At 32.9% G+C, this 72,089-nt stretch overlaps 3 protein-coding genes and 2 long non-coding RNA genes across 6 annotated transcripts; all 5 read right to left on the reverse strand.

Moving 5' to 3' along the window:
- Positions 1 to 15,466: 15,466 nt before the first annotated feature.
- Positions 15,467 to 16,252, reverse strand: LOC141706652 (glycine-rich protein DC7.1-like). Its single transcript, XM_074509433.1, has 2 exons — positions 16,086 to 16,252; positions 15,467 to 15,979 (listed from the first exon to the last, which is right to left on the reverse strand). Exons 1-2 carry the CDS (start codon positions 16,186 to 16,188, stop codon positions 15,684 to 15,686), a joined length of 399 nt encoding a protein of 132 aa, XP_074365534.1. The 5' UTR covers positions 16,189 to 16,252; the 3' UTR covers positions 15,467 to 15,683.
- Positions 16,253 to 35,748: 19,496 nt separating this feature from the next.
- On the reverse strand, positions 35,749 to 36,752 carry LOC141706650 (glycine-rich protein DC7.1-like). Its single transcript, XM_074509431.1, has 2 exons — positions 36,592 to 36,752; positions 35,749 to 36,391 (listed from the first exon to the last, which is right to left on the reverse strand). The coding sequence occupies exons 1-2, from the start codon at positions 36,692 to 36,694 to the stop codon at positions 35,985 to 35,987; spliced, it is 510 nt and encodes a 169-aa protein (XP_074365532.1). The 5' UTR covers positions 36,695 to 36,752; the 3' UTR covers positions 35,749 to 35,984.
- A 5,075-nt stretch (positions 36,753 to 41,827) lies between these two features.
- Positions 41,828 to 42,869, reverse strand: LOC141706651 (glycine-rich protein HC1-like). Its single transcript, XM_074509432.1, has 2 exons — positions 42,710 to 42,869; positions 41,828 to 42,508 (listed from the first exon to the last, which is right to left on the reverse strand). The coding sequence occupies exons 1-2, from the start codon at positions 42,810 to 42,812 to the stop codon at positions 42,069 to 42,071; spliced, it is 543 nt and encodes a 180-aa protein (XP_074365533.1). The 5' UTR covers positions 42,813 to 42,869; the 3' UTR covers positions 41,828 to 42,068.
- A 9,303-nt stretch (positions 42,870 to 52,172) lies between these two features.
- Positions 52,173 to 63,936, reverse strand: LOC141706653 (uncharacterized). Of its 2 annotated transcripts, XR_012568872.1 has the most exons (4): positions 63,757 to 63,936; positions 63,113 to 63,658; positions 53,199 to 62,918; positions 52,173 to 52,628 (listed from the first exon to the last, which is right to left on the reverse strand). It is a non-coding gene; the product is annotated as an uncharacterized LOC141706653 (long non-coding RNA). The 2 variants fall into 2 exon arrangements; XR_012568871.1 differs by having other exon boundaries at positions 53,199 to 63,658.
- Positions 63,937 to 69,107: 5,171 nt separating this feature from the next.
- On the reverse strand, positions 69,108 to 69,674 carry LOC141705457 (uncharacterized). The gene is made up of 2 exons (XR_012568362.1): positions 69,500 to 69,674; positions 69,108 to 69,419 (listed from the first exon to the last, which is right to left on the reverse strand). It is a non-coding gene; the product is annotated as an uncharacterized LOC141705457 (long non-coding RNA).
- Positions 69,675 to 72,089: the final 2,415 nt, after the last annotated feature.

The following is a 72,089-nucleotide window of genomic DNA, read 5'->3' on the forward strand; positions in this document are numbered from 1 at the left end:
TCTAATATCCCATGGTGCATTATGGGTGACTTTAATGATCTACTATATAGTGCAGATAAAAAAGGAAATCATCCACATCCTGTGGCTCTTATGGAGGGTTTTCGAAATGCTTTGGAGGAAAGTTTGTTGACATAATTGGAGTTAAGTGACGGGGCTTATACGTGGGAGAAAAGTAGGGGAACTGATGACTGGGTTCAAGAACGATTGGACAGGGCGTTTTCTACGATACAATGGTGGTCAAAATTTCCCTTATGTAAGTTAAGTGTTGTTTCGACATCTGTCTCAGACCATGATCCGATTCAACTTGATTTACTTGAAGTTTCAATTCCTAAAAGAGCTTTTAGATTCAAATTCGAGAACATATGGCTTAAGGAGCCGAGTTTTATCAAGGATGTTGTTGGGCATTGGGAGAACATTTCGCCTTCTCACTTGTTGCCTAAGCTTATGTCTATGTCGAGATATATGGAGAAGTGGGGAGAAATTTTTTTAACAAGTTTAAGGAGAAAGTAATGTATCAGAAGGCACTTATGAATTCTCTAAAGGATAATACTGATGACTATAGTGTGCGACAATTTCTGGTGGAAAGAGATAAGTTAAATGAGATTCTGTTACATGAGGAGATTTATTGGAAACAGAGAGCAAAGTGGTTCTGGCTTAAATAAGGAGACGAAAATACGAAGTTCTTTCATGCGTATGCATCTGCAAGAAAGAAGACTAATCGCATTAGTTTTCTAATGACAGACGAAGGAAATCGAGTGGAAAAGGCAGATGAGATGGGTGGTGTAATTCTTAAATATTTTAGTGAGGTTTTTGCTGCTCCTGGAAGGATACGTTCGAATGTGGATGTTGCTAGTCCGAGAATGGTATCTTATGAGCAGAATATGAGACTAACGGAGGAGGTGTCATTGGAGGAATTTACAACAGCTGTTCATCAAATGCATCCACAAAGCATCTGGCCCCGACGGATTGAATCCAGCATTTTATCAGAACTTTTGGAAGGTTATGGGAAAAGAGGTGTTTGACTGCTGTAAAGATTGGCTAAGAGGTAATTCTTTTCCTGCTGATCTTAATCATACAAATGTGGTTTTGGTCCCGAAGAAATAAAATGCTTGTCATATGAAGGATTTGCGTCCAATAGCTCTATGTAATGTTTTATATAAGATTATGGCTAAATTGTTAGCGAACAGGTTGAAAGAAGTTTTGCCAAGTCTCATTTCAGAAAAGCAATCAGCGTTTGTTCCGGGTAAAAGCATTACAGACAATGTCGTAGTAGCTTTTGAGATTATTAATCATCTGAAAAGGAGTAGGGGGTAAGGATGGTGAAGTTGCTCTAAAATTGGATATAAGCAAAGTTTATGATAGGGTGGATTGGAGATATTTGAAGAGTAGAATGCAATCTCTTGGTTTTTGCAGTAAGTGGATAGATTGGATAATGAGGTGCGCAACTACGGTATCTTATGACGTTTGTTATAATGGTCTGACTGTAGGCCCTATAACTCCTAAGAGAGGTCTCCGTCAATGAGATCCTCTATCATCGTACTTATTCTTATTTTGTGTAGAAGGTTTGTCCAACTTGTTAGATAATGCATCTAAGGAAGGGAGGATTCATGGATGTAGAATCAGTCAAACTGTACCGGAGGTGTCCCATCTTTTGTTTGCCGATGACAGCTTTTTATTTTTTAAAGCTTCTTATGAGGAAGTTATTCATGTTAAAGGCATTCTAGAGATGTATGCAGAGATGTCAGGCCAAGCTATTAACTACCAGAAGTCAGGGGTGATGTACAGTTCTAATGTGAGATTGGATAAGCAATTGCAACTCTCTTCGGTGCTAGGTGTTCATAATGACATCTCTAATAGTCATTACCTAGGTTTGCCTTCATTGGTTGGGAGGTCGAAAAAATAAGTGTTTGGCTATTTAAAGGAAATGGTTTATAAGCGAGTTCAAAGTTGGAAGGCTAAACCCATCTCTAGAGCGGGAAAATCAATTCTTATTAAGAATGTGGCTCATTCAGTTCCATCATACTGCATGTCATTTTTTTATTACCTAAAACGCTTTCACAAGAGATTGAACGCCTTTTCAATGGTTACTGGTGGAATTCGGGATCAAACAAGAGTAAAGGTGTAAAATGGTTGGGATGGAAGGGTATGAGTATGTCGAAAAGTCGAGGAGGATTGGGGTTTAAAAGACTGTATGGTTTCAATATAGCATTGTTAGGAAAACATATTTGGAGATGCATTGAGCAACCTGATATGTTGGTGTCCCGAGTGCTGAAGGCTAGATATTTCCAAGATGCTCACATTTTAGATGGTGTAAAGGGTCAAGGAGGCAGTTTCATATGGGCAGGCCTGTGGCAAGCAAAAGAAATTTTAAAAGGTGGATTCAGATGGGTGGTAGGCGATGGGCAAAGTATCGTGGCAACTACAGATCCTTGGCTGGCGTTAAAGAAGGATTTCAAGGTGGAGAATCTTCAACAGTATGAAGGAAGAGGAGAAACTGTGTCTGAGTTATTTCATTCAGGTACTAAAGTCTGGGACTCAGAAAAGGTGCATGAGCTGTTCAACATAGAGGATGCAAAACTATTCTGGCAACGTTTGTGCCTCAACGATTAGTTGGTGATAGAATAGTGTGGTCGAAGTTGATTGATGGAATATATAATGTGAAGACTGGTTACCACTTTTGGCATGATCAATTTGTTGGAGACTCGCATTGTACTCGATCTGCAGGCTGGAACAAGATGTGGAGATTGCCTTTACCTCATAAAATAAAGATTTTCTTGTGGCGGTTTTGTCATAATAATATACCTGTTAGGAATCGCCTTCGACATAAAGGGGTCCCTGTCCCTATTATATGTCCCATGTGCAATAATGACGTTGAGCATCTTCTTCATGTATTCTTTGACTTTAACTTTGCAAAAAGCTGTTGGCATGTTGTTGGTCTGGAGTATGATATGGCGGAGGTATTTTCTGCTCCGGAATGGCTGTTGAATAGGTTTGAAATACCAAGTCAGGCAGAAGCAGTTAAAATTGCTACGGTCTTGTGGGGGATATGGTTTTGGCGAAATAAGAGAGTTTGGGAAGGAACAGTGATTAACCCAGCAATAACAATGGAGATGAGCTGCAGGAATATGCAGGAATGGAGGAAGGCTAAGGAGAGGTCAAAGAGTGCAACTGGGGTGAGTAATGGGATTAATCAGCGTAGTATGCATAAATGGAGACTGCCAGAGTAAGGTACGTGGAAAGTAAATATTGATGCTTCAGTGTTTCCTCAAGCTGAGCAGTTCACAGTAGGTATGGTGATTCGTGATTATACTGGAGCGTTTGTGGAGGCTAAAGTACTAGCTTTGCCATGTCCTGTAATGGTTCTTGAGGCTGAAAGCATTGGGGTTAAAGAGGCTCTAACTTGGGTTATGCAGCGTGGCTATAGTAAGGTAGTTCTGGAAACTGATTCTTTGCTTATAGTCAAGGCATTGTCGAGCAGCAACAAATATCTCCTGGAGGTTAGTCATGTGATTGAGCATAGGTTGCTGTTGAATGAGGCTCCTGGTTTTTTAGTTAGTCATATATGTAAGCAAGGTAACAAGGTAGCTCATGTTTTAGCTAGAAAACCTTGTGTAACCAATTGCTTTCATGTTTCTACGTCTCCTTCTATTGATATGTTGGAGATCTTATTGAATGATTCTTCCAATGAATGATAAAGTATTTAGTTTAAAAAAAAATTACAATAATATATATCATCTTCAATTATAAATCAATATAAACACGTACCGTTAAAAACTAAAGATCTTATTCGGGCATTTTTCTAACAGATTAAAATTTTAGTGCAACAATTTGTTTAACATGATATCAGAATTCGGTTTATGGAGAGACTCGATTCGTATCCTCCCACTCCAGTTTATTTAATTTAAATATTTGTTATTGATATGAATATTGGTATTTGTTATATTATTTGTTGTCAACCGTAGCGAACATATTGTACGATTCAGTGGAGTGTTAAAGAGTATAAAATCATGTTTAGACTTTTATCTAACAACTTATAATTAGCAAGTGGAAGAATGTAGACCTTGAAGATGTTTGGTAGATATAGCAGTGATCTTGAGTTGTGTCTTTAAATCAGCATTTGTGAGCAACTCATCAGCTTTAGCAATATGCTCTTTCAGAATGTTAGAACTTGGAATGAAATCAGTGTCATTCCACTTCTTGGTCCACTCCACACCTCCGTGAGTATCCTCCCAAGGAATAGGTGCTTCCTTTTCAACAAATTTTTTCACCAATTCTTCCTTTCCCAGAATCGGAACTGGAGTCTCAGCAGAAACATAATGAATTTTCGAAGGTCGCCTTCAAATGCAGGAGCAAATAATTCGACTTGCTATTCTCTTTGTTGAGAGTAGGAAGATGAAATAATTTATTTTCTTCTTCCTGTTCTTCTTCATCATCAGCTTTGTCAGGCTTCTTAGCTTAGGACATTAGCTGTTGACGTTAGGTTTAGCAGCTTAGGGAAATCTTGTACAAGTTCTGATGTAATTTAAATTTCATGAATGTATTCTCTTGATATATTAATGAAATTTGTTTTTGTTTCAAGATCTTGTCTCTGAGATATTTTGTAATGCATTGATAAATCCTGATACATATTCATATTCTGATGAACATATAAATTTTGTTTTAACTTAAGTTCTGATTTTATTTTATCAGTACTTGCTCGTCTGATTTATTATGGTCATTTTCACTCGATTTTTTTCAGAATATTGATGTTGCAGTGAAAAATAAGTAAATAAGTGGGAACAGTTTCAAATTTGAATTAAAACTGATTCACCTTGATTAATGGAATAACTGGGAAAGTGGAACGGTTTTTTTTCCTTGAAAAACTGCAAGTGGGTAAGTAATGATTACTGTTTTCTCGTGCCCATTAACTATTCGTTTTTACTGTATGTCTGACAGGTGTCCAACGGTTTTTTTTTAAAAAAGTACAAGTAAGATAGAGAGAGGATTTTTTTAATCTTTTATTTCCTTTCATACTTTTTCTCTCTATTTGCCTTTACTCTCTTTTCTCTTCTAACGTTGGTTTTTCATATAGACATTCTATTAAACACCTAACAGGCACTTTTACATCTCGATTATTTTCATGGCACCTAAGGATTTGATCATTGATGGAGCTAAATTTGTTCCAAACAACTATGCTGCAATTCTTGATAATGCTGAAGCTCCGTCTGAATTGCATTTTGTGCAAGATCTTCTTGCACACAGTGAAATCAGGTATGCATTGACCCAACCTTCCGTCTTCTCAAGTCAACAAGTTCTGACACTTTGGAGGACTGGAAACTTTGATAATGGTGGTCCAAATGGTACTCCTAGTATTGTTTTCGAAGTGGGTGATTCTTCATATGCAGTCACTCCTGGTACAATACGCAAGGCTCTACATCTCCCAGAAGGATGTACTTTTTCAATTCCAGAGGAATCAGCTCTTCAGGAGTTAATGGCAAGTTTGGGGTATGAACGGAGTTTGACAAAGCTTGGGCAGTTGAAACGGGCTCATATCAGAAGGGAATGGAGCTTCTTCTTCGATTGCATCACTAAAGCTTTTGAGAACAAGTGTTCGAATTTTGATGCCATCCCCATAATGAGTCAGCACATCGGGTATGCCATTATAAACCAAACTCATTTTGATTTTGCAACGGCTATAATAGGTTTTATTGGGGATAGGATGACAGAGGATAGTAATGTTGTTTATTTTGCTAGATTCTGTCAACTAATATATACTTTTTATACTGATGAACTTCGACTAACCAGTACCTTAACTTCACCTTTTAAAGTTGCAAAACGTTACTTTAATGACCTGGTAAATGCTGACACTAAGAAACCAGTGGTTAGACCTTTAAAGATTCCTCAGTCTGTGAAACAGATCCTAGTAAATGCTGATCCTGATTCCTATAGATCTGTTTATCCTAATGTCCAACCAACAAACACCTCCCGCACACCACAACAACCATCAACACCTACCACCCATACTACTCAACCAACCCTTAGGCAATATATCAAATCCTATCTCTCCACTTCACAGACAGTTCAACCCTCATCCTCAGCACCTACTGTAAAGCCTTCATCTTCCAAACCTAAGAGGACAAAGACTGTTCCTCAAACACCTCAAAAGAGAAGGAGGATTGCTTTGAGAGATGAGTCTCACAGTGAGGAACAGGTTTCTGCATCAAAACCTGTTGTCCAAGAAGCTGAGACAGTGACTTCTCAGAAGGATTCTGAAATTGGGAGATCTAGGCTTCTCAAGAGGCTTAGAAGAATGACTGTTCCTGAAACTCCCAAGGAATCCATATCTACAAAGAGATACAAGAAACAGAGGGCAAAAAGGCCAGTTTTAGATGATGAAAAAGCAGCAGCTAAGGAAGGAGATCAGGAATCTCTGATCTCACAAGAAAAGGAATTTGTTAAAGCCACTTCTTCTTCATCAACTCCATCTCAGGAAGCTGTTCCTGAAAAGGCCAACACACCATCTGTGTCTCCTGTTCAAAAGTCTGTATCTCCTGTTAATACAGGCACCAGTACTGAAATTGATGTTCAGAACCTGGTTGTGCCTGAAGTAATTCTCCTAGAAGCTCCAACAACAACTAATTCATCAACAACACCTGTAACTGATGCTGCTCAAAATTCAGACTTCTCTTCTACACCTTCTCTGCATCTCGATGCTGATGATCAGAATATAGGTGAGCATCAGGATATGACTGTTGATCAGAACTTAGAACCAGATCAGCAATTAGAGGACGCTGAAGCCTCCGTTTCTACTCACACTGTTGTTTTATCAGAAGATACTGATTCTGTAAGTTCTGATGCTGCAAATGCTGGAGATACTGGTGATGCTGCTCCAAATGTAGATGCTGATGAAGCAGGTCCTTCAGGACATGCTCCTCAACAAACTATTCTTAAATCTGAACTTGTTAAGAAGTTTGTTACCAGAGAAGCACCAGTGTCTTGGAGTGAAACTCCTGCAGGACAGGAGTGGACTAAGGAATGGAACTCAGTTTCCTGTGTTCCAAATGCAAAGTATCTTGCTGAGCACTTGACAAAAGCTGATGAAATGTTAATTTCTGATGATTTCAAAACCCAGCTTAGAGTCATTGCATTGAGTACTAAACATCTACAAGGTCTCCATTCAACTACTCATGCTGAGCTACACAAGATTCAGGAAGAATTCATCAAACAGGACCAAATTCATAAAATTGACAAGAAAAAAGTTCTTTCAACCTACCTTTGACAGGATTGCTTATATTGAGAAGACTCAAGAGAAACAACAAGCTCAGATTGATGATATTCTGAAAAATCAAGCTTCTCGGCAATCTCAACTTACTGAAATCCAAGCCTCAGTGGAATTGCTTGTCTCTCTTCTACTACCTGCTGATGCCAAAAAGAGGGAGAAAGTAATTAAGTCCAAATACAAGACTGGCAAGACCCTGAAAGGGAAGGATGATGAAAAGGATTATCAAGGAAACTCTGGAATGGGTAGAGGTCATAGTCAAGGTAGAGGTTTCTCATCAAGAAAAGCTGAAATCACAAGTCACAGGACAAGTTCTGATACTGGGAAAATAATTAGTTCTGCTACTGGTAAAAGGATAAGTTCTTATGAACTTTTAGATCTTGATGAAGAAATGTCAAGACAGTTATTTCTTCAGGAAAATCCAGGAATGGACTTGGAGAGTTTAATGGAAGAAGAAGCCAGACTTAAATCAGAAAAAGTCACATCTAAATCTGAAGCTTCTGGTAAAAATACACTTCCAAAAATCAAAGGCATTGTGATAAAAGAAAGGACAAATACTGAAGCAACATTGGCTAAATCACAACCGCAGATAGATCCAAGATCCAAGGGTAAAGAAAAGGTTGGTGAACCTATCAAGGTTTATGTGGCTCCTGAGAATGAAGAAATCACTGATGAAAAGGATGATCTTGCTCTGACTTCAAGAAAAGTTCTTAAAACAACCTCTGACATGGCTCAAGTTGTTCAGAGTCAAGAGACAGTAAGTTCTGATATTCCAAAGAAGCAAGTAACCTCTGACATATCTCAAGTTAACTTGATTTCAGAAATTAGACCAAAGACACTCCTACCAGCATTCACTAAAGCAAAACAGACTCAACCTTTGAAGACTGCTGCAAGTGGTTTTCAAGCAAGAGTAGTTACTGGAAAGGAAGCAAGAGATAAAACTAGATTGGGAAGTGCTGATGAAAGAAGAATACACACTACCAATGATCCAACTTCCTTGAGTGAACCAGGTATTGGAGCAACTCCTGATAGATTGAATCAACTGGAATCTGTACAAATGGTTTACCATACCTACTTGAAAGAACACATCTTGTTATACTTCATGACAGATGGTAGAGTTTATCATATAAGGCAAAATGCCATTCCATTGAAGTATTTTGAAGAATTGGAGCATGTACTATTCTTACTTCAAGTGGATGACAGATTGACAGGAAGTGCTGCAATCTATTTGAAGGATCAGATTCAGAGACAGAAAAGGCTTTATTCTGTTAAGTCTTACAACACATATGTTCCAAAGTACAGAGATCACAAGGGTGATATAGTTGAAATGAAGCCCAACACTGCTAAAATTATAACTACCTTTCTGGGTTACAGGGCTGTGGAATTCAATCTTGAGTCTGATAAAGCTTATTTGATCAGACTAGATCAGGATATAAGAAAAGCAAAGATTAATGGTCTCAGGGCTGCAATCTTTCAAATTGGTGAAGATAATGCAGAGCTTAAAGATGCTAAAAGGAGAATGATTGATGAACTTAGATATGCTGAGAGATGTTTGTTGAAGAACTATCTCAGAACAACTCCTGACATCAGAGAGATCAGAAGATGAAGCCAAGTCAAGATCTACAACTGATTAAATTCTGATATTTGTACAGACTGAAGCTGTTATCAGAAGTTAAATATTGGTAAAGTTTTAAGGACTGTAAGTTGTAGTTATCATATTCGAGAAGATTATTCGTAGTAACCCTAGCAGCTCTCGTGATATTTGTTCATCACTGAGAAGTAACAGTTCCATACTATAACAGAGTTTATTATTTTAATAAAGTTTGTTTTCTGTTACTTGAGATATTAAAGTTCGATTTGATTGTACTTTACACTGTATTCACCCCCTCTACAGTGTGTGTGACCTAACACAATCATTCTCACATAAATCAATTTTTTCATATTCAACCCTCAAATCCTTCATAATTTTTTTCATTGCATAATAACTTTCGGGTAATGTATGTTTTTTTGGTAACACATCCGTAAGAAGTTTAAGCAAACCATCAAAAGTTTTATTACTACAATGCGAGTTATTTTTGAATTCCAATAATTTGGTGGTAAAACTTAATCTTGTGTACTTATTTTTTCAAATTTTTCCTTTTTAAACTTTTCCGGTAACCGGATTTTTTGAGAAAAATTATGACACCTGTTAAAAAAAATTTACGAGAGGAAGTAATCGGAAAAAGTTAAAAATTAAATAATCTAAAATATGAAAATTTTAATTTAGGAACCTATAACGATTTAGGCTCCGTTTGGAATTGTTGTTAAAATTGTTGTGCTGTTAAAAAAAGTGTTGTTGAAAAATCAGATGACAGTTTGGTAATTTTTTTAATATGTACATGTTTTGATGCAAAAAATTAAAAATAATAATGCTTCCGGTAAGGTTTGATGATGAAATCAGCATCTGCTTCTCGTAAAAGCTGAAAAGCACCTTTTTTTAAAATCATGGGGGGACTTGTTTTCTCAAGCATCAATTTTTAGGCCAAAAACACTTTTTCGAAAAACAGCTTTAAAATTTAACAAACAGGTTTTTAACTGTTTTTCAGCAAAAAACTGTTGTTACCAACCACACCCTTAATCTATTTTCCCCTGACGAAACGCCCCCTTACAAACAAAACTAGACTAAGCGCCCGTTTGGGAAATCTTAAAATAAGTAATTTTTGACTTAAAATTAATAAGTGGCTTAAAAGTGATAAGTAGATGAACACTTATAAGTTATTTAAATGTTTGGTTAATTTTAATTAGAAGACAATTTTTTTTAACTTAAAAGGACTAAAATAAATAATTTTTAAATTTGATTATCTTAATTCATGACTTTTAAATTAACTTAACATTTAAAAATATATATTTAAAAACTAAAATTAATAAAAAAGTGAAAAATCAAAATAATTTGAGAAAAAATACGTCATTACTAACATTCGACTTATCAACTTATAAGTTATAAATTCAACTTATAAATTGGGTCGGCAAACAGTCCTAGATAAGTACTTACGGGCTTATAAGCCGGAAGTAGCTTATAAATTGTGTTGGACACGTTTGTCAATGCACACTTTTGATCGTTAATATCTTTAAATTCGTATTAGTATTAAATATAAAAATTTCCCTGTATTAAAGTACTGATTAATACGAATTCAACGAGATAACTCATGACTATGTTTGATATTATAGATTAGACGTAAATTAGTAGTTAATCGCTTACCGTGAACAGTACCAAAAGTAAAAGAGGAAACGTATATTGGGACGGAGGGAGTACTCTTTTGCACTATTCAATTTTATAAACTTATCTTTTGTACATTTTAAAAATAACAAATTATAGTAAAACTTTTATAATATGATGGAAACATTAATTATATTCACACTTTTTTTTCACTACAATCATTTTATATATTAAATATTTATTATCCCCACAACTGTATTCACTTTTTTTCTTACATTAAATTACATATTTCGTTAACATCCGTGTTTAAATTATTTACTCCCTCGGTTTCAAATTATTTGTCCATTTTGACTTTTACGTATATTTTAAGGTATTTTGACCGAATATCTCTTTTCATTAATTTTTTTAAAATTTTTTGTTAATAAAAGTTAAAATCTAAAATTTTTATTCATATTTTTTAAAAAAATTATTATTAATAAAAATTTACGATCAATATATTTTAAATTACGTATACAATTAAATTGGAACGAAAGAGTATATATAAATTAACGGGACCGAGATGTCAAGTTGTATGCAGCCGACGCAAAATTTAATTGGTTTCATTTTCTCCCATCCTGGTCCACCGGTTGTTCCGTATACAAGCTTTCTTCTATATGGAGTCGCTGCAAGTCCAGTGAATCAGTGGTCGTTCCTTTTAATTTTTCAAAAATCGACTATTTTTCAATATAGAAATGAAAAATATGATATAGGAAACTAGTGTTAATAATTTAACAATTTTTTTCATCCAACTTTTTAGATTTTCCGGACCAGTTGTCAAAAGAGAAAAAGAGAAAGATCATCCTTATCAGGATAAAACAATGTCCGCATGTGTCGGTATAGAGTCTGACACGTATTTTAACGTTCCTTTATAATATATTTGTATAAATTATTTAAATTTTTTTTGAATAAAAATTTGATATTTAAAGTTTAATATAGAAAAAAAAATGCAATTATATTTTGGGGTCTTTTCAAAAATACCCTAATCTAAAAATATTTTTACAAAAATATTGTAATAACAATTGTAATAACAATAATAATAATAATAATCCAGTCACTGATAATTAAATTTGAATTAAAATTAATTCTCAAATAAATAAAATTCTCGCCCATGTCGTCTCTTGTACGCGAGACGCCGAGACATTCGCCCAAATCACCCTTCGACCCAGTGCATGGCGGGGCGGCGGCGCGCGTGAAGCACACAACAACACAATGGACCATCACACACCTTAGTAGTTGTATACTACTCATGTGTGATACCATATAAAACACACAACCCCCTTTATTTATTTAAATGTGGGACAAACTCACAAACATTCTCAAAAATTCCGAACTTTTCCAAACTACTTTCAACTCTCATTTCATATAGATTTCATTAAGAAATTTTTTAAAACTATACATGAAAATTTAAGTTCAAATATAATTGAACAAATTCCAATCATTAGATTTTAAGATTAATATCAAGAACATAATTAAATTAAGTTCTAAAATCTTAATTTTCTAACACTTTGTTTAACACTTTGTTCGGTAACGATGATTATTTGAAATTAAGAGAGCGCTCGAAAAATGAATCAGTTATTGTTTTGTAATATTTTCGTATGTTAATTTATTTATGTCAAATTTGAGTGCACACGTGTTTAAATTTGAAACTTAAGAGTAATACGATTTTTATTTTACTTTTTATAGATATATAATTGGTTAAATTGTAAGAAATAAAATTATTAATAGTACAAAAATAAAAATATAATTCAAATATATACTAGTAAAAAAGAAAATATCGAGTTCGGGTTTCATTTCGAAAACTCAAAATCTAAACAGAATTTTGACCGCTATTTTTCATAAAATTAGTTTTGAACTTAATTCCACTTTCCCCCGAGTTAACTTATTTCTAGAACTTCATTTTGAGATACCAATATCCGTGGCCGGAATAAAAGCATATTCGTTTATTTTTAACCCTGAATTGAGATGAAATATTCATAAAAATTTTAAAATTCCTTACGATGAATTTAATCGAATCTAATCGAGCCGGTTCGATTAAGTAATCTATTTTAAACCTCTACCAGAACTCGATTTGTTTAATTTCACAAGTCGAGTCACGCGGATTCGTTTAACTAAACGAACCGACTCGTTTAACTGAACGAGTCGGTTTTAATGAGTCGGGCGAGCCTGCTAGTTAATTAGTTTTACATTTAATCGAGCCGAATCATCTACGCAAACCCGACTCATTTATTTTCACGAGTCTTGTCGACCTATCTCATTTACCTAAACGCCAGAATCTCTATCCGACTCGGCGTTTATTTTCATTAGTCGAGTCGAGCCAACTCGTGTAATTACCGCCGAAACCTCTACCCGAACTTGGATTGTTTAACTGAATGAGCCGAGTCGAGTCCACTTAAATGAGTTCGAGCCGGCGAGTTTATGAACCGCCCGACTCGAATTATAGCTCTATTTGTTTAGTGGTTGACTGGTTGAGCTTTTATTTATTTTGCGGGAGGTTGAGAGTCTGATTCCTGATGCGTGTGTGTCGACTCTAATGTGTGCGTGTGTAATTAATTAATAAAAAAAAGTTAAACGTGACCTAAAATTAAATATACTAATATATCAGATCTTAGAGTTTCACTCATTTATAATTCATATTAATAAATTTCATTTAAGTTTTAATTCTATCCGAAATTATATGCTGGTGATATACACAAATTACAATCCAAAATTAATGTCAGGAGGGTCACTTGAATATGTGTCGCCGGACCGTTAGGAACACCGTTTTTAATAGAATTAAATTGGATCTTTAGTATCAAGTACTCATAAAAATATAAGATTTATATTTATATATATAAAAAAAATTTAAAAATAATTTACATAACTATATGATCAATACATCTTAAATTAAATGCAAAACTCAAATTGAACAAATAATTTAAGACGGGAAACTAACTAAAGGAAAGGAGGAATATAGCATATTCTCATCCTTTAGTCAACAGGCTTGGCCATGCGTTGAAAATGAAAAAGATGTTATATCCAAATTACAGATCATACTTGGCGAGTCATCACAAAAGACCCCCAGAATGTGGGTCATCCTAGTGATAAACACAACATATTTTAATTTACAATCTCGATCTTTCGAGTCTCAAAAGTCCCTGAGGGCAATAATACAGATTAGGTATATAACTCACATGTCACTTCTTTATATCAGCGCTCCAACTCGTTTAAGTGGTCTCGACTCGGCTCGTTTAGTTAAATGAATCGAGTTCAGATAGAGGTTCCGACTCGTTTAATTACTCGAGCCGGCTCGGCTCGACTCGTGAAATTAAACGAGTCGAGTTCGGTTAGAGGTTTAAACTCGATTAAGTGTAAAATTAAATGAGCCGGCTCGCCCGACTCGTTAAAACCGGCTTGTTTAACTAAACGAGTCGGCTCGACTCGACTCTTGAAATTAAACGAGTTGAGTTCGGGCAGAGATTTATACTCGTTTAACTAAACGAGCTGGCTCGGCTCGACTCGATTAATCTCAGCTCAAATTACGCCCGGCTCGAAACTCGGCTCGCTCGGCCCGAATTACAGCCCTAATCACGGCATTCTTTGTGTCCGCTTTAAACATAAGAGTGGTAACTAAATTAAGTGTACGAGTTATAGTTGATATTTAAATTTTTTATTTATTTTACTATATTATAATTTTAAAATATTTATATAAAATATATAATAATTATAATTTATAACAAAAATTATAGGTTAACTTGTGGTCATAGTTTTTAGGTTCACTTAGTGAATATATAATATTATTTATTTATTTATTAATAGCAGGATAAGATGTGATAGTTTAGTAGGATAAATAGACTACGTTCGGTAGTTTAATAATTTAATAGTTTAGCAATTGTATAATATTATTTATTTATTTTTTAAAAAACTAAAATTATGGGATAACCGTTGAAAAAAATTGTATCTCATTCCGGTTATTTTAATATAGTATAGATATCAATTTTGACACTCATAAGATTTTTTTTAATATTATTTAACTCAAAATAAATATCTAACAAATAACTCTAACAACATATATGTGCTTTAAAACTAAATATTATCTTCATAGAGTTATATATAGTTTTCTTAAATGTTATTAAAACTAAATAAAAAGTTATGAATTCTATTATTTTGAAAAAATATAGTTAGATTTTTAAAAAGTTATCTATCATTTATTTTTAATTTTGTAGTTAATTCTTTTGATTTAAATAAAATTAATAAGATATAAATTTTATAAAATCTAGATATATTTTCATGAATACAAGAATTCATAACTTTTTATTTGTTACGATAAATTCAAGAAAAATCTATAAAAATCTACAAACAATGTTTTATTCTAAAATACATATTTTGAAGTATATTTTTAGATTTAACTTGATTTTAGTAATTTCAATTAATAAATCTTTAAGTTTTTATAACTATATCAATACATGATTTTAGGTTTAGTAATAACTTTTATATTTAACCCCGTTCTATTGCACTTCTTTTCTTTTCTCAGGGGATCAACTTTATAATTTAATTTAACATTGAGGGTCTTGGTCCCCATAAATATATGCAAATTACTTTCGAGGAAAATTTATGTGGATAAAGAAATCCTAAAATTAAAAAAATTAAGTATGAATAAAATTATGTTTATTCACATCAAATTTTAATATCAAAATCATCCCTGATTTTTTTTGTAGACAGATGATTACAAGACCGGGAGAAATTATTCTAATCAGAAAAACCGAATCAAAATATATGAAATCATGATTCGATTCGAGATTTGCATCATAAAATTCAAAAATTATAATCCAAAAATGGATCAAATCCGAAACCGATTATCCAAACTGTCGTGGCGGCCCGACAACCATGTTATTCAGAACATCACCTAATTAATCTTGATATTATCTTCTTTTTAGGTGTTATTTACTCTATGTTCGATTATTGAGGAACATTAAGTTATAGTCATAAGTCGAAAATTTCAAAGACGTCCATTTTATTACAATAACAGGCAAAGGAAAATAGGTGGCGCATAGGTACCAAATATCAAAATGACACTACATAGGAAAATAAGTGACATTTTTCAATTTGATCGATGACGCATTTTATTTATACGTTACTACTAGTCAAATGCTACCACTGAAGTATAGCTAGTACTAGTAGTAGTATTTTATTGACACATGCATGCAGAGCCCTCTAGTTCTGTGGCTTAACTTCGGTGGCCTTAAGTGCTGCCTCTTCTGCTGCAGAACAACACCTACCATGGCAGTAGTGACGGCAGCCGCCGCCTCCACCACCGTGGTGGCTTCCTCCTCCATGGTGGCTGCCTCCTCCATTGTAGTGGCCACCGTCTAAAGTAGCTCCCTCAAGTGCTGCTGCTTCTTCTGCAGAACAACATCTTCCATGGCAGTAGTGACGGCAGCCGCCGCCTCCACCACCGTGGTGGCTTCCTCCTCCATTGTAGTGGCCACCGTCTAAATTAGCTCCCTCAGCTGCAATTTTACAGTGTAAATAAATTAAGTACATCATAATGACATGATTAGGCACTCTGCAACTATATAGTTAGAAATGAAAAAAAATTAAAAAAATAAGACTTACTCTTGGCAGTAGTTTCAGCCAAGTCTCTAGCTGCAACTTCTGAACTAATGAGAAGAGCAAAAGCAATTGACAGACCAAGTAGCAAGAAAATTTTAGAACCCATACTTGTTTTCCAACTTAATTTTTTTTATACTTACTGAAATGCAAGTGCTAATTGATGAGAAGTACTGGTGTGCTTCAGTTTCTATTTATAGCCTAAGAAAGGAACTGTAGTTAAAATCTGTGGGACAAACATCTACCAAAAGTCCAAAACATGGTTAAACCTAAAAGCACTATAAGACAGGCAATTTTCTTGTCACATGCAAAGGGCCTATCCTCGTATTCGAGACCCTAGTCAAAATCAGTTAATAGAACTCTAATATATATATATCATGAAAATTCATATATATATATATATTTATATTTACTTGAAAAAATTAAAAAAATTTGGGCTCTGAATATCGAGGGTCCTAGACGCAAGTCTTGCTCGCTTATATTCAGTTCCACCCTACATACAGTAGGGTAACAAGATTGCTGTATGCTACATATGCATTCACACACAAAATCAAACTTTAGATGTATAGCTAAAAAATTGTATATATCATATGTAACATATGTTTGGTGTAAACCACCCTGAACTGAAATACAATTAATTTAGTGTTGAACATAAAATTAAGCAACCAGTAGTTCTAAAACACTGGAATAAAATTACTTGTTATATATGCTTTTCAATAAACATACCGGATAGATTGGGTGGCGGATCTGAAGTACGCCTCCTTTGAGGACACCATGTTATGTTTTGAGTCGGCCATACTTCAAATTCTAAAAAAAATTGTCATATAAAATAGATCTTTTTAATTTATGATCGTATAACTATTAATACAATTAAATATAACTCAAATTATGAAATATTTACTAGTATTATAAGGAACTTTAACCTTTTTTTAGTGAAAACTTTATAAAAAACATACTCACTCGGTCCCACTGAATTATTTACGTTATTTTTCGGCACACTTTTCAATGCTCGTTTAAAGTATATAATCATTTTTTTTTAATTTTTTTCTGAATAAAAGTTTTATTTTTAAACTTTTATTCAAAAAAAAAATTAAAAAACATTACTCCCTCCGTCCCAAAATGAGTTTCTCATTTTGACTTTTTGCACTGTTCATGATAAACGATTGACTATTAATTTACGTCTAATCTATAAGACTAAATATAGTCATGAGTGATTTTGTTGTATTTGTATTTATGAGTAATTTAATACAATAAAGTTTTTATATTTAATACTAATACAAAATTAAAGATATTAACAATCAAAAATGTGTATTGACAAACGTGTACAACACAAACAGGAAATATTTTCACGCACGGAGGGATTACGAAACTATATTCTATAAAAATTTCAAAATAGGTGTAAAAAGTGAACGTAAACTATCAAATGAGAAGGTGGGAGTAATTTTTATTTGTGCGGGAACACGTGTCCCTGTTGATTTTTACGTATCTGCCCTTTGGATAGATTTATACACACATGCATGCATGGGCTACTAACTACTAGTCCGAATTTCAACTTCCTAATTCGTAACCGACACTCCTATTTTAACGAGCTGTGCGGGTTTGAACCGGCTCGATTCGGATCGAATAAAATCGAGCTTCCATACGAGCCGGTCCCGAGTGGGCTGTTCAAACCCGCACAAGTGGCCACCTCCGGCTACTAGAACGGGGTAGGGTGGTTGAAGATATTGTTGGCTTTTCTACGTAAAGTTCTTATCGAGTCTATCCTAATGACTGAGTTGGCGACAGAGCGCAAATCTTGACCACAGATTTTCATTTTATCCCCTCCTAATTACATTACCATCTTTCCAATTTTAAATTATATCTCGGCCGGCCTATTGGACTTCTGTATTACTATAATTTATAGCGTGTCTAATTTCTGAATTAAAGTTTACAAGGCACTGACTTGAGTTACATACTTTAACGGGCAATGTTGAAAACATCTCGATATTTAATTTAAATATATAAAAACTTTAACTACAATGCAGTAAAGAAAGACTATTTCACCATTACTTAATGTCAGGTTTACTTTAAGTCCAGCTTTAGGAGAGTGAAGGTAGTAATTCGAGTTAAAATAACTTTTATCTCATTTTTTTAATGAAAATATGTTAAATTTGTGTTTATTATCATTTAATTTCATTGTTTTTAAAAATTCTAAAATATAATTTTGGTTGAAAATAAAACTATTTAATTAATTATTCACTTACTTTGCTTTTGAAAATTTTAAAACTCGGAAATAAGATGTTAAAGAAAAAGCCGATACGGACAAATAACCTTAAAGCATCTCCCGGGGCCGGATTTATTAGCTAAATATTCTAGCCACATACATATAGCTAAGAATCCACTAATACGAACATCTTTAATAAAGAATTCTGTAAATAGTTGTCAATATTTTCAAATCATTATATATATTAATATTTTATTTTCACTTGATTTCATATCAATTTGACAACATTTTACTTCGATAATTTATAATTAGCAACCTTTAAAATTTTATTTTATCACTCAATTTAATATCATTTTGACAACATTTTAATCCAATTGTTAATCCGTGATTTCTGATGATGCATTGAAGAAGTCTACACCAAGTCAGATTGTTAGTTAGTTACATAAGTATTAGAGTTTTGTTTAATGTTAACTTAGTTAACCGGATAACCTTTGAGTTATCTTTTCAAAACAAACTCTATTTTGGATAAATCTAATCTATTTCTAATAACCAATCTTTATCAGGTTTATCTCTTTCAAGAAACAAACTAACGGATTACTGGTTTATACTCATTCAAATATTTCAAACCTAATCTTATCTTTTATTATCTTCAAAAGAGTTTGAAATACAATCTATCCGTTACATTCTATATATAACCAACTTGATGTTTTCCAGAAAAAACAACTCTTTGCACTTTCCATCTTACACTTTTTTGAGAAAAACACTCTCTTGATTACATACATTGCTTGTCTAGTTAATTAAGAGATATAGTCGAGTTGTAATCTTTCACATTCTATTCTTTGTACTCGAAAGGTGTATGTATCACTTGTCCCGGTTTGTGGGAGGTTGATTACAAGATCAAGGCCAAGTAGCTGTGTGCTAGATAGCTGTGTGCTAGGGAAATATTTCTTTCAAGTGGGCATATAATACATTCTCTATGCTAGTTGGCATGGTGACTTGGATGTAGGCCATAGACTAGGTATAGGGGCTGAACCAAGTGAAAAATTCTTGGTGTTCTTGCATTGTTTTATTTCCAACATTGCACGTTTAATTTTCTGTAATTTGCATTCTGTTGTTAAATAGGGTCTGTCTCATTTAGATACGGTCTGTCTCATTTAGATACAGTCTGTCTCATTTGCAATAGAGACTGTCCCATTTGTGAACAGTCTTACATTAACTGTAATTCGATTGTGCCTACGAATTTCACCAATAAGTAACAATATTTAAAAGTTACCTATATGCCGGTACCTAAAATAAATTAAATGACTCATGAACTAAAAAGAGTATTATTAATGTACATATTTTTTATATTTATATATGTATTTTAATTAATTAAAAAAGTTATCAAGTTGATAGACTTGACAGGCAGCTCTTAGTCTCTTGACAATCATGGAAATCTAAATAGATTGGTTACTATAATTATCATTTCCATAGCTATAAACCTACTGACAGAGTTTTAGAAAACGCCATTGAGGACATCTCTAATGGTGCCTTCTAAATCAGCTTTTATCTTTATGCAGATACAGGTGATTCTTCTGAAGATTCTGATGAGGAGATTGCACTTCTCACTAAGAAGTTCCAAATATTTCTGGCAAAAAAGAATGCATCTAAATGACCCATGAAGTCTTCATTTCCAAAGAAAGAATTCAGACCTAGTTCAAGCAAGGAAAGCAAAAATAATAAAAACAAAGATGCATGCTTTGAGTGTGGAAAGAAAGGTCATTTCAAGAAGAGGTGCTACAAGCTCAAAGCGAAAAAGAAAGCTTTACTCACATGGAGTGATGATGATTCTGAAGTGGAGATTGACTCAGACGATGAATTAGCTCAACTATGCTTTGCTGGACTTGAATATGACTCTAGTGACAGTGATGAGGTACATATTGTTTAAATTAATTAAAATTCATATATATCTCAGGATGTACTAACAAGCATTGAGTGAGGTTCTTAATGAGGTTGATGATTCCATCAAAGATGAATCCTTAGTAGAAGAAAACAAGTTATTATCTGAGAAGGTCTCTAAGTTGAAAGAAGAAGTCAACTATCTCAAGAATAAGATCGAGATGAAAGATGCATGTTTTGATGCATTAAAGAAGGAAACTTTTTCTGCCGAATCAAATGCATCTTCTGATTCTATAGTTCCTGAACTCGAGCAAAAGGTTGCCCAGCTGGAAACTGATCTAGCCAAATGTTTCCATGGAGAAGGAACACTGAATGCCTTACTTGCCCAACAGAAATCTTCTCTTGACAAAGAAGGTTTGGGGTATGGATCAGCCAAGAAGAAAGTTTTTCAAAGTGGCTACAAAAGAACTCCTATGAAATACAAGATGCCTTATGAAAAATGTCAAGACTGTGGCAAATCTGGTCACACTAATTCTTCATCTCGGTTATGTGGTATTAAGGGCCACGATCCTAACTCTGCAACTAGATCTAAATATGTGCATAAATCTGTTAATATTGTTCAAATGTGGATTAAGAAATCTGACAGGAATTTGTATAAGATTTATGATACTAACATTCAAGGACCCAAAGTCATGTGGGTACCTAAGAGATAAGGGATCTTTTGCAGGTATGCTTTAAAGTTATGTTCCTCGAAATAAGTGGATTATTGATAGCGGTTGCTCTCGTCACATGACTGGAGATAAATCAAAGTTTCTCTCATTAATCGTTAAAGAGGGAGGCTTAGTTACTCTTGGAGATTCCAATACCGTACGTATCATAGGTAAAGGTACCATAGGTAACGACAAGTTTGCTATTAATAATGTTCGTTTAGTTGATGGTCTAAAGTATAATCTTATTAGTGTAAGTCAGTTAACTGATGCTGGTCATAGTGTTAAGTTTGATAAAGATGTCTGTTATATTGGTAATAAAGCTAACGAGTTTGCTTTAGTAGCCAAAAGGAAGAGAAACATCTTTGTGTTAGATTTTGATGAGCAGCAAGAAGAAATCTGCCTAGCTACTGTTCAAGAACAACAGAATCTGTGGCATAGGCGTCTTGGTCATGTTCATATGGATCTACTTCGAAAGATATCTTCACATGAATTAGTGCGAGGTTTACCAAAGCTAAAATACAAGAAGTCAGAACCATGTTCAGCTTGCAAGCTTGGAAAATAGGTGAAAACTTCATTCACTGTTAAGAATAAAGTATCAACTTATGTTCCTTTACAGTTGTTATATCTAGATCTCTTTGGTCCAGAAAGATATGTAAGTTTGGGAGGTAAGAATTATGCTTTCGTTATAGTAGATGATTACTCTCGCTTTACTTGGGTGTTATTCGTGCGTACTAAAGATGAAGCTTTTAGTGAATTCAAAGATCTTATTATTAACCTTGAGACTAAGTATTCTTTAAAGCTCAAGACTATTCGTAGTGATCATGGAGGAGAATTCGAGAAAGATTTCGTAACTTTCTGCAAATCTAGAGGCATTACTCATGAATTCTCTGCCCCACGTACTCCTCAACAAAATAGAGTTGTTGAACGCAAGAACAAAACTCTACAGGAAACTGCTCGTACTCTTCTTCATGAAAGTAATCTGCCACGTAAATTCTGGGCAGAAGCGGTAAACACTTCCTGTTATGTGTTAAATAGAGTGCTTATTCGTCCAATTTTGCTTAAAACTCCTTGTGAATTGCTTAAGAATAAAACGCCTAACATCAGTTATTTTCGAGTATTTGGTTCAAAATGTTTTATCTTAGATACACAGAACAATCGAGGAAAATTTGATGTTAAGTCTATGGAAGGAATTTTCTTGGGATACTCTACTACAAGCAAGGCTTATAGAGTTTATAATTCTATCAAGCACAAGGTTGAAGAATCTATCAACATTGCCTTCAATGAATATGCCTTGAAGATCTCTCAAATTGAAGAAGATGTTGCTGATCAGCCGTCTGGGAATATTCAAGACTCTCCTCAGACTCCTGATCAATGGTCAAATGATTCTTTCTCTTCTCAGCAAGGAAATTCTATTCAAGAAGAAATGAGACAGTCTCATTCCAAGTCTCAATCTCAATCAAAAGAGACAACACCTATTCCTTATCAAGCAGAAAATTCTAATTAAGAGGAAATGAGTACTATCCGCCTGCCAAAGTCTTGCAGAACAGTCATCCACCAGATAATCTCCTTACAGATTTGGATCAAGGAATCTCTACGCGAAGCAGATTTCATAATTTATGTGCATTCTGTGCCTTTGTTGGTGATTTTGAACCGCAAAATGCTCAAGAAGTTGTTGCGGATGAGTGTTGGTCAGTTGCCATGCAAGAAGAATTGAACCAGTTCGAACGTTGTCAAGTCTGGGAACTGTAACAGCCCGCATTTCCGGACTATTAGCTCCAAATCAAAACTAAAACAAAATACAATTTACTAATCCAAACGTCTATAATAAAGGAGACTATTACAAAAGCGCAGCTAAAATCGGAAGTCCAAAAGTCAATCTACTCCAATACTAAGATCCTCGAACTCCAATGCTATCCAACTCGAACTCGTAGGCGAAACCTGAAATTGTGAAAGGGGTGAGCTACAAAGCCCAGCAAGTACAAATTGACTAACTATTTAACCGAAAATCAATGGGTGTTTTAATAAAATGATTTTTCTCAAAACAATAATAATTTTATAAAATATTTTCTAAAATAAATCCAACCCAAAGTTTTATATTTTAAAATTCAGAATTTAAAGTAGAACAGAACAGATTTTATAACAGATCAGAACAGAATAAAACAGAACGAAATGATAATTCTTATAAATACCACAGTCTTGATCTACGGCCACACTTTGCCAGTAGCCGGCATCTAATTCTTATTCTTATTCTTTATACCACACTTTGCCAGTGGTCGGCATCAAAAGTTCAATAATTACGCGCCATTAATAGGTATCTAAAATTATACACTTGTGCGCCTAATAAGGGTATCTAAGGCTAGTTCCGGAACTATAGCGTAAATTACGAACGGGTTCGAAAACGTAAAGACTGGGTTTCAAAAGATTCTCGTATCTTATTTCTTATACAGTTCGAAACAGAATTCTTATATCTTATATGAAATTCGAAAATCAGAGTATCAAAACTTTTCCAAAATAAAAGTAAGTCAAAAAGTATTTACCCCAAAGCCTGACCAGATCTGAATATAGCTTTTTTGACCCTCTAAACGATATTTTCTTGAAAAACCAGAAACATAAAAGTTGTAGATAACTAAAAGACCTCTCCAAAAAGTCCAGAATCACTGAATTCCAACTTACGATGAATTTACTACGAATTTTACAAGACTGCTGATTTATGCTGAGAAGAGCCCAACGAATTTTTATAAATAAAAATGAGAAAGACGAATATGATCTATTTATAACGATACAAAACCCTATATCTTAACCTATAAGTTATCCATATTAGAATATGATCCAAATTTTAGGCCCATTAGTCTAATTCAATTTTAAATCTTAGTATTTATCTAATTTTATTCCTTTTTATTATATTATTCTATTATTAATCTAATTCTAAAAATTACGGGATATTACATTGTCCCACCTCCTTCTAATGCCAAAGTCATTGGTACTCGTTGGGTTTTCAAGAATAAGAAGGATGAAGATGGTAACATCATTCGGAATAAAGCTCCTTTAGTGGCTCAGAGATACAATCAACAGGAAGGAATTGATTTCGACGAGACATATGCCCCTGTAGCTCGTCACGAAGCTATTCAAATTCTAATGGCATTTGCAGCTCACAAAGGTTTCAAGCTTTACCAAATTGATGTTAAAAGCGCATTTTTAAATGGCTATCTCAAGGAAGAAGTTTACTTGAAGCAGCCCCCAGGTTTCATTCATGAAAAATATCCTCACTATGTCTACAAGCTCAAAAAGTCTGTCTATGGATTGAGATAGTCCCCTCGATGTTGGTATGAGCGTCTCAGTCAGTTTTTGCTAAAAAATGGTTTCACTCATGGTACACTCGATCCAACCCTCTTTATTTTTCATAAACATAATCATTTTCTATTAGTACAAGTTTATGTAGATGATATTGTGTTTGGATCTACTGATGAATCATTGTGTAATTGGTTTTCTAACTGCATGCATAAAGAGTTTGATATGAGTTTAATGGATGAATTGCAATATTTTCTAGGTTTGCAAATTAACCAACCTGCTGCAGGTATTTTCATATATCAAAGTAAGTATGTTAATGATTTGCTTAAGAGATTTGCGTTAGAAAATATTTCTACTAAAGTTACTCCGATGAGTACAACTGTCAAGCTCACTAAGGATGAACAAGGTACACCTGTAGACATTACTAAATATCGAGGTATGATTGGCTCGTTATTATATTTAACTGCTTCCCGTCCTGATATTATGTATAGTGTTTGCTTATGTGCTCGTTTTCAATCTCAACCTAAAGAATCTTATCTGAATGCAGTTAAACGGATTTTCAAGTATCTTAAGGGAACTAAAGATCTTGGAATATTTTATCACAGTTCTACTTCTTTTAAGTTAATTGGTTTTTCAGATGCTGACTATGCAGGGTCACAGGTTGATAGAAAAAGTACAAGTGGTGCGTGTGAATATTTAGGTGATTGTTTGGTTGCATGGCACAGTAAAAAGCAAACATCTGTAGCTCTTTCTACTGCTGAAGGAGAGTACATTGCAGCTGGTAGTTGTTGTGCTCAAATTCTCTGGATGCAACAAATATTACAAGATTTTGGTATTTTCTATACAAATATTCCAATTTATTGTGATAATACCTCTGCTATTAATATTTCTAAAAATCCTGTTATGCATTCTCGTACTATGCATATTGATGTTCGTCACCATTTTCTGCGAGATAATGTCTCAAAAGGTAATATTGAGTTAATTTATATCTCAACTGATAAGCAAAAAGCAGATATTTTCACAAAACCTTTAGGTGAAGACCGATTTTGTCTTATGAGATGTGAACTTGGTATGTGCACTATCTCTCATTAAGTTATCATATTTTTACATCTGTGCATGCATACTATTTAGTTTATTTATGTCAATTATTTGCATAATTCATCTTTTTGTCTAAAATTGCATAACTGAGTGTTTAATTATTTACTTAATTTAAATGCTGATTGGTCTATAGGATTTATTGATGGATTTTTGCGAATTAATTGTCGTGGTTAGTTTAATTTAGTTTGCATGTTTCAGTCTATAAATATATAATTTATATGTATTTATTTGATGGGACTCTTGAACTTTGGAACTGAACCGAGTTGCATGCATTATCCTTCAAGTCTTTAAATTTGATTTGACTACTTAGTCTGTTTCTTCTCAATCTCTGTGCATGTCTCCTCGTTTTTCGAGATACACTCCACCTCTCCACTTCTATCACACTTCTATCTTTTCATATTCCCCTCTTCTCTATTTAACCTTCACTTTTTTTTCTTTTTCCCTTTTCAAACCTCTCTTCGTCTTCTTCACCATGTCGACTCCTAACACCCGTTCTAAATCTAAACACTCTAAAACCCCTAACCCATCCTCTTCTAGCTTGAAACGCCAAAGAACTAATCCCGACACCTCTACTCCAATGTCACCCGAGAAATCTTCTCAGCCTAAAACCTTGCCAAAACCCATGCTTAAAGAACGACTTTGTGATCTTGATTTGCTTCAACAAGTTGGGGTTGTTGATTTGTTTTCTGCTCTGGGTTGTGAATCTCTTTTGTCTCCACCGGATGTTATTTACCCTTCTCTGTCCGGGAATTTTATTCTAATTTCACAATGATGAAGGAGAATATGGTTTATTCTGAGGTTCAAGGTGTTTCGATTGTTTTCAATGCTAATTTATTCTCTCGAGTTTGTGGGATTTCGTGCTCCGGTAGCTGTGCGTATACCACGCATACAACTTTCATGGAGCTTCCGGGACTGCAATATGAAGAACAGTTGAAAGTTGTTCTTGGCGAAAGTTTTGTCGGTACCTCTCTTAAGCCCATGGTACATGATCTTACTCCACTTGCTTTATTGCTTTTTAAATTGTTTCACACCAATCTTTTGCCTCGTAAAAGTGGTCGTGACCGCGTCACTTATCAGGATGTTGTTTTAATTTCTGTTTTCATGACTAAAACCCCCTGTGATATTGCTTCGTTGATTGTCATTGTGCGTCTCATGAGTCTATAAATTTGTCCTTTCCTGCTTTGTTGATGAAGATATTTAGACATTTTTCTACTGTTTCTGAAGATGATGACACTGAGCCAGTGTCTACCATGTTTGATATGTCTGTTTTGTATGCTAATAATATTGAGGTTATTGAGTCTGGTGTTCTTATTTTTGGTGAGGGTCATAAATCTTTCGGTATGTTTCCTGAGTCTCCTCACTATATGTCTGATCATGATCAAGAGGATTCTATTTTGTTGAACTCGTTGTTGTCAAAAGTTTCTGAAAACAACAAACTTTTGGAGTCTCTTAAAACTCAGTTTGCTTCTATTGAGTCTTTGGCATCTCTGACTTCACAAGTCAGTATGATGCGTGCTTCTTATGAGATGTTTAATAAGTCTGTCACTGCTTCTCTTGAGTCAATAAATGCAAAGTTGGAGATTTTACATGTCCATGATAAGAAGATGAGTAGGGCTATAGATTTTGAGTTTGGTGCGCTGCATGAGAGAATGGTTACCACTGCTAAGGCCTGGGAGGAAGAATTTGTCAAGCTTTTCTATCAACTTGGTACAGAAACCAAGTACATATCTCAGCAGGTCTCTACTCGAAGCATGCCATGGAACCAGAAAAAGGACTGGCTTGGTGATTCGACTCTGGCCGAGATTACCTCCCCTTTGCCCCTGCCTGCAGTCCCTCCACCTGAAGCTTTTGGGATGACTCGTGCTGAATATCGCTCATATATCTTGGAATGGCTCCGCAAAAGGGATGGGAAAGCTTCAGATGAAGGCCAGTTGGACAAGCTCTTCTCTGAGAATGGTGCTCCGCCAGCCTATCACAACAAGGGAAAGAGAAAGACTCGAGATTCTGTTCCTGTCGAAGTTGATGATTCTGACTAGTTTTTCTACCCACCTTTTATGATGTTGAGGGGGAGAAATTTAGTTATTTTTTAATCAGTTTCTATCTCAGACGATTGCTTCACCGGTTTATGCTTCTTTAAGACTTGATTTTTGTGTGTGATGGTTTGATTGGGTAGCACTGGTTTATGTGCTGGATTAAATGTTTAAGGTTTTATGATGTTGGGTGCTTGGTTTTTAATCTTATTTGTTGCCCCATTTATTTACATGTCTCAATTGATAAGTCATATGTTTCATTTGCATATTCACATGATTATCAACTGATTGTTGCATATATACACTATTATTATCTAACATATTGCAACAAGTGATTAAAGTGTTTTTGATAGGGGGAGCATAACACTTCTTTACCCTTGGCATCATCATAAAAGGGGGAGAATATTAATCCGTGATTTCTGATGATGCATTGAAGAAGTCTACAGCAAGTCAGATTGTTAGTTAGTTAGATAAGTATTAGAGTTTTGTTTAATGTTAACTTAGTTAACTGGATAACCTTTGACTTATCTTTTCAAAACAAACTCTATTTTGGATAAACCTAATCTATTTCTAATAACCAATCTTTATCAGGTTTATCTCTTTCAAGAAACAAACTAACGGATTACTGGTTTATACTCATTCAAATATTTCAAACCTAATCTTATCTTTTATTATCTTCAAAAGAGTTTGAAATACAATCTATCCGTTACATGTTTTCTATATATAACCGACTTGATGTTTTCCAGAAAAAACAACTCTCTGCACTTTCCATCTTACTCTTTTGTGAGAAAAACACTCTTTCGATTACATACATTGCTTATCCAGTTAATTAAGAGATATAGTCGAGTTGTAATCTTTCACATTCTATTCTTTGTACTCGAAAGGTGTATTGTATCACTTGTCCCGGGTTGTGGAAGGTTGATTACAAGATCAAGGCCAAGTAGATGTGTGCTAGGTAGCTGTGTTCTAGGGAAAGATTTCTTTCAAGTGGACCAAGTTTGTAATCAAGGTAAGTTTGTAAGTACTTTGTTTTAAGTGGATATAATATATTCTCTATGCTAGTTGGCATGGGGACTTGGATGTAGGCCATAGACTAGGTATAAGGGCCGAACCAAGTGAAGAACTCTTGGTGTTCTTGCATTGTTTTATTTCCAGCATTGCACGTTTAATTTTTTGCAATTTACATTCTGTTGTTAGATAGGGTCTGTCTCATTTAGATACAGTCTGTCTCATTTGCAATAGAGACTGCCCCATTTGTGAACAGTCTTACTTTAAATGTAATTCGATTGTGCCTACAAATTTCACCAATAAGTAACAATATTTAAAAGTTACCTATATGCAGGTACCTAAAATAAATTAAATGACTCATGAACTAAAAAGAGTATTATCAATGTACATATTTTTTATATTTATATATGTATTTTAATTAATTAAAAAAGTTATCAAGTTGATAGACTTGACAGGCAGCTCTTAGTCTCTTGACAATCATGGAAATCTAAATAGATTGGTTACCATAATTATCATGTCCATAGCTATAAACCTACTGACAGAGTTTTAGAAAACGCCATTTAGGACATCTCTAATGGTGCCTTCTAAATCAGCTTTTATCTTTATATATGAAGTTAAAGTGTACAAATTTCTCTTCAAGGAGACTTATCTCTATCTTCATTTATAAAGCATTACACTCGTTGCCTTCAAATTTGAAGTAATACTGTACACGTAATGTTGGTTTTAATCTAAATTTAATTGTAATTTGTTTTGTTTATTTTCTGAAAGGGCCATCTAGTTGTTCCGAGTCATCTGCACTACCAAAAAAGGGCTAAATACAACCGGTTTAAAATCGGTTGTATTTAGCTAAATTCGACCGTTTTCGGTTGTATTTAGCTAAATACAACCGGTTTTGGGCCGGTTGTATTTGCTCGAGTCATATTTAGTAAACCGATTGTATTTAGTACTAAATACAACCGACTAAATACAACCGACTAAATACAACCGGCTAAATACAACCGCTTAAATACGACCGGCTAAATACGACCGGCTAAATACAACCACTTCCGGTCAAATTTATTTTTTCAGATAAAATTTGTATCACCCGCACAAATAATTAAAATTTTGAAATTATTTAAATAGCCGCCCAAAAATTTCATTTTTTTGAAAATTTTTAAATAGCCGCCCAAAAAATTAAATTCGACCGAAAATGATCAATAATAGGATTTTTAATTTCAACCGCATGCGGTTGTAATAACGAAAGCCGGATTTTAAAAAAAGCTCGCCGGAAACGGGAAATTTTTTCGGACTTAGGGGTCATTTGTTAAATCTGAATGATATTTTCTGAAAATGAACGGTACAAATCTGAACGATGGATGAAAAGGTCGTTTGATAAATAATTTTTATGTTTTTGAACCACGACTTATTAATCTAATTAAACTAATTTTTAAAGATATGATTGAAATTATTTATTTGAAGATTAGGTATTAAATTAGTTATCCAAAACTTAACTATTTATAGTATCACCAATATATTTTTTAACGCGACAACCTAATATCTTGAAAAATATAAAAATAAATTTAGAAGTTTTGTGGAAACATAAATTATATTTAGTATTAATAAATAAATTTCACAAATTACAAATTCTAATTAAATTATAAATAACACAACTACCCGTAATAAAAAAGATAAAATCAATGAAATTTGTTATTGAGAAATTATATATAAATTTGTCATTAAAATATCTAAGAAAAAAATTTATATATGATAAAAATAAGAGTTTTTCTACAAATTTTCATATAATATATTTATTTAATCTAATTACACGTTAATGGTAATAAAAAATAAATTTATAAAAAGAAATTGATATTAAGAATCTTTGTTATCTATAAAACACCTGTGTGAAATTTGAATATTGTGCCAATTATCAGCCATTCAGATAGATTTTGGAGAGGCAATGGTTCAGAGATAATTTGGTGTCGTCCAGGAAAATTATTTATTACAAAATTGCAAACAAACAATCTAAATGAACAAAATAGAACGATCCAATACATATCCTGTCATTCACCCGTTAAGAAATGGCCCCTTAGTCTGCAACGTTCAGGAGAGCTTTTAGGAGTCGTGGAATGAGTCTGTGTATTGGAGTCTTTGTAGGAAATGTTAGTTTGTTTAAGTTCCTGGTTTTTAGTTATCACTTACTTCTCTTGTTATCCCAGTATTTATGTAATAGTTTTCAGCATCAATAAAAGTATCAACTTCACGTATACTTGTTCTTTCTCCGTTTAATATATACACTGGTCTATATACAGAGGTGTGTTCTTCATTTTGGTATCAGAGCCCGAAGCTCACAGCGGATGCCCAAGTATATATGCCCAGGGGAACAACGATGGAGACATGCAAAATAAAGGAGGGAGGAGTTGGTCTGAACTATCCACTGCTAGCACGAAGCAATTACACAACGTGGACTATCAAGATGAAGGTCTTTATGCAGGCTCACGCGGTGTGGGATGCTGTAGAACCCAAGGACCCAAAAACAAAGGTGGTAGAAAGAACGGATAAGATTGTATTGGCAGCTATTTATCAAGCGATTCCTGAAGATATGCTCTTGTCTCTGGCAGAAAAAACCACGGCCAAGGAAGCTTGGGATGCCATCAAAACAATGTGTCTTGGAGCTGACCGTGTAAATAAGGCCAAGGTGCAGACTCTGAAAGTTGATTTTGAATCGCTGAAAATGAAGGAAACAGAACAGCTTGATGGCTTTTATATGAAGATTAATGGCCTGTTGGCAAATATACGAGCTTTGGGAGAGGTAGTTGAAGAAAGCTACCTGGTTAAAAAATTGCTTAGAGTTGTCCCTTCAAAATTCTTTCAGATAGCATTAATAATCGACCAATTCAGTGACTTGGAGAATATGTCAGTTGAGGAAGCAGTTGGGTCATTGAAGGCTCATGAAGAACGACTAAAAGGCCAGAGTGAACCCAGTGGGGGACAACTATTACTGACCGATGAAGAATGGTTGAAAAAACAAAAAAAAAAAGGGACAACTACTCTTTACAAGAGAGAAATGGTTGAAGAGATCAAACTCGAGAGGGAAAAACAGTGGAAATGAAACTCGAGTAAGAGAAGGGAATCGAGGCTTTCGAGACAGAAGCAAGGTTAGGTGTTCCAATTTCCTTTTTTATGGCCACTATGCAGCGGAGTGTAGGAAACCAAACCGCGAGAAGGATCAACGACTGGAAGTAAATATGTCACAAATACCAGATGACGAGCCGACATTGTTAATGGTGGAGTGTGTACAGAAGAATTTGTTGTTAAATGAAGAAGGTGTGACACCAAAGTTGGTGTCAGACGCTGAAAAAAATGAGGTGAATCTAACGTATGGTATCTAGTTAATGGAGCTAGTAACCACATGACGGGTCAACGTTCGAAGTTTACAGACTTAAATGAAGAAGTGACAAGGGAAGTTCGTTTTGGCGATGGTTCAACCGTGCATATTAAGGGAAAAGTCACAATCACATTCAAATGCAAGAACGGACATTTCGCGAGGTATATTACATCCCTGATCTTTTTAATAATATTTTAAGTCTTGGCCAATTATCTGAAAATGGAAATCTAGTTGTCATGAATGGACAATTCTTGTGGGTCTATGATGAACAAGGAAAATTACTCTTGAAAGTTAAACGCTTTGGAAATAGACTGTATAAAACCATTATTGAGACTAGTGAGCCCAAACCTACTTGTTTTTTGTTAAAAATCGGAGAGACCTCGTGGTTGTGGCATTCCCGACTCGGTCATGTTAATTTTCATGCTATGAACTCGATGTCCAAGAACAACATGGCTCGGGGCTTTCCAGCGATCACACCACCTAAAGAAATATGCATTGAATGCCACATGTCAAAACAAACGAAGAGATCATTTCCTACACAGTCACACTATAGAGCAGAGAATGCTTTGGAGTTAATTCATGGAGACTTGTGTGGGCCGATCTAACCAGAAACTTCAGGTGGGAACAAGTATTTCTTTTTGCTGGTGGACGATTATAGCAGAGCAATGTGGGTATATATGTTGAAGACCAAAGACGAAGCATTTGATGCGTTCAGACGGTTTAGAGCCCATGTTGAAAGTGATTCTAAAAAGATAAAATACTTTCGTACCGATAGAGGGGGTGAGTTCTGTTCCAATGATTTTCATTTATACTGTGAAAGTGCTGGTATTTATCGTCAATTCACTGCTCCGTACACGCCACAACAAAATGGCGTTGTAGAGAGGCGTAATCGGACAGTTGTTGCTATGGTCAGGAGTTTTTTGAAAACAATGAATCTGCCGTTGTTTTTGTGGGGGGAAGCAGTCCGACATTCATTATATATACTAAACCGCCTACCCACCCGTGCTTTGTCAAACAAAACGCCATATGAGGCCTGGACAGGATTCAAACCAAACCTGGAGCATATTAGAGTGTTTGGATGTGTAACCAATATGAAAGTTCCCAGTATTGAGCTGGCAAAACTAGATGATCGCAGTAAAGTCGTGATAAATCTTGGTAAGGAAGCGGGAACAAAAGCCTATCGTCTATACAATCCTGTGACAAAGCAAGTACACATCAGTCGTGACGTAATGTTTGAGGAGAAAAAGATGTGGTCGTGGGATAAACATGAAGATGGTCAGCCTGCTCAACAGAATTACTTTACTATTTTTGATGGTCTGTCTGATGAAACAAATGGAAACGTGGAAGAAAATGGAGATGGGTATAACACACCATTCAACAGTGAAAATGGAGAAAATTTCACAGACTCTCAAAATATGACACCTTCACTTGAATCAGATCAGGTGTCAAGTGGTAACAGTTCTGAGAACAGCAGTGAATCACGCAACTTTAGGCTGATCAGTGATATTTATAACGAGACAAAAGAAGTAGAATTAGTTGATGATCTAATGATCATGGGTATCGATGACCCAGTTAACTATGGTCAACCATTGAAGAAGAAGGAGTGGAAGTGTGCAATGGAACAGGAGATAGAAGCAGTGGAAAGGAATGGCACTTGGATTCTAACAGAACTACCCCTAGGCAAGAAGGTGATTGACCTAAAATGGGTTTTTAAGATAAAAAAAGGATACCAATAGAGAAATAGTAAAATACAAAGCGAGGATCGTGGAGGAAGGTTATGTGCAGGAATATGAAGTTGACTTCGAGGAGATTTTTGCGCCTGTGACTCGTCTGGAAACGGTACGTCTTCTTTTGGCTTTATCTGCAAAAAATGGCTGGGATGTGCACCATTTAGACGTAAAATCACCATTTCTAAATGGTGAGTTGAAGGAAGAAGTGTATGTGTCACAGCCTGAGGGGTTCTTAAAGCCTGGAAAGGAACATATGGTTTATATGCTAACAAAAGCGTTGTACGGTCTTCGTCAGGCTCCCAGAGCATGGTATTTGAAGCTTAGCAAGGTTCTGGAAAGTATGGGTTTGTCAAGGTGCCCGTATGAGCACGCTGTCTACACTAAGCGAGAAGAAGGAGAAGCGTTAATAGTAGTAGTCTACGTTGATGATCTGCTAATAACGGGAACAAATGCTACTATTATACAGAGATTCAAGGAACAAATGAGAGATCATGTTGAGATGAGTGATTTAAGAAAACTCTCGTATTATCTAGGCATTGAGGTCGAGTAGGGGAAAGGGTATGTTGAGCTCAAGCAGACAGCTTATGCCAAGAAGGTATTAGATAAAGCAGGTATGGGAGACTGTAACCCAACAAAATTCCCAATGGAGCCGAAACTTCTAGTTACCAAAGAAGAGGGGGGAACAATAATATGTCCTACAGAATTCAAAAGTATTGTTGGAGGGCTTCGATATCTTGTTCATACTCGACCGTACATAACTTATGTTTTCGTAATAATTAGCTGTTTCATGAAAAGACCAACTGTTATGCATTTAAATGTTGCAAAACGCATCCTGCGTTATGTTAAAGGTACGCTGAATTTTGGTTTAACCTACTCGAAGAACAGTGGGAATAATTTGCTAACTGGATATTCGGATAGTGATTTAGCTAGGCACGTCGATGATAGAAAGAGTACTGGAGGCATGGTGTTCTACTTGAATGAAAATCGGATAACATGGGTTTCTCAGAAATAAAAATGCGTTGCTTTGTCATCATGTGAGGCCGAGTTTATGGCAGCTACGGCAGCAGCGTGTCAGGGAATATGGCTTCGGAAATTGCTGGGAGAAGTGTCTGATAGTCTTGTTGGTCCTGTGGTGTTGTACATTGATATTAAGTCAGCCATAGATTTGGCTAAAAATCCAGTGTTCCATGATCGGTCAAAACATATCGATATACGTTACCATTTTATCAGGGAGTGTGTTGAGCGTGGTGAGATTATCATAAGACATGTACCAACTGATGAACAGCGTGCAAATGTTCTCACGAAGGCTCGGCCAATCGTCAAGTTTGAAAAGATGCGTCAGCTGCTGGGTGTTAAGAATTTAAATAAAGAAGTTTAGATTAAGGGGGTGCATGTTGGTTTTAATCTGAACTTAATTGTTGTTTGTTTTGTTTATTTTCTGAAAGGGCCACCTGGTTGTTCCGGGACTTAGTCTGCAACGTTCAGGAGAGTTTTTAGGAATCGTGGAATAAGTGTGTATTAGAGTCTTTGTAGGAAACGTTATTTTGTTCAAGTACCTGTTTTTTAGTTATCACTTACTTCTCTTGTTTGTTCAAGTACCTGTTTTTTAGTTATCACTTACTTCTCTTGTTATTTCAGTATGATCAACTTCACGTATACTTGTTCTTTCTCCGTTTAATATATACACCGGTCTATATACAGAGGTGTGTTCTTCACAAATCACATAAAGATATTAGTTTTTTAACCAACTCCCTCACAACTTATCTCTCTATACCTCTGTCTAATTTTATATCTAATATAAAGTGAAAGTGATGTAAAATGAAGATAAAACAACATAAAATATTGTGAGACGATTGGAGATGGCCTTAGGATCGCTATTTAAAGTACACCGACCGACTTGCACCTTCAATAAATTTTAGCTGAGTGGAAGATGCTCCTAGTGCTCTACTAGTCTACTACTAACCAGAACAGGGAAATTGAAGCTTAGGAACTGAATAGTACAAAATTTATCAAGTTGCATGCAATAGGCTGAGTAATTTTGGAGACTCAATGCATCTCAACTCTTTATTGAATGTAGAATGGTAACTCCCGCCAAATTAAATTTAAATACTCCATAAGTTCCACTTATTTTGTGTTTCTATTAAATTGACTAATTTACATAAATTTAATTACACTTATCGTATCCTATTCTCATAATCAGAGATGTAATTTTTGATAAATTCTATAAATTCTTTATAATAAATTAAGAGAAACGTGTTTATTTTGTACTCTTATTCTACATTAATTTGAGCCAAAAATTATAAATATTATCAGAACTGTACGTTTATGCAGAAGATCTTAAAAAAATAATGAGTCGAAAATTTTAAACAAGTCCACTTTATAAACGATAACATAATAATACGTACATACACGGTTCTCATCAATCCGACAAAGGAAAGGAAACAGACTGGTGCAAGATGGCTACCAAATATCAAAATGTCATTTACAACATTGACATTTATCAATTTGGTCGGACACGCATTTTATTAACACGTTACTAATAATCAAATGCTACCACACTGAAGTAGCTAGTAGTATATAGTATGCATGCAGGCCTCTAGTTTTGTGGCTTAGCTTCAGTGGCCTTGAGTGTTGCCTCTTCTGCTGCAGAACAACACCTACCATGGCAGTAGTGACGGCAGCCGCCGCCTCCACCACCGTGGTGGCTTCCTCCTCCGTTGTAGTGGCCTCCGCCTCCGCCTCCACCGTGGTGGCTGCCTCCTCCATTGTAGTGGCCACCGCCTCCACCGTGGTAGCCACCGTCTAAAGTAGCTCCCTCAAGTGCTGCCTCTTCTGCTGCAGAACAACACCTACCATGGCAATAGTGACGGCAGCCGCCGCCTCCACCACCGTGGTGACTTCCTCCTCCATTGTAGTGGCCTCCGCCTCCACCACCGTGGCCGCCTCCTCCATTGTAGTGGCCACCGCCTCCGTGGTATCCACCGTCTAAACCAGCACCGTCAGCTGCACAATACATATAAACATCATCATAAAGACATATAAAGACATAGCATATATGCATTTGTGCTTCCTTGTATATATAGTTGATTAAAGATATGGAGAAAGCAAAGGCATATAAATATTACAGGAAAACGGATAAATTAACAACGATCATTTAGCCGTTTTTCTTGTAGTGACAGACAAACGTAGCAACGGAAGCTTACTCTTGGAAGTAGTTTCAGCCAAGTCTCTGGCTGCAACTTCTGAACTAATGAGAAGAGCAAAAGCAATTGACAGACCAAGTAGCAAGAAAATTTTAGAACCCATATTGTATTCGATCTTATCTCTAAGCGAAATGCAAGAGCTGAGTGATGTGAAGAAATGGTGAGTTTCAGTTCCTATTTATAGACTTGGGAAATGTATAAGCAAGTAGCTAAAAATTTGCAAATTTTCGAGCTAGACAAATTGTTTTATTGTTTTATAATTACTATGTTTAAACTATAATACAATTATTATTACTATGCCTGGTCTACTACTACTAGAACGTGGTAGGGTGTTGGAAAACACTGTCGACTTTTCTACGTTAAAAACTTGTGAAGTTTAGTAATTGACTTCGCCCAAATCTTTATCACAATTTTTAGTTTTATTATCTCCGCGTCCAGCTTTACTTATCTGAATTTGGTGATCAAATAGATTGATTTTTCGAATAGGTACAAAAATAGTTACAAAATTAAGCATATAGTTGAATGTAATTAGTGGTTGTCATTAATATTTTTGGATAAAAACTTCTTTTTTTTATCGTAATTAACCCGCAGCAGTTACCTTTGGGGCGGACCGGGTAAAAACTTTGTAATAATATTTGGGGTTTCTGATATTTTTTTGTCTAATATTATGAAAGATTTTTTATTATTTAAAAATTACATATTAAAATATATTATATATTTTATAGTGAAATATTGTTTATTATACACAAATTGGCTCCGAAAATAGTTACAGGTTCGAATCTCATGGTAGGAGAATTTACGATTATGCCTCGGAGTCACAGAGCTTTTCGCTTAAATGCGGTTTACCTTGATTCACGTGATTTGCAGACTATTGCGTGAGCCCGTAGAATTTAACCAGTGCGCACTCAAAAGGTAGCGGCTACGGGTTATCTACGAAAAAAATTTATGCCCCGTCATTTTATAACAAATTTTTCTTATGCTTTTTGCGCATCTTACATTAATTTTTTTAATAAGCAACCTATACAAAGATGAAACTTAAAATTCTTTAACATGACATATTTTGATTTATTCAAATTTTCATTTGTAAAGAACCAATGAATAAAAATATTATAATTCATCTTGCGAAATTTTTTGGACCAAAATTTGATATACGTAGAAAAATTCCTTTTTTTTTGCTATATGAAAGTAGGTCCACAACAAATATTGACTCCTTAGTCATTAGGCAACCAGTCCTATCAGACTTCAATATACGTACTCCCTCCGTCCCCTAATAACATTTCCTATTTTGATTTCTGACGCTATTCATGGTAAGCGATTGACTATTAATTTAGGTCTAATATATAAAACCAAATATAGTCATGAGTGATTTTGTTGAATTCATATTTATGAGTACTTTAATACAATAAATTTTTTATATTTAATACTAATACGAAATTAAAGATATTAACAATCAAAAGTGTACATTGACAAACATGTCCAACACAAATAGGAAACGTTTTTTGTGACGTAGTATTTTCAGAATTTATTCAAACTACAACTAAAATAAAGTGAAAGATGACTGATTCGGCATTACTTGTACTCTGGTTCATTTCAGAGAAAGAGACATTAAGATCAATTTATATTTTTATATTTTTGAGGTTGGCCTGTACTTAATTGTTAATTTGTAGTCTAATTTTATATTATGTTTATCCTGTAAAAGTTATGATAAAATCGCATGGCTAGGAGGTGGGAGTGAAATTTTTATTTTCAAATAAAAACGATTACTACCATGTACTATACATGTTATATTTTTCATTTTTATTAATAAATAAAACATACCTTTTCAATGAAACGTAGTAATTTCAAAGTAATCAAATTTTAGTGAGTAAATGGTTGATGAATTGGTTGAACTCTTATTTTACTTGTCGGAGATAAAGAGTTAATTCATGATTTCTGCATGTGTAATTAATTAGTAAAAAATATTAAATTTTTGTACTTTATTAGTTAATCTTAATTTAAACTCGGGTTCGATTCCACACGACTACTAATTATGTAATATTTATTCAAATAAATTAATTTATTTAATTTTATCATGGTCCGATACTCCGATTCCATGCAATTATATAAGATTTATTTTAAATATAATTAACATATACATGTACTTGATTTCAATTTGTTATGACCACAAATAATTGTATAATATTGATTTATCACATAATGTATATGCACTATTAATTAGACCTGTCAAATCGGATAACCGGTTCGGTTTCCGATCGTATCTATTTCGGATTGGTTCCACTTTCGGATTACTATAAAACAGGAGGTCATTCGGATCAGATAGAATGTGATTCGATTCGGAAGAAATTCAGATAAAAATCGGACGAAATTCGATTCGGATTATAAAATAGTTATAAAATATAAATTTCAAGCTTTCTTATGCATTACAATAATGTCAAATCTATGTCGTATCGCCCGCAGAGGTTGACTCAGTTGGTTAAAGTGGGGATAACTAAAATTATGAACAATTCCAAATTTATTTTAATATAATTTGTGAACCTTTTTTAATTTTTGGGTGTACCTCTGTTTTTAATATGTGTAGTAAACAGGTTAAAAATGATCAGGAAAAAAAATTGATCAGGCAAAAAAAATGCAATTATAGACCTAGGACGTCGGCATTTTAGGACCCGACACATTTGCTCTACAACTTTTAGCGTCGCCATTTTAGTGAGACCGACACAGTTGGTTAGTTCAATTTAGCGTCGGCTTTTTAAGAACACCGACACAATTGATAAGCACAATAGCGTCGCATTTTAAAAAGACTGACACAACAGGTCTAAGATTTAGCGTCGGTTGTTTAATTGACCGACGCTATTTGTAAACCTATATCGTCAGTTGTTTAATTGATCGACGTTGTTTGTAAACCTATAGTGTCGGTTTTCTTGCCTTCTGCGTCTATTATCTAACCGACGCTAAACAGTTTTTTGCGTCGACCATTTAACCGACAATGTAGGCATGTACCTACAGTGTCCCCTGCATTTACTACGCTCCGACGCCTTAGGCCTTTTTTGACCGACGCCTTAGGTCTTTTCTGTACTAGTGTCAATAGATATTTATATCAGTGATATAACCAAAATTTCATATCGAAATTAATTTATTTGGTTTGCCTTTTTTAACAGTCAAGCATCAGTTTGACTAGTACAGCTAACCATTGTTTAATCCTGAATTGGTGTTTCGATTATTTTAAAAATATTTTTCAACGATCCAACCGTATGGATTTCAATAGTTATATATATTAGTGATATAACCAAAATTTCATATTAAAATAAATTTATTCGGTTTACCATTTTTAACAGTCAAGCATCAGTTTGAATAGTACAGCTTACTAGTGTTTAATCCTGAATTGATGTTTCGATTATTTTAAAAATATTTATCAACGATCCAACCGTATGGATGTCAATAGATATATATTAGTGATATAACCAAAATTTCATATCAAAATAAATTTATTTTGTTTGTCATTTTAAAAGTCAAGTATCGGTTTGACTCGTACAACTAAGGAGTGTTTAATCCTGAATTGGTGTTTATTTGGTGTTTTAAATAAATGCTGACATTAATATGGTTGGATCGTGAAATAAAACTTTTTTTAAAAACCGAAAATATAAAAAATCATGTGCTAATTTACGACGGAATCCATGGCAGCCAAAAATTTGAGAAAAGTCAAATTTACCGCCAAAATTTTGGGGGGAAAGTTGAATTTCCCTCTTTAATAACTTACGACGGAATGTAATTTTCGTCGTAAGTTTCTTTAAAAAATTATTATTTTCGAACGGCTAACAAATTCTTGTATAGGTGGCATTTATTGTGGTTGGTGGGAACAATTACGACAAAATTTCTGTTGTAAGGTATACTCAATTACGACGGAAATTCCGTCGTAAGTTTAATGACGTCGTTCTTCCGCATGTCCTCCTTAATCCTTTTTTTATTCAGTTGGTGATAGTTTTAATAATAAAACATTAAACTTACGACATAAATTTTTTTTCGTCGTAAATAATTACGATGAAACAGTTTTTCGTCGTAAGTTGACACGCATTTCTTTTCCGTCGTAAGTTGGCTGTCGTAAATGGTCAGATTTGTTGTAGTGATGCTCAAAGGAAGGGATGAGTAAAACCGAAATAAAAACCGATACCGAAATCATAAAAAACTGTATTAAACCGCATCATTATATTCGAATCAATTAATAACTAACCCGATAAAAATCGAACCAATAATATGATTGCGGTTTGAATTTAATTTTTTTTAAATCAAATATAAACCGAGCCAAACACAATAAAATTAATTATATATGTTTTAAATTTTATATGTGTATATTTATATTTTTTCTACTAATTCCAGTGACTCCTGCTTGTAAGTTATTGTAACCATGTGATGTAATAGTACCTGTAAAAGTAGTTAATAATTTGACTCATTTGGAGCTGCCTTTCTATGTTAATTCCTTGTAGATAAATGCCTTCGTGCAATATATAACTGGTTAAAGAAATAACCAGGTGCTGAAGTAAATATATACTTTAGTAACAAATGTCACTCGTGGAGTACTAGACATTCAGTATTTCAAAGAACCTGATAAATGCACATGACTACCATTTTAGATATTTATTTCTTGTGATTTACAAAGCCCTGATTTAATGGATAGTTTGGTTTTAAAATCGAAATCAAATTGCAATCGAAACCGTAATTATAAATTAAAATTGAATTAATGGTGTTTGGTTTGATTTTAATTTTTGATTTTATAAACCGTATTAATTTGATTACGGTTCGGTTTTAAACCGAACCAAGACGAACCACTTTCATCCCTATAAATATTTTATAAATTATATAAATTCCCTATAATAAATTAAGGGAACCGAATCAAGACGAACCCCTTTCATCCCTATAAATATTTTATAAATTATATAAATTCCCTATAATAAATTAAGAGAAACGTATATGTATTTAGTCCTCTTATTCTACATTATTTTGAGCCAAAAATTATAAATATTATCCTAACTGTGCGTTTATTCAGAAGATCTCAAAATAAGTAGACAAAGGGGACTTAACTTAAAAACAAATTGTCCGTTTGGCAAATCTGAAAATAAATAATTTATAAATTATAAATTTAAATTTATAAGTTGGTTCGACAAATACTAGTAAATAAGCTGTTACGGGCTTATAAACCACTTATAAGTGCGTGCCATAACAGGCCCGAATAGTGAGCCGAAAATTTTAAACAAGTTCAGTTTATAAACGATAACATAATAATAGGTACACAGACAGTTCTCATCAATCCAACAGAGGAAAGGAAACAGAAAGGTGCAGCATGGCTACCAAGTATCAAAATGTCATTTACAAGCTTGACATTTATCAATTTGATCGGACACGCATTTTATTAACACGTTACTACTAATCAAATGCTACCACATTGAAGTAGCTAGTAGTAATTTAGTACACATGCATGCAGGCCTCTAGTTTTGTGGCTTAACTTCAGTGGCCTTAAGTGCTGCCTCTTCTACTGCAGAACAACACCTACCATGGCAGTAGTGACGGCAGCCGCCGCCTCCTCCACCGTGGCCGCCTCCTCCACCGTGGCCGCCTCCTCCACCGTGGCCGCCTCCTCCATTGTAGCGACCTCCGCCTCCACCACCGTGGCCGCCTCCTCCATTGTAGCGACCTCCGCCTCCACCACCGTGGTAGCCACCGTCTAAAGTAGTTCCCTCAAGTGCTGCCTCTTCTGCTGCAGAACAACACCTACCATGGCAGTAGTGACGGCAGCCGCCGCCTCCACCACCGTGGCCGCCTCCTCCATTGTAGCGACCTCCGCCTCCACCACCGTGGCCGCCTCCTCCATTGTAGCGACCTCCGCCTCCACCACCGTGGTAGCCACCGTCTAAACCAGCACCGTCAGCTGCACAATACATATAAACATCATCGTAAGGACATATAAAGACATAGCTATATATGCATTTGTGCTTCCTTGTATATATAGATGATTAAAGATACGGAGAAAGCACAGGCATATAAATATTACCGAAAAACCGATAAATTAAAAACGATCATTTAGCCGTATTTCTTGCGGTGACAGACAAACGTAGTAACGGAAACTTACTCTTGGAAGTAGTTTCAGCCAAGTCTCGAGCTGCAACTTCTGAACTAATGAGAAGAGCAAAAGCAATTGACAGACCAAGTAGCAGGAAAATTTTAGAACCCATATTGTATTCGATCTTTTCTCTAAGCGAAATGCAAGAGCTGAGTGATGTGAAGAAATGGTGAGTTTCAGTTCCTATTTATAGACTTAGGAAATGTAGCAGTAGCTAAAATTTGCAGTTTTACGAGCTAGACAATTGTTTTATTACAATTATACTATGTTTAAACTATAATATACATTATTACCAGTGTTGTAAAAATCGGGAATCGAGGAAGATCGGTCGAACTGGATTAATTGAAAATCGGGTATTAATCGGAAGGATTAATCGGAGTAAAAATCGGATGTATTATAATATTAAATTATATTTAATATATTATTATGATTATATTAGTTATTTATTAACAAATATATATTTATTATATCATAATTTCTATAATTATTCATTTTTAAATTATATAGTATTTTAATTTTAATAAATAATTATATATATTGCAATAAAGAAAAATTCGTAAAAATAAATCGGATTTCAAAGATCGAATCGGTCGGATACGTTGTAGGGGATTAATCGGGAATTAATCGAGATTTTTTTTTAAAATCGGAGATTATTAGAACACTGATTATTACTATGCTTGGTCTATTACTACTAGAACGTGGTAGGGTGTTGGAAAACACTGTCGACTATTATGAACAAATCTTTATCACAATTTTTTGTTTTATCTCCGCGTCCAACCTTACTTATCTATATATTCGATGATCAAATTGGCCGATTTGTGTCAAATATTATGAACGATTTTTTTATTATTAATTTTACACACTTTTACAAATTATTAATTTTACTGATTAATTACGAGATTGCTCTCTCAATTCAATTTTAGTATTCAATTAATCACTGCATATTTTTTTTAAATTAATATATTATGCTTAAAAAATTAAACATTATTATAATTTTAAATATATCATCTTAATAGTCTAAATCATCATTCCGAGTAGTCATTGATTATTCGATTAATCACTATCGACAAATTCTGATTCTGCATTTTAGAACACTGCGTAAACCAAAATAAATGGTAAAATTCTTTAACATGGCATATTTTAATTATTGAAATTTTATTTGCAAAGAACCAATCGATAAAAATATAATAATTCTTGGGAATTTTTTTGGACCAAAATTTGATATACGTAGAAAAATTCCTTTTTTTTTCTAAATGACAGTAGGTCCACAAGAAATATTGACTCATTAGGCAACCAGTCCTATCAGACTTCAATATACGTATCTATTTTCAGAATTTAAGTTACAACTTGCAACATACTCTCTCGCTCACAACCATTTCTTTACATTTTTCTTGTTGGGATATCCCTTCCAATTCTTTACATTTCAAAATTTTCCAAAAACAGTAAAAATTTTATAATATAAAAAGTAAACTCATCTACTACCTACTTCCACTATACCCACTTTATATATAAAATATTAATCGGTCCCACCACTTTACTCACTTTTTAAACTTTCCACCATTACTTTATCATTTTTCTTAATTTCCGTGCCCAAATTAAATGTAAGCAAATGGTCGGGACGGAGGGAGTACTGACTCAAGTTCCTGCATCCTCTTTTTGGGTTATATAGTGTAAAGTTGTATGAAGTCCACCTTTTAATTGGAGTCCTCGGAATCCATTCATGTTCTGCAAATAAAATATCTTCTAAAACGTGTTATCTTGCAAAACATATTTCACAATTATCATTATTTCAATAAATCACGCAAATCTCATATATTTACAAGTACAATATGTATGTTCTGCAACATGAACATTTATGTTCTGCAAACTAAGTATGTTTTGTAAAATAATATTTTTTGCAATGTTTAACTTGTAAAATTTATACAATCTGCAAAATTTTCAATAAAATTGTGATATTTGTAGAATATAATTCAAAAATAATACGTTTTGCAACAATTTAAGCTATATTTTACTTGTAGTCTGCAGAACATATATGGACTCCAAGGACTCCAATGAAATAAAGGATTCCATGAAACCTGCCCCGGGTTATATATATGTTTCATTTTATATCATCAATTCAATATCTAATTTATTCAAACTACAACTAAAATGAAGTGAAAGATGACTGATTCGACATTTACTTGTACTCTGGTTCATTTCAGAGAAAGATCAATTTATATTTTTATATTTTTGAGGTTGGCCCGTACTTAATTGTGAATTTGTAGTATAGTATTAAAAAATCGCATAGCTAGGAGGTGGGAGTCAAATTTTTATTTTCAAATATAAAAACGTTTACTACCATGTACTCTATATGTTGTACTTTTCATTTTTACTGCATATTTATACTTTTTATTAATAAATAAAACATCACTTTTCAATGAAACGTAAAAATATTGAAATCAAATTTTAGTGACTAACGGGTCATTTGACAAATCTGAATAAAAAAATCTAATTCGTTAAAATTTTGAGTGACTAAGACATCTGAATCCCGAATGAATAATATCATTTGGTACATAAAATTTAATAAAATTTCTGAACAATAATAATTTTAAATTTTCTTTCTTATAATTGGATTTTATTATCTGAGAAAGGTAATAATTCATCACCCTTATTATATTTCAAGTCATAATAAATACATATAATAATTTTTATATAGTCTAAATAATTGGATTTTTTAATAATTATATTTAAATATTAATATACTCAACAATAACAAAACTTTTTAGAAAATTTGTAAGGTTATCCTTAAAAATTAAAATCGTAAAGCATGTATTTATCATATTTAAATATATATTAAAGTAAAAAAAAGGTAATAGTAGCATTTCATTCAAACAGAATTTTTGATACAGCCTGAGTTCTTAATCGTTGAGCAACTTTTCTCTTTCTTAGCGATTGAGAAAACTAATAATCATTAAGATGTTATAAAAATGAATTCAAATGGACTTAAGCGTTAAAAAATTTCTATTAAGAAGGATTAAGAGTGGTTAAGAAGAAAACAAATGACCCCTAAATGGTTGGTGGTTACTTATCGGTCAACTCATGATTTCTGCCTGTGTAATTAATTAGTAAAAAAGAAATTTATTTTTTTGTACTTTATTAGTTAATTGTAGTCTAAACTTGGGTTCGATTCCCCACAACTATATATTTATGTAATATTTATTCATATAAATTAATTTATTTGATTTTATCATAATTAATCCATACAATTATATAATATTTATTTAAAAATGTAATTAACATTTACATGTACTTGGTTCCAATTTATTATGAATACATATAATTATATAATATTTATTTTTTACATAATGTATATGCACTCTTATTTATTATGACTACATATAATTAAGTAATATTTATTGTTATACACCCCTAATAATATTTAAATTTTTATTAGTATTTGATATTTATTCGTCATGATCAGTGTTACAGAAATCAGTAATCGGATGAGATCGGTTGGAGGACCGATTTAGGATTAATCGGAGAATCGAGAATTAATCGGAAGGATTAATCGGCGGAAGTCGGATATATTATGATATTAAAATATTATTATGATTATATTAGTTATTTATCAATGAATATATACTTATTATAACATAAATTTCATAAGTATTCATATTTAAATTATACAGTATTTTAATTTTAATAAACAATTTATATATTCTAATAAAGAAAAACTTAGAAGATTTTATCGGATTTCAAAAATTGGATAACCAACTACACTATTTTTAAAACATTGATCATGATTAAAATTATGCATTTAAGCCTTGCAGGCTGCACCTGTAGAAGTACTTGAATAGTACAAAAACTATCAAGTTGATGAATTTTGTACGTGTAGGACGAGAGCTCAGGTCCACTGAGCTTCCGTAATTGAGCTATCTTCTATTATGCATGTCAGTCCTTTGAATGTCTTCATCCTCCGTTGGCGCAAATCCAATTTTGATGTAAAGATTAAATTTGGGGCAGATTACTCCAAATTCTATTTCAACAGTAATTCGTGATCGAAATTTGGATCAGTTGGATTACTAGGGTTCATTGATCCAAATTTGGATCAATTAATTTAATATAAAATAATGATTTTGTTATTTATAGTTTATGTGATTTTAAATTGATTTTTGATTATTTAATTATATAATCAGTAACATAATATAATTAATAGTTAACAAACTTTATTTTTAAAATAAAAATTAAAATAATGAGAAAATATAATTTCATTAAAATTTAAAATAAAAAATAAAGAGACACATATTACACTTAGAGATACATTAATTGAGCATTTGTGGGAAAAATATACTAATTCGGAAAATTAGTGTGCATCAATAATATTTTGTATGTTAATTATTGCAATAAATGTGTTTTTCGTGAATTAAGTGCACAATTTTAATATTTTAATGTGTATTAATTTTTTTTTTGATTTAATTAATTTATGAAATGTTATATAAATTGTTAATAATGATTAAATGATAAATTTAAGATAAAATTGCTTAATATGATATTTATATATTATTATATATAAAAAGTAATTTGGATCCGATATTTGGATCACACTGTTGGAGTTGGTCAGAAATTTGGATCAGTATTTGGATCAGTTGGTGATCCAAATTTGAATTTTTGGATCACAACTGTCGAAGATGACCTAACGGAGGAGAAAGACGACGGAAATGGTGATAAATGTAGCAGCAACTCCCACCTGCTTTTCGGTACACATAATAGATTTGAACGGTAACTCCGGCCTAAATGAATTTTATGTAAATTTTGTCATTGTTCTATAATCACGTAAATTTTTCAAAACGGATCCAAATATTGTGTTATCGATTAATTGACGATAATTTAATTAATAATTATGAGTTATCAGTATTCACATAAATTTTAGAGAAATTATCAAAAATACTATTTTTTTTAAAAAAAAATCGATTTTACTGTCTTCTGATATTTTTTTTTGTAAAAATACAGAATCAATCAATTTCAAGCAGATATGCAAGTAGTTGAATCGAGTATTTTTTGTTGCGCGTATGAGGTTGCATGAGTTTGCATGTTGTTGCAAAAACTCGTCGAATATTGCACCCATTTAATTCGAGTTATAAAAAAACGTATATTTGCAAAAAAAATAAAAATAGTATTTTTGCAAATAAAAAGCTTTTTTGCATTTTTTTTTAAAAGACAGTACTTTTGCAATAATTTTTTTAGACTTGGGTATTTTTCATAAAAAAATCCTAAATTTTATCATTAAAATTATCACAAATTATCAACTCATCAATGTCATATTAATTCTTTTTACTGGAGTTTTTATCTGACACCTTAATATTTAAGATGAACTGGTTACTTCATATGATTACTTTATACGGTATCAGAATTTAGCGTAACGGAAATACTAAAATTCGATTTTCACACACTCCCAAACATGGGCCCGATATTCCACTCTTCTGCCCATACATACGAAGTACTCTTTAGTCTTTACAATACTCTTTGTGGATATCAGATAACAAATAATGCTAAAAACTTGGTGTCCTAAAGTAAAAGGTCCCATGGATTTCAGATCAATAAATAAGGCGGATCGAAGTTGTAATTAAGCAACAGGACCATCACCAGAACATGCAATGCTATCTCAAGGATGGCAAGGCAACCAGGGGCTGAGTTCTATGGAGTCCACCTTTTTATCGGAGTTCTCGGAGTCCATCTACGTTCTGCAAATAAAATATATTGTAAAACGTGTTATTTTGCAAAACATGTTACACAAATAGCATAACTTCAACAAAATCATGCAAATCTCATATATTTACGGTACAATATGTATGTTCTGCAATATGTTCTGCAACATGAACATTTATGTTCTGCAAACTAAACATGTTTTGTAGAATATATATTTTTGCAATGTTCTGCTTGTAAAATGTATGCAATCTACAAGATTTTTGATAGAAAAGTGATGTTTGTCGAAAAATAATATGTTTTGCAATATTTTAAGCTATATTTTACTTGCAGAATATATATGGACTCCGAGGACTTCAATTAAAGGTGGACTCCATAGAACTTTACTCTATATATATATATATATATATATATATATATATATATATATATATATATATATACTAATAAGTGTATATACAAATAACTTATGCTACAAATGAAATTGGGTAAATAAATAGTTTTAAAATGATATAACATTGTTGATGTGTCGTTCTAAATAATTTCAAATGCTGGGATTGATGATAATGTATCTGGGGTCCATTTTATTAATTGTATTATGACCGATCAATGAAAACATGCAAGTCACATGATATTTGTGATATTTTGCACTGCTTTTGAATCGAATTTAGGATATCTAAAATTTCTCTATACAAATATATATTAGAATATGTATAAATATAAAGTTTATTGTTTGGAGCGTTTTTAACAATAAGTTGTGCTGAGTTTCCCAAGTATTTTTCTCAGAAAATAATTCAAGTGACGCGAGGATTCATTTCGAATTTTGATTTGGAACGCATATTTACATACGTGATCACATATGTAATATGCGTATAGTGATGTGAATTTTTTTTCAAATGACGTGATCGCTTATTTTTAATAATATACATATTATTATGAAAAAAAGTTACTATCAATATCTTGACACATCATCATTTAAGACAAAATTTGGATTTTTTTTAAAAAAATATCTATTATTTCTCTTTTTTTATCACTCTAACATTTCTCTTTTAAAAATAGCCAATAGCATTGAAAATGGGATAAGTTAAAATTGTTTTGACACACGGTCTCCATTATATTGGCCTGAAAATAAATATTATTTTAAAGAAATTATTATATTTTTTATTATTACTTAATCGAGATTTAAGTGTACCAGAAAATAATTATATTCTCGTTTCGTGTTAAATTATGAGATGTCTTAATATCTTCTATTATAAAAATTGAATCATATTCAATAATTTATGGCCAAGAAAATTGAAAGTATTGATTTAAACCACACGTGGAAAAAAGTATTTGCTAAACTAAATTCATTCTTTTTATTCTTATTTTATAAAAAAGTATACAACTCACATCTTTTCAATTTTCTTCCCTCTTTTTATTTATCAAGGTTATATATCTTTTATATACTTTTTAAATATGATTAAAATAAAAAATATAATTTCAACTTTTTATGAATATTTTTCAAGTTAAATTTTCATTTGGTTGTAATTTTGTTGTAAATATAAAAGAGGTTTAAACCGATCAAAACAAAAGCAAACCGAACCGTTTAAAGTGAATTGTTTAGGTTTTTTAAACAGTAAATGTACATTTTTTTTCTTTCTCTTCTTTTTCCATTAAATTCAGAGAAATTGAATAATTTTTTGAAAAAGCATACATTATCCAAACGATATGATCTGTCGAAGCTTTCCAGATTTGCATGTATGCAAAGTCAATAATGTAGGCTGCTGGCTGGCAGGGATACTGAGGGCAAGGCCGTAAAATTAATTTTTGAGAATTTTTCAAAAATATTCATTTTTTCAATTTTTTTAAAGAAATACGGTTAACTTTTTCATGAGAAAGTGTCCGACACGCATTTTAAGATGAATAAAAGGTATAGCTGTATATATATTTTTTAAAATTTTATTTTTCTGAATAAAAGTTAAACAATCTATTTTTAATCAGAGAAAGAAAATTTTAAAATGTGTGTCGGACATTCACTCAGAAACGACAACAGTTAGCCGAGACTGAGGGAGTATATTTTTATAAGGTGTTTCCATTTAAAAAGTTAATGTTGTGTCTGGTTGGGGTGAATAAAATAGAATGGAATGAAATGATATTTTAAGTGAAAAATAATTAAATTTTCTAAAATTTTCATTCTTTTTTCCATTCCATTCCATTCATAACTACGTTATAATCAAACACCCCAAATTTGAGATGAAATGCTCCATTTCTTATTAACCCCATTTTCTTCGCAATTCTTATCATAATATTTTTGTCCATCTAATTACTTTTTTCAAATCTTCCCTCCAATTACCATTTAATTTCTTTAATTACATTTATTTCATTCCATTCACCCCTACCAAACACAACGTAAGTGTCTCGTATATATCTTGCCGGCAAGGATATCAGCCAGCCACCGAGTCGAGTGTGTGAGTACAAAACTAGAATACGCGGTAGACAAATCTTGTCAATTTGCATGCACAAAATGTTTAATTTACATTGACTATGAGTCCACGGGGAGTTCCGTGAACAATATTTCTTCCATGTGTCGGTCCATTGAATCTCATATACATAACGACAGAATGAAATACTACTGGTTTTGGGTCCATAGTCCATATACTCCCTCCGTCCCTTCAGATTCTTTACATTGACAGACAAATGATTGATTTATATTTTAGAACTCCCGTAAATATAATTTTTTAAATAATTTTAAATATTTTAATTGTAAATAAAAAAATACTCCCTCTATCTCATTCAATTCTATATACATTACTTTTGAACACGTTTTTCAATATTCGTTTAAATTATAATTCCATAATATTTTTAAATTTTTTTTTCTGAATAAAAATTTCATGTTTAAACTTTTATTCTAAAAAAAATTTTTGAAAAAATTATTATTAAACTGTACTTTAAAGAAGTCTCGAAATACGTACAAATAGTAAATGTATAGAATCACGAGACGGAGGTAGTAATATTTAAACTTTTTTACATAAAAAAATTCAAAATAAATTATAAAACTATAATTAATAGTAAACTTAAAATACGTGTCAAGTATGATTAAAAAGTATGTAAATAAATGAATAGGACGAAGGAAGTAATTTTTAGGTTTGGAGAAGCTGCAACTGGATTTTATTGGTTTCTAGGAAAATGTAGAATAATTGGATCTAACTAATTGAATATTGGACCGAGTTCAACTTAGAACCGATCGAAATTGTATTTTAGAATCGGCCTTTCTTGTGGTAGGCCCAAGTCCTAATATTTAAGAGTTCGGCCCAAACTTATTGAGAATACTAGTTTGGGCTGAGCTACACGCATGCTATTGGCCCAATCCAAGTAATAGAGATGTGAGATTCGTATCTTCCGTACATGTATAATTAAGCCTGGTTTACTGATATGGGCTAGCCTGGGTGGCTGGGTCCTTCATTTTAATTTAGCCTGCATAATTTTCTGATTTATTTTTTTAAAAATAATTCACTAATTCAATTTTAAAATTCGATTAATCAATTTAAATTATATTTGTATCATATTTTTAATTATAAATTAGGATAAATATTACATTTTATTAGAAGATTAGAATTTATCCAATTCTTGTTCCGATATCCTGATTTATTAACAAATCACTCATCATCATCGGTAACTCATTAGTTCTGATTTTCGAAATTTACAAACAGCCGTTACGTAATTCTTGCAACAACATTGTTTTTGTTTTTGGTGTTTTGATTTCCAGTAATATAGAATTCCTGTATTTAAATTACAAGAGTAGGAGAATGGCTACCAAAAATCAAAATGGAAATGTAACAATGACATTCATCAACTTTGATCTGACATACATTTTACATAAATTACTTCCACTCAATCCCAATTTTTAATAATCCACCTCTTTATTTTATTTATTTGTCAAATATTGACATATCACACATTTACCCATTTTATGATAAAAATTGGAAGTGACGGAGTGAGTACCGAGAACTACTGCCCACTTATTACAAGCATTCAGTCTTTTAGTTATGTGGCTTAATTTGAGTGTTCTTTAGAGCTTGAGCTTCAGCTGCAGAACAACACCTTTTATAAGTATATTGGCAGACAAAAGAGCATTCATCTCCCAGATTTCGTCCTCCGTGGTAGTGGCCGCCCCCGCCGTTAACGCTTCCGCTGACTTCCCAAGGGGGACGGTCGCCGGCATCCCAAGTACCTCCCTCCCCAAATTGCAAGGAGGAGGTCTTCAAATCTGGTCAAAAACAAAATGCGTGTGTGAGCAGGGAAGGATCTAGTAAAGGGTACGGGAGATACGTGTCACCCGTAAATATGAGGTTAAATTCACAAAATTTAGTGATATTCCCGGAAATTAATTCCGGAGTCTGGCTCTGTGAGTGTGTCAAAGCAATTAATCTAGTTTAGTTAAAGATGGAGAAATTAAATAAAGATGAAACATACTCCTTTCGTTCCTCCCAAATGTTTACATTTGGATTTGACACGAAATTTAAAAAAAGTGATAAATTAATCGAGAAATGTTAAAAAAATTTGTAAAGTAGTGGAACCGATTAATATTATAGGTATAAAGTGGGTATAGTGCATAGAAGTAGTGGATATAGTTATTTAAAAAATTATAAAAACTTAATATTTTTGAAATTTTTTGAAATGTAAACTATTGAAAAAGATATCACAAAAATTAAAGTGTAAACAAATACGAGGAATAGAGAGATTACTAAATTATAAATATTATATGACTAAATTATTAATAGTATACGAAACCAACGAACTGTCAGGTCTAATATTACTCGATTGTTAAGAGACTTACTGTTTTGAGTTAGTTTTGGTAGATCTCTAGCTGCAACTTCTGAAGTTATGAGCAGAACAAAAGCAATGGAGAGGCCAAGTAAGAGGAATGTTCTGGAACCCATATTTTCTTCAATTTGTATGAAATGAAATGCAAGGGCTGAATGGTGAGATATAAAGGCATATTTCAGTTTCTATTTATAAGCCTCTGGTTGGGTGTTTTGAAAGACTGTTGTAACCCTAGTGAGATCATCATCGTTCGTCATCATAATCCGAACTGAATTATGCAGAAGATATTAGATATTATATCTAGTTGCTGAGCTGGCTAGACAGGGAGAGCACCTCAACAAAACCATTTGTTTTAAAAAATGATGGGAATAAAATATAAGAGTATGTTTGAAAAAAACTATGTTGAATATGAGTCATTAGAGATCAACCGCATGTTTAATAATAAAAATTGTTATTAATATATTTGAAATATATATATATGGGTCCCTGTCCAACTAATATTTGAAAAATATATATATATATGGGTCCATATCCATAGCCACAATTGGATAGGGATTACTTACAACCAACGAATCAGGACCGTTGAAGCAAAAACGTATAGCTGGGATCGGCCACGACCGCAATGTTTCATTGCGGCAGCGGCAATGAAACATTGCGGAATGGCCCGCATACTTCATTTCTCTTTTTGCTCTTTATCTATATTAATTCATTTATTAATACTTTTTTATCTACATAAATATTAATTTAATAAGATATTATTCTTAATATTTCTGATTAAAGATCGTGTATTAAAAAATACAATAAAATATTTTAATAATATTATGAAATATTATATTTAATATTTTAAAAGTCATGAAACATTAAAATGAAATTAATATATTCAAATATTTAATAATAAAGGAAAATATTTTGATATTTAAATATTTTAATTATTCAATATTTTTAATAATAAATGAAAATATTTGAATATTTGAAAATATTAATAATATTAAATATTATATCGAATATCTAATAAACATGAATCTACCTCCGCAATGTTTAATTGCAGCGCCGCAATGCTTCATTGCGGGTCCGCAATGCTTCATTGCGGGGGTAAACATAGTTTTGTAGAATTTTGCAGATTGGTCACTGCACTTGCAAATGATTTATTTTTTATATAATATTTTTCTGTTTTACAGAAAACTTTCTGCCCAATTTTGAAAAAAAAACTTCAAAAATAACTTTTTTTCAAATTTTTTTTGGAGTCACTTCTTTTTTTGGGATTATTAATAATGACAACAAGTATTAACATTAACAACATTGAAAATATTTAATTAAAATTTATTAATATTTCAAAGTACATGATAAGAAAATACAATCATTTTTTTCCTAATAATCTCGAGGGACAATTTCTTCTATCATGGCCTTCTTCCCTCGCCCCACAAAAACTGCACTTTCGAAATTGTTTATTTGAACTTGACGTCTCGATATCACTTTTGAATCTACCCGCTTTTGGACGCCCTTTTGTTTGTGACCTTGGGGGATCTAATAACGGATCATCTTCTTCATCATCTTCTTCATCATCACTTTCATAGTCCTCATTTATTTTTCTCTCTCTCTTCTCCCGGAAAAGACTTAATCACATACTCCTCTTCTCTCTGGATCACGCTCATCAAGTAATTGTACCGCGGAACGGAGCAACTACCAACAACTGACAAATCTTGGAAAGCTTTACACAATCCACTATATCTTGCCGTTTGAGATTCTACAACATTAACAAGCATCCGAGGGGTACACGGTAGAGGTCCCGCAACTTTGTTTCCGTTTATTGACCACCTTATTGTTACAAGATCTGGCGGTATCATCGTCTTTTGTTTCTTGTTAAGGTAACGGATCATGTGTCTACAAATCATCCCGAAATGTTCAAATTTTTTACATGTACAAGAATAACTCCCTTCGATGGAAACCTTCAAGAAAAAATTCCTTCTATTAATCTCCGGCAAGGTGGACTTTTCTACCAAATACATCTTTGAAAGATAATCTCCACAACCTTTCATGCTTTTCACAACAAAAGATTGACTTTTTTGAAGCTCTTTTTGAAATCGCTTAAACATCTCTTTTGTGTATATCTTGGAGGCATGTATCTCCATTGACGAGTTAGAGAATAGTCTCATTTCCTTGTACTCGGTGTCAAAATCGGCTTGAACCTCCCGTAAATATTGTGACTCCAAAGCTTTTTGTGAATTCTCAATGAATTCTTTCAAATCGGTCGACACTTTCACATACTCATCAAAAAATGAATTCATAGACTGGCTCCTTGAGGTCGTAGTCATACCGGCGACAAAATGTTGTTTCGTGAAAGCAAAAACCTATTGCCGTCTAATTGCATACATATCATTTAGCCAATTGTAATTTTCAAGATCATATTTCTCTTTCAAGTCCTAACACCTACCTTCAAATTCCGTTGATGACAATGACTTGTAGATACATGCATTAAAATCCGTCTTGAACTCCGAGTATTGAGTATATAAAGTAGATAGTTTCTCGGGAAACTTGCTACTAATATGCCACGTACAATATGTATGGTTGGTGTTAGGCATAACCTCGGAAATGGCATTACTTAAAGCGATGTCTTGATCCGTAATAATGGTAATAGGTGGCTTGTTATCGACCACTTCCAACCAAGTCTTCAAAACCCATCTATAAGTAGCCTCTTTCTCGTCCCTTATAAGTGCAAATCCAAACAAAATATTTTGGTAGTGGTGATTCACTCCCGTAATTGGAATAAAAGGCATGTCATACCTATTAGTCCGATATGTCGAGTCGAAAGTTACCACATCTCCAAAATTCTTGTACGCGTTAAGCGAACGAGGATCAACCCACACCAAACCCCTAACTCGATTCTCCTCATCCACATCCACTCGGTAGAAAAAATTGCCATCACTTTGTTTTTGCAAGTCTCGTAACAAAACCAATCCTCCGCATCACCGGAATCAAAAACCCGTCTTCAAATGTCACGTATTACATTTTGTACGTCTTGAGCGGAAAAACCAATTTTTTCAATACCACCACACGTCTCACTAAGTAAATTCATCACTTTCGGGGTCTCGATACCCGATTTGTTGAATAAATCAATCAAAGATCGAGTAAACGGATCTATGTTGCGTGATCTTTGCATGAATTTTACCTTATCCGATGTAACCATAGCATGATTGTGCTCTTGGTTGACCTTGGTTACTTCCCATTTGTTTGAGCTTACTTTGTGAGCAACACACATACGAGCAAAAAAATTTTATTTTTTTAGTTTTTCACATTTTCAAATTTTAGCATTATATTTATTTATTAAAATTTAAAATTGATAAAATAAATTGGACAAGTACAAGAAAAATAAAATATTAAATAATTTATTTCATTCAAATATAAATGGAGTACATTCAAATATTTTTTCAAAAAAAAATACATAATAACATTTTATGTCGACGAGAATGATCAAACTTTAATGGTGTTGGAAGAACCGCCTTTATCACCCTTATCGTCGTCTTTCTTTTTTTTCGACTTTTCCGCCTTCGCTTTGACTTCATTTTCCTTTTTTTTTCTTGCGCTCAAGCGCCATTTGAATACAGCGGAGAGTTATTGCCATGTCTTCTTCTCCTTCGGGCCCGTCGTAAGCCACACCATCGAGAATTACCTTATTATTGTCAAAATCATAGTAGAAAACCATTTTTCGGAAAATAGAGAAGATAATGTTGAAGAGAAAATGTAGAATGAAAATAGAGAAGAGAATGTTGAAAAAAAATGAGATGAGGTATGACTATTTATAGGTGAAAATCTGAATTTTAAAATTCACAAAATTAAATTTAGGCACAGAATTTTTTTTGCTGAAGCTAAGGCATTTGACTGTTGAATAAATTGCCGCAATGAAGCATTGCGGCAGGGAAAACTGCCGCAATGAAACAATGCGGCGTGTCGGTCAAACGTCCTAATAGCCGCAATGTTTCATTGCGGTGTGTCGGTCAACCTTCTCCACTGTTGACCAATCAATTCTTATTAATATTGGCACATAAAATAAGTTTTGCACAAAAAATAATTATAACTCAATTCACAAAAAAGTATAAAATTAATAATATTATTTTTTAAACTAAAATAATTCATAGGATAATTTAAAGAAAAATTACAGAAAAAATAAAATTGATAAATTTATTATTAAAATTGATAATATTTTAAAATATTACTTCTACTTATATTTAATGTTAACATATTTTAAAAAATTAATTACTGTTGAACATTAATATTATTTTTATACTTTTAATAAATAAGTTAAATATTAATATTAATTATATAAATAGGAAATTATATTTAATTACAAAAAGAGTGACATTTAAAGCTAAAAGAGCATTAAAAGTTAAAGAGAGGGGCAGTTGGGACATTAAAAACTGTGGGTCGGCCCAATAATGAAACATTGCGGATGCCACAATGTTCCCTGTGCATGGCGACCTGCCGCAATGAATCATTGAGGAGGTCAAGACCCGCATTGAAACATTGTGTCCTCCCGCAATGTTTCATTGCAGTGGGTTGGCTGCCTATCCTTCCCAACCCACGTTGGCTCCTCATTGGGCCTCTCTATATATATATATAATACTATAATAACTAAAATTAGGTATAATTTGATTTAACGATTTTCCACTAATTTTGATAATTAAAAACTATATAAATAGTATTATATATCCGTTAAACTACTAAATTATTAAATTATTACACACATAGTCTACTTATCATACCAAACTATAATTACAACTTATCATATTATTAAAAAAATAGTATTATGCATGTGTTAAACTACTAAATTATTAAAATATTGAATATAGTATATTTATCCTGCTAAACGACGAACGCACAGGTTATCATATTATTTTTACTACAAATTTATAATTATTATATATTTATATAAATATTTTAAAATTATAATATAACGGAATAAATAATTTTTTTAAATATTAACGGAAACTTGTACGTCGCATGGATTCTAAATTTAGATGGGCATCTGGTCAAGGAAGGATTGATAGTCCCAAAACCAAATACATTTAATTTAAATTATATACATTTGTTCATGTGATTTATGTCCGATTCTCGGTCGAAAGGAAGTTGTTTGCATATCAATATTGAATAGTACTATTAATGATACAAAATGTACCGGACACCTTGGGACACCTTGGGTCTTGGGGAGTAGAGGTGACCATTCATGCGGGTCGTGCGGTCCGGGTTGTTAACGGGCTGTAACCGGAAAGAACAAACACTGAACCGGCACTTGAATCGAGCGAATCGGGCCGGGCTGTGCTTGAACTTACAGAAGGTAACTCGGATTCGGCACTGAACTCGTGTGCGTGCCGGGCGATTCACAGGTTGGCGGGTTGAAGGCACGCGGGCTCGCGGGTTGTGCGGGTTGAATGGTTGTTCAACTCGTTTTCTTTGTCCAACTTAAGTCTTCAACAATCATTCAAATATTATATTAGTAATTAATTCTCTCTCTGTCACATCACATCTCAGCTGAACATTAAATCATTTCACTAACAACTCGTTCATCCAAAAGCGAGAACAATATTCACCAGTTCAATTCTCAAATTATACCTCAACAAAATGCCCCGAAAGCTTCTTGAGCAACAACATTAGCAACTATACCAACGACACACAACCATTAGATCTCCTTACTCAACTACAATCCATTACTTATGTAAAACAGCCTCCAAATAGCCTCACAAATCGGATTATAGAACCAGAATTTTGCAACTGCAAGTACAGAGCACCAGACAGTAACAAAACCCAGAAAGCATGGCAGAAACAACCGGAATCCGTTGGAGCGTGAGGCACACCCGCGGGCTCGTGCGGGCTGTGCATGTTGCATAGAACATGCTGCTCGTGCGGGCTTGGTTCGTGCGGGCTCGTGCGGGCTTGTGCGGCTCCGGGTTCTTAAAATTGAATTCGTACTCGGTTCATCTAATTTAGCGGGTTGGGCGGGTTTGAACCGGCTCGTTTCGTGCCGAATTTTTTCCGGGTTCCATACGAGCCGGTTCCGAATGAGCGGTTCAAACCCGCACATTTGGCCGGCTCTATTGGGGAGGTTCAATAGCATATTATGGGCCCGTTTGGGGTTTTTAAATAACGTAACTTATAACTTAAAGTTAAAAAGTGTCATATAAGTAATATGAACTTTGTAACTTATAAGTTATTTAAGTGCTTGGATAGTTTTTATGTATAAGTTACTTATTAGCTCATAATGTGTTTGATGAATCATAACTTATAAGTTATAATTTTTTTTAAACAAATTAAAATGTATATTTCAAATTACATGAATTAATAATTGTGATGCATAAATAAAAAATAAAAATTGAAAAACAAGGATATTAACATCGAGATAAAACTAGACTTGTAATATATACTAACCTTGACGAAATAAAAATATACTATTGAACCGGGCTAAAAAAACAGAACTAAATATAATTAAATTTACTTATATAATTAAATAAAAATAAAGTTAGGAGGAAATGACATGCACACGTATTATATTTTTAAAGTATAATTTCATAAAATATTACAAAAAAATATATTAATTTAATATATTATTATATACGAGGGTGCATTGAAAATTACTCGAATTTACATACGATATTACAAATATTGTAGAGAAAGTTGCTGGAAGTAATTAAATACGAGATTGCAAATATTATAAACTGTATTTTTAAAAATACTTTTTGTAATATGAGATTTTGGCCAATAAAATAACTTTCTTATATATAGTGGCCCCGCGAAATGTTTGTCCGGATCAGCCGGCCACTGACTCTAGTACAAAACTTGACTGTGAGTCCCCAGGGGTTCCGTGAACAATATTTCTTCCATGCGTCGGTTCATTGAATCTCCTACGTTACTCCTGTCCGTTCCTCCGGATTCTTTATATTGGTGAATGAAGGTAGATGTAACTGAATATTTTAAAACTCCTGTAAAATATATTTTCTTAAATAATTTTTAATATTATTTTAAATAGAAATATAATATTTAAATTTTTATACAGCAAAAAAAATTAAAAAAAATTATAAAAATATCCTTGATACCAGTGTTAAAATGCGTTTTAAGTATGAGTAAAAAATATATATAGAAATGAGTGGTACGAAGAGAACAATTTTTAGATTGTCGAATTCAGATACAGATAATTGCAACAACTTGACTCATATTTTCTACATTTTCATAAACTCGCTGGATTTGTTGATCTTTTTAGTTCACTATTACGTTTCTAAATAATTCATGAGAAGAAATAGTTATTTAGTTTTATCCATAAATAATTTTATATTATTTTTTATCTTAACTATTATAGAAAAACAATAAAGTACTTGTATTTTACCTTCAGAAAATTTAAAAGCTACTATCTCTGTCACATTTAATTCTATACATTATTTTTTATCACGATTTTCAATATTCCTTTAAAGTATAATTCCATAATATTTTTTCAAAATATTTTTTTCTGAATAAAAGTTTTTTGTTTAAATTTTTATTTAAAAAAAATTAAAAAAAATATATTGTAAAACCATACTTTATAAAATCCTCAAAATAATAAAGGTATATAAATCAATGGAATAGAGGAAGTAGTTAAAAAATGAAAATAAGCTCAGGTTGAATTTTAAGACTCGTATCTCAAATTCTAATATGTAAGAGTTTGGCCCAAACTTATTGAGAATACTAGTTTGGGCTGAGCTACCCGCATGCTATTGGCCCAATCCAAGTAATAGAGATATACAAATATTTAGGCCTGGTATACTGATATGGGCTAGCCTGGGTGGCTGGGTCCTTCAATTTAATTAAGCCTGAATAAATTTCTGATTTATTTTAAAAAAATAATTCACTGGTTCGATTTTAAAATTCGATTAATGGTTATAAATTATATTTGTATCGTATTTTTAATTATAAGTAAGGATAAATATTACATATTATTAGAAGATTAGAATTTATCCAATTCTTTAAGCGAACCAAGGTAAATCGCATTTAAGCGACAAGTTCTGACTCAGGAAGTAAAATCATAAATTCTTTTCCCGTGAGATTCAAACCTGACCAAGAGAATAGTTATCTACTTTTGAACCAATTGAGCAAACCATTGCGTGTAAAAGAACGTGTAAAATGAGATGGAGAATTAATATGTATTTTTGGTCAAATTAAACTAGGGTTTTTTAAATATTCGATTTTTTTAAGTTGTTTTTGTAAAACTACATTTATTAAGTTTTAATTTGGACAAATGTGATTTTTCAATTTTTTTTACAAAATATGGTTTTGCAATTCGATTGCAACCATAAATGTAACAAAAAAATCATTTATTTTTCAGAGAACGTAAAATAGGTTGCACAACTACTTGCTTTTAGTTGCAAATTATTTTTACAAATATTTTAAAGAGATGTAAAATCGCAAACAAACTAAAAAAAGTAGTATCTTTAATAATTTCTTATTAAATTTTCTCCATCAAGAAATATAAGTTCCTTTTACTAAAAAATAAACAAAATTTTAATAGTGCGAATTTTTTTTTGAAAAAACACATTTGGATTCATGGGTTCCGATGTTGTTGAGTTTTCTAAAATTAAAAAAAAAATATATGAATGGATATATTCTGACCGCAGACTCGGTAAAATATATTTTTTCAAAGAATAATATTTGCTAGGAAAATACTATATATCCTAAATTGATTCAAGTTTTCCAATAATAAAATAGGACCTGCATGTGTATATATATGCGTCCATAAATTATACTCCTTCCTTCCCTTTTTAGTTGTCATATTTCCTTTTATAAAAGTTAAATTGACTAATTTTTGACCAAAAATTAAATATTACTTTTATATAACTTAAAAAAATTAAAAATTATATATTAGTGTAGATTAAATCTACTTTCCAGTAATGTTAATTTTTTTATTTTATTCAATTATAAAATATTAATAAATTTCGGTCAAATTTTAGTCAATTTGACTGGATCAAAAGTCAAATATGACAACTAAAAAGGGACGAAGATAGTGTATGATATGACATGTGTCTTGCCAAATCATTAGTAATTTTTTTTAACGAATTAGGAATACCTAATACTACTCTATTTGCTATTTAACGAGATTTTACGTCGCAGTTGTTGCTCGACAACCCCTGGACTTGTACAGATTTTTACTATTAATATTTCTTACGTAATGGGAAACTAGAAAATTGTTCCAAAAAACAAAGAAACACAAAGAAAACACATTTTATCTCGTAAAGTTTATGATATGTGGAGGAGAGATTCTTTCCTAAACCCTGAGGATAAGCCTAACCCTTTGAAACTTCCGGGCCTTCGTTTGTCTGATCATAAACGTGCAGACATTTCAAACAACAAAAGATATTTCATAAAATTTTAGAGAAGAATAAGTAAAGTATCATGTTATCTAATATTATATGGACGAACAAACATAGATGTATCGTTTCGGAAAAAATGGTTGAATTTTACGAGAGTAGTGCTAGGTATCCCAAATTCATTCTCAAATTTTGACCCAGACGTATACACATGCAGTTGTCTAGTTCTGTGGGCTTAACTTGAGTGGCCTTAAGTGCTGCCTCTTCAGCTGCAGAGCAACACCTACTGTGGCAGTAATGATAGCAGCCGCCTCGGCGGTGTCCTCCTCCATGGCGACTGCCTCCTCCACTGTTGCTGCAGCCTCAGCCAACAGAGTATTGATCACCTCCTCGGTTGTATTCACCGCCACTGTCTAAACTAGCGCCATCAGTTGCTATATATTTAGTGGTGGTAAAAAATTTCAAGAATTTCTTAGAACTTATACTAATTTGTAAGGTTATAAGTCATATTTGTCAAAAAGAAATATTTCAAGTATTGATCAATACTTGAACGCATAATTAAGTTAGATGGAGAAAAGTACGAAAACAAATAATAAATAAGACTCACTCTTTAAATTAAATTCAGCTAAATTTCTGGCTGCAACTTCTAAACTAATGAAATGAGCAAAATCAAGCGACAGACCAAGTAGTAGCCAAAATTTGGAACTCATGCAAGGGCTGAATGGTGGGAACTGAGAAGTTAAGGTGTAGGAAGAGACCGTTTAATACCAGGGCTGGCCCTGAAGTTTAGGGGTCTAATTACATAATAGAATGGCTACCAGATATGGAAATGTCATTATTCGGTGCCCAATAAGAGCATTACTATTACAACTAAATTTGATAATTGAATGGTAGCTATAATTATACAGTACAAGTACACATGCGAAGTGACAACAAATGGTTGATGCAGTGGTTGAACTCTTGTGCCATTACAGGAACTCAAGAGTTCGACTCAAAGTCCTCGAATTCTAGGGCTTAACTTGAGTTTTGGCCTTAAGTGCTTGTGCTTTAGCTGCAGAACAACACACACCATTGCAGTAGAAAGGGCAGCTGCCAGGTTTTCCATAGGGTTGGGGTCTCGGTTGTCCATAGTCATCTAAATTAGCTCCCTCAGCTGCAGCGTAGAGTAGGTAGTATATAGTTAAAGTCGGAGATTAAAAAGAAATAGAAACACAAAGACGTGGAACTAATTTATTACACATTCAGACTTACTCTCAGTAGTTGTTTCCGCTAAATCTCTCGCTGCAACTTCTGAACTAATGAGCAGACCAAAAGCAATCAACAGGCCAAGTAATAAGAAAATTTTGGAGCCCATATTGCTTTACAATTTGTATTCTATGAAATGAAATGCAAGGGCTCAATGGTGAGATGTAGAGGTGTGTTACGGTTCAATTTATAAGTCTGTTGAGTTCGTCTGCCGTGTACTGTTGGTTAACCAAGACCTCCCTCGAAGTTACCTAACCTAACATTTGTTTTTGTTTCCGGAGCAATGAAATGCGAAATTATCAAATTACCCTTGTATTAATCTTTTCAGGAGATGTTTATTGTAAATGCAGGAGGGTAGTTTAGTATTTTCACTCAGTTTTTGCTCTGTAAACAAAAAACTTGCTCTGGAAATAAAATTTCACATAGAGACCTTTTTTTATTGTTGTGTTGGTCGATTTTCACTCTATTTCATATAGAACCCTACCCGTATATATTATTGGTTAGGATCGAATTTGTTCAGTTAGGATGAATTAAATTATTTTATTGAAAGTTTTGGATATTATATAAATAGCACATTTCAAAAATCTAATTAAACTAAAATATGTAAGCTACGACTATGATCGCAACGTTAAATTTTAATTAACATTGTAATTTAGTAATGTTAATTATGTCGTGAATCACGCGTGCCTACAAATAAAATGTAATCATAAACTTATAAATGAAAGTTTAATATATTATTTAATATATAGTTTTATATTGTATATAGATATATGTATTTAAATTATGGAACAAAATTTATAACTTAATCGGATTTGATTGGGTCGGTAGAAAAAACATAAAACTCATTGAAACCCATTTAAGTTGGTTTAAATTTTTAAAAACTCAATTACATATCTGGTTTTTTAATCGTTTCGACAGATATAAATTGTATCGAAATATAATATTTATAAAATGAGATTTTCATTAGATAATATTGAGAATAATCTAAGTAATTAGAAAAGCTGATGTCGTCATGTTGATGACGAATCTCTGAACCTCTTACGTTTTTGTTTCGTGTAATCTATAAATATATACATATACAAGTTATATAAATATCTACATATTAGTGTACGTGGCAAGATATTATAACAGGGTTTGCTGCAGGGAAACTGAAGTTGATGAGTTCAAAATTGAAACGGTATCAAAATTTGAATGCTACCTAGAAAAAGAAAATTGGTACTAATACAAATTGACTACATGTACTTAATGTTGTAAAAATCGGGAATGAGGAAAAATCGGACGAACTATTGCTTTATGATTAATTGAAAATTGGAGATTAATTGGAATGATTAATCGGAGTAAAAATCGGATATATAATAATATTAAATAATATTTTATATATTATTATAATTATATTAGTTATTTATTAACAATATATATTTATTATATCATAATTTCTATATTTATTCATATTTAAATTAATATAGTAACCCGCAAGTGTTGGCTCATTTGGTTAAAGTGTGAATAACTATCTTCTTGGTCCATGTTCGAATTTCACAGGAGGAGAATTTATGATTATGCCTCCTGAGTTAGTGCTTATATTTACCTTGGTTCACATGCGTGAGCATGTAGGGTTTAACCCTATGCGCACCGAAGGGTAGCGGCTGCGGGTTACCTACGATAAAAAAAATTAATATAGTATTTTAATTTTAATAAATAATTATATATACTCCAATCAAGAAAAATTCGTAAAAATTAATCGAATTTCAAAAATCGAATCGGTCGGATACTTTGTAAGAGATTAATCTGGGATTAATCGGTTGAATCACAGATTTATCGATTAATTGTTCCAATATACTCTGCCGATTTGATTTTATAATCCGATTAATCAATACATTTTTTCTTAAATTAATATATGTAGTTTAATAAATTAAATATTTTTATATATTATTAAACACATCCAAATAGTGCCGATTAATCAATTCGATTAATTACAGATTATTATCTGATTAATTCCTGAAAAATTACTCATTCATATAATGTCAATTTTCGTTTTTTAGAAAAATGACTACATGTCGACGGAGACCCCCTAACGTAATTAACCATTCTTCCTGTGCTGAATCGTACAGATTTTTCTTATTTCTCGAAGCACAACGCAGGTAGCAAACATGTATGCTTTTTCTCCGTAATCAATTTATAATATTTGTACAATTTTTTCTACAAAAACATTTATAGCAAAAAAATTTAAATTCGACTCACGGATTTAATTTGAACCCGTTAAGTTGCGCAAATAATTAATTTTATACTTAATAGATGATTAAATCTTACATTAATATGTTCATCGTCACAAAATATTTTACCCTCCTATTGACCTTATATAAAATTTGACCGTACTAGCTTACCGAAATTTGAGGTTACGTAACTGAATCTCTGTTATAAAAATCGGCCGATTTTTCAAAAATCGCCGATAAATCGCTCAAAATCGGTCAAAAATATTTGTCCGATTTGATCGATTCCCGATAAATCATCCGATTTTTTAAAAATGGCCCGATAAATCGCAAATCGGTACATCAACCGAATAATCCGATTTCCGAAATCTGTAACACTGATTACTGAACACATCTACAACTCAGAGAAGAAGCCCCAGCAAGATTATTTCATATACATGATAATTTACTTGTTCATGCATCCTTCATTTTTGTGGAATATTTTTTGTTCTTTGAAATGTCAGAACGTTTATGATCAGACAAACTAAGGTCTTGAAGTTTTAAAGGCTTATCCTCAGGTTTTAGAACAGTAAGCACGTTTCATAAACTTATCTAGACTGCTATTCTAAAAATTTCCCATTAACCGATTAATTTTTGATTAATTCCCTACAAAGTGTATGACCTATTCAATTTTTGAAATTCGATAAATTTTTATGAACTTTCTTTTATTGGAGTATATATAATTATTTATTAATATTAAAAATATTATAATAATTTAAACATGAATAATAGAATGGCTACCAGATATGAAATGTCATTATTCAGTGCCCAACAAGAGCATGACTATTACAACTAAATTTGATAATTACGTAGTAGCTATAATTAGTACAGTACAAGTATACATCCGGAATGCCAACAAATAGTTGATGCAGTGGTTGAACTCGTGTCCCCTTCGGGAACTCAAGAGTTTCACTCAAAGTCCTCGAATTCTAGGGCTTAACTTGAGTTTTGGCCTTAAGTGCTTGTGCTTCAGCTGCAGAACAACACACACCATCGCAGTAGAGAGGGCAGCTGCCAGGTTTTCCATAGGGTTGGGGTCTCGGTTGTCCATAGTCATCTAAATTAGCTCCCTCAGCTGCAGCGTAGAGAGGGTAGTATATACTTATAATCGGAGATTAAAAAGAAATAGAAACACAAAGACGTGGAACTAATTTATTACACATTCAGACTTACTCTCAGTAGTTGTTTCCGCTAAATCTCTCGCTGCAACTTCTGAACTAATGAGCAGACCAAAAGCAATCAACAGGCCAAGTAATAAGAAAATTTTGGAGCCCATATTGCTTTACAATTTGTATTCTATGAAATGAAATGCAAGGGCTCAATGGTGAGATGTAAGGGCATGTTTCAGTTTCTATTTATAAGCGGGGTTGAGTGTTCGGAAAGACTGTTGTAACTGTTTCACGTAATTATAATATCTGACACTATTAATGAATTTAGATATTTTATAAATTAGTTATTCAAACAGTACTAGTGAGATCATCATCGTTCGTCATCATAATCAGAACTGATTTATGCAGAAGATATTAGACAGGGAGGGCCGTCTAATAAATTTGAATTGAAATGATTCAAGAAACGACAGACCTAGAATGCACCAGTCTCTTTTAATACAAGTAATTGGAACAATAACATTTTTATGACAGCTACTTAAATTGCACACAATTCTAAAGTCATCTGGATGAAGTAGTTTTAGTTCCTGAGCAGTATCTTTGCCTCTCTGCAATAACATAATATAGAAGCACTTAGATGGAGTTGATTTAGAAGAAAACTCATAAAAAATTTAGCCTTCCTTGACTATTTGGGTTATGCAGAACAATAATTGCACAAATGCCTAGCAAAAGAAACTACAAAACACATTTTTAAGTACCAGTTAGAGCAAACCTGTTTCTGAAGCCTGAATGATCTGCCTCTTCTGCATCCTCGGTTTCTTTTGTGTCCTTCCGAATCTCTGTACTGTCCCATGGTAGCAGCCGCCTCCTCCATGGCGACTGCCTCCTCCACTGTTGCTGCGGCTTCGTCCAACAGAGTATGGATCACCTCCTGGGTTGTAATCACCGCCACTGTCTGAACTAGCTCCATCAGTTGCTATATATTTAGTGGCGGTAAAAACATTTCAAGAGTCTCTTACAACATATACTAATTCGTAAGGTTATAACTTATAAGTCATAATTGTCAAAAAAATATATTCAAATATTGATAAATACTTGAACGCATAATTAAGTTAGATGGAGAAAAGTACGAAAACAAATACTAACAAGACTAGCTCTTTAAAGTAAATTCAGCTAAATTTTTAGCAACAACTTCTGAACCAATGATTTAAGCTGCATATTTAACAAATCTACATAGAAAGAATTTTAGAATTTTGGGACCTTAATGTCGGGTCTAGGGGCAAGTCTTGCCCGCTTATAGTCAAGTTCGGTCACCCCTGCTTAATATACTACCCAGACTGTTTGATGCATGCAGAAGATATCAATCTGGCCAAGTAGCTTTTTAGAAGTTGCACTTGTAGTACCATGCATCGTAGGTAAACTATAGTTACTCCACTGTCTCATCCATTTATTTACACTTTCCTTTTTTGGATGTCCATCCAATTCTTTACATTTTAAAACTTACCAAAAATAATAAATGGATCCCATCACATTCCCACTTTTTTTCCCCTTTTCACACTCCTTTTACTTCACTATCTCTTTTTTATATATTAAAAATCAATGGGTCCCAGCACTTCACTCACTTTTCTTTCTCTTTTTCACTATTTTATATATATTTCTTAACCTCCGTGCCTAAACCAAATGTAAACAATTGGCCGGGACAGAGGGAGTATAATTTAACATTAGTAAAAAAAATAATTTAGTACAATGATTTTATTACGTGAATTTTTAATTAAAAAGACTAAGGTTAGAAGCACAAATACATTATAAACAGAGAAATTAGAATGTAAACTTCATTTAGGTTTAATAAAATATTTGGTTAATAAGCAGTTGTTAAGATAAGAAAAATGAAGAAAAGAGATTTTTAACCATTTTTTTTGTATCAAACGTCGTTTAGACTAATGATAGAACAATGAACCAAAAATATTCCCTCAAAAAAAAAAAACTAAATGAATAACCGAAGCGCTAACAGGAAACTAATAATCCAATTGATTTTTGAGAAAGCAGCTGCTCTTCCACTTACAGTAAACTTTATTCACACTCATCATATCATAATCCTTGATTGAAAGAAATATACATAGAATGGCTACCAGATAAGAAATGTAATAAAAGTACACATTCATGCATGAAGTCCTCCAATTCTAAGGCTTGACTTGAGTTTTGGCCTTCAGGGCTTGTGCTTCAGCTGCTGCAGAACAACACACTCCATCGCAGTAGAAAGGGCAGCCGGGAGAGGTTTGGTAGGTTGGATAATCAGCATCTAAACTAGCTCCCCCAGCTGCAGCACAGGGACAGTATTTAGATAAAGTTGGAGATAAGTAATAAAGAAATTAAAAGACTAAGACATACTAGACTTACTCTTACTAGTTGTTTCAGCTAAATCTCTAGCTGCAACTTCTGAATTGATGAGCAGAACAAAAGCAATTGACAGGCCGAGTAGTAAGAAAATTTTGGAGCCCATGTTGGTTTCGAATTTGTATTCTATGAAATGAAATGCAAGGGCTAAATGGTGAGATGTAGAGGTGTGTTACGGTTCTATTTATAAGTGTGTACTACAATAAATTTGGACATTTACGACGATTTTTTTTGAACTGAAATCGTCGTAATTGAGCCATTTACAACGGAAAAAAATCGTCGTTTTTACTCGAGTAGTAAGTTCAGATTTACGTCACAAAATAAAATTGGGTCGGAAGTTAGGAAGTAGGGACCCACATTCTCAATAAAATAATAAATCAACTTACGACGGAATATTCCGTCGTCGTAAGTTATGTATTTACGACGGAAGAAACGTCGGATGTTAATTCACGGGACCCACTATTTATGAAATAAAATATAATTTTACGACGGAAAAACAACATGGTTGGTGGTGGAAAAGTCTGGTGAGACCTCCTCGAAGTTACCATGGTCCATGGAGTGGGTGGCCGGGCCTGCAGTATTTTACAACTCTGACCTAATCAGATTGATTTGAAAATTTTCAAGGCAGCTCTTGAAAAATAAATTTGTAACACATCCCAACTTTACAAGAAATAAAGTCGGTTCTCATTGTACTGTTGGTCTGTTTTCACTCTGTTTTTTTAGTGCAACACTGCTCCGTCATAGATTAGTTTGGTCGAATTTGGTCGGTTTATATGAAATTCTTTGATATTATAAAAATTGTACATTTTAAAAATGATCTAATTATAACTTAAGTGCGTAAAGTTATGATTATAATGCTAACCGTAAATTTTAATATACATTGTAATATAATAATCACGAATTAAGATAACTTTATTTATAACTTATTTATTTTTGTTCAATTCAGTAAAAAAAATTCCGACTTTTATCCAAACACTTATACAACTTATAAACATTTATCTACTTGTCACTTATCACTTATTACTTATCATTTATAAGACACTTATTCATTTTAAGTAATAAGTTACTTATTTTAAGATTTCACAAACGTCATCGTCATCGTATATATGAATTGTGGCATGAGAATGTGACAGAGTTTGCTGCAGGGAACCTGAAGTTGATGAGTTCAAAATTGAGACGGTATCAAAATTTGTATGCTTCCTAGCTAGCTAGAGCCTAGCTATTTTATTTGTACTCTTCATTTTACCTTGGAGTATTCGGGTCGGACACTCGACACTCGGACATGGACACTCGGACTTGAACACTTATTTTAGACTAAAAACATATATATTGTTTAAAATGTTGCCGAGTCCGATATTTGGACACGTGTCCATGTCGGACTCTTCTAACCGAGTCCAATAACATAGGAGCCTACAGACAGAAAATTGTTACCAATACAAATTGACTACATGTCAAATTGTCAATGTAGACCCCGTAACGTAATCAACCATTCTTCCAGAGTGGAGTGCCGAATCGTACAGATTTTTCTTATTTCTCATAGCACATCAACGGTAGCAAACATGCATGTATGCTTTTTCTCCTTAATCAATTTATAATATGTGTATAAATTTTCTACAAAATTATCTATAGCAAAGAAATTTAAATTCGACTCACGGTATTGGAATATATAATATGATAATTTATATTTTCCAGTTTTATTAGTTTAGGGGGGAATTTTAGTTAGAGAATTGGTCAACACCTTAACTTGTATATATTCTCCGGTTTGTACAGATAAATAACACAATTCATTTTTTACGGTTGAACATTTCAATACAATACATACAAAATATTGTAAGTAATCATCTTCTTCAAGTTTCATTCTTATGGCTCCTGATTGATTTCAATTAGAAATTGTTCATGGTATCACGGTCATAAGAATGAAGATTGAAGAAGATGATTACTTACAATATTGTGTATGTATTGTATTGAAATGTTCAACCGTAAAAAATGAATTGTGTTGTTTATCTGTACAAACCGGAGAATATATATAAGTCATGGTGTTGACCGATTCTCTAACTGAAATTCCCGCTTAAACTAGTAAAACTGGAAAATATAAATAATCATATATTCCAATACACGGGTTTAATTTGAACCCGTTAAGTTGCGCAAATAATTAATTTTATATTTAATAGATGATTAAATCTGACATTAATATGTTTATCGTCACAAAATATTTTCATGTCATTACCAATCTTATAATTCCTCCGTCCCAATTTATCTGTCCTGTTTGATTTTTTGTGGTCAAATTGACCAAATTTTGACTGAAAATTTCATATAGTATATAATCGAAAAAAATTATAAAAATTATATCATTATAAAGTACACGTAATCTATTTTAGTACGTATTCTTCGGTTTTTCAAAATAATGAAAGATTGATATTTAATTTACGGTCAAATTTGAGTCAATTTGACCACAAAAAGTCAAACATAACATATAAATTGAGATGAAGGGAGTATAAAATTTGACCATAACTTATAGAAATGAGAAACGTTATTTTCAAAGACATTTTTTTGTTTTCAACGTAAGTGAAAGCTGAAATAACATTTCTCATAG

The sequence above is a fragment of the Apium graveolens genome, chromosome 2, assembly GCF_009905375.1.
Source record: "Apium graveolens cultivar Ventura chromosome 2, ASM990537v1, whole genome shotgun sequence".
In the NCBI taxonomy this organism is placed as follows: Eukaryota; Viridiplantae; Streptophyta; class Magnoliopsida; order Apiales; family Apiaceae; genus Apium; species Apium graveolens.

What these genes read in the sequence shown, in the direction of transcription:
- LOC141706652 (XM_074509433.1), bottom strand. Translation starts at nt 16,188, where the DNA reads ATGGGTTCTAAAATTTTCTTGCTACTTGGTCTGTCAATTGCTTTTGCT. An exon ending in GGCTGAAACTACTGCCAAGA is followed by an intron (nt 15,980 to 16,085) that starts GTAAGTCTTATT and finishes GTAAAATTGCAG; the next exon opens with CTGAGGGAGCTAATTTAGAC.
- LOC141706650 (XM_074509431.1), bottom strand. Translation starts at nt 36,694, where the DNA reads ATGGGTTCTAAAATTTTCTTGCTACTTGGTCTGTCAATTGCTTTTGCT. An exon ending in GGCTGAAACTACTTCCAAGA is followed by an intron (nt 36,392 to 36,591) that starts GTAAGCTTCCGT and finishes TGTATTGTGCAG; the next exon opens with CTGACGGTGCTGGTTTAGAC.
- LOC141706651 (XM_074509432.1), bottom strand. Translation starts at nt 42,812, where the DNA reads ATGGGTTCTAAAATTTTCCTGCTACTTGGTCTGTCAATTGCTTTTGCT. An exon ending in GGCTGAAACTACTTCCAAGA is followed by an intron (nt 42,509 to 42,709) that starts GTAAGTTTCCGT and finishes TGTATTGTGCAG; the next exon opens with CTGACGGTGCTGGTTTAGAC.